Source organism: Hemibagrus wyckioides, linkage group LG29, assembly GCF_019097595.1.
Source record: "Hemibagrus wyckioides isolate EC202008001 linkage group LG29, SWU_Hwy_1.0, whole genome shotgun sequence".
In the NCBI taxonomy this organism is placed as follows: Eukaryota; Metazoa; Chordata; class Actinopteri; order Siluriformes; family Bagridae; genus Hemibagrus; species Hemibagrus wyckioides.
Genome location: NC_080738.1, coordinates 6,317,468 through 6,389,556, shown reverse-complemented (window position 1 = coordinate 6,389,556; position 72,089 = coordinate 6,317,468). Strand labels below are relative to the sequence as shown.

At 41.3% G+C, this 72,089-nt stretch overlaps 2 protein-coding genes and 1 pseudogene across 3 annotated transcripts; all 3 read left to right on the top strand.

Moving 5' to 3' along the window:
• The first annotated feature begins 24,628 nt into the window (after positions 1 to 24,628).
• On the top strand, positions 24,629 to 33,618 carry LOC131349222 (C-type lectin domain family 4 member M-like). Of its 2 annotated transcripts, XM_058384739.1 has the most exons (6): positions 24,629 to 24,832; positions 26,588 to 27,559; positions 28,093 to 28,226; positions 28,319 to 28,425; positions 28,621 to 28,736; positions 32,238 to 33,618. In XM_058384739.1, coding segments are annotated over exons 1-6 (1,467 nt in total). In that variant the 5' UTR covers positions 24,629 to 24,696; the 3' UTR covers positions 32,240 to 33,618. The 2 variants fall into 2 exon arrangements, with proteins under 2 accessions (XP_058240722.1, XP_058240721.1); XM_058384738.1 differs by lacking the exon at positions 32,238 to 33,618 and having other exon boundaries at positions 28,621 to 31,755.
• Positions 33,619 to 42,407: 8,789 nt separating this feature from the next.
• Positions 42,408 to 51,146, top strand: LOC131348880 (C-type lectin domain family 4 member M-like). The gene is made up of 4 exons (XM_058384072.1): positions 42,408 to 42,585; positions 48,445 to 49,040; positions 50,775 to 50,954; positions 51,036 to 51,146. The coding sequence occupies exons 1-4, from the start codon at positions 42,450 to 42,452 to the stop codon at positions 51,144 to 51,146; spliced, it is 1,023 nt and encodes a 340-aa protein (XP_058240055.1). The 5' UTR covers positions 42,408 to 42,449.
• Positions 51,147 to 51,679: 533 nt separating this feature from the next.
• On the top strand, positions 51,680 to 56,018 carry LOC131348879 (C-type lectin domain family 4 member M-like; annotated as a pseudogene).
• Positions 56,019 to 72,089: the final 16,071 nt, after the last annotated feature.

Below are 72,089 nucleotides of genomic sequence, written 5' to 3'. Positions count from 1 at the left end.
CCGGGGACACTACAAATACCTCGTCATGCCCTATGGTCTCATGAATGCCCCCGCCGTGTTCCAGTCTCTAGTTAATGAGATTCTCAGGGACATGTTAAACAAATTCATCATATTGATGATATTTTGACATACTCCTCCTCCCTCGAAGACCACACCTGCCATGTACGCCTCGTCCTCTCCTACCTCCTACAACATCACCTCTATGTTAAATTAGAAAAATGCGAGTTTCACCATACCACCATCACCTTCCTAGGTTATGTGCTTTCACCAGGGAAATTGGATCAAGCCAAGGTCCAAGCTCTCTCTGAATGGTCCAAACCAATCACAGTTAAGGATTTACAACGCTTCCTGGGGTTTGCGGACTTCTATAGACGCTTTATCAGGAACTATAGCATGATTGCCAGTCCGCTAACCTCTCTTCTTAAAGGAAAGCCTGAGAGACTGTCATGGACAGACTGAGCATGTGATGCTTTTCAGAAACTTAAAAATAGTTTCACCACGGCCCCGATCCTATGTCATCCCGATCCAGACAACCCCTTTGTTGTGGAAGTCGATACCTCCAGCTCAGGGATTGGGGCAGTCCTGTTGCAACACCAGCCAGATTCCGGGAAACTCCACCCATATGTGTACTTCTCCAGAAAACTAACCCCAGCAGAGGCAAATTATGATGTGGGCAACCGCGAACTCCTCTCCATTAAAACTGCCCTGGAAGAGTGGCACCACTGGCTGGAGGGAGCACGACAGCCCTTTTTGGTTCTCACAGACCACCATAACCTTGAATATCTGCATGGTGCCAAGCATCTCAACCCCTGTCAGGCTCGCTGGGCCCTCTTCTTCAAGCGCTTCCATTTCTCTGTCACCTACCGTCCAGGCTCCAAGAACGGCAAAGCTGATGCGCTGTCCCGCCAAATGGAAATAAAAAACTCTCAGTCTGACCCCATCCTGCCATCCTCTGTTATCCTGGCTCCCATACAATGGAACCTTATGGAGGAAATCAGGAGAGCTCTTGTGGAGGAAGCTCCACCCACAACTTGCCCTGCAAGCAAGCTATATGTGCCCATTGCTCTTCATCCTAGTGTTCTGCAGTAGGTACACGAGGTGCCCAGTAGTGGCCATCCAGGTATTCTCCGCACCAAGGAACTCTACCTGTGCCCAGTCACGCACCAGCTGCCAGCTTCCCAAGGGCCACTTGCTCGAGCCACTGCCCATTCCACACCATCCCTGGTCACACATCGCAGTGGACTTCTTGACGGATCTCCCAGCCTCCGACGGGTTCACTGCAATTCTAGTTGTCATTGACCGGTTTTCTAAAGCCTGCAAACTGATACCACTCAAAGGATTACCCACAGCCATGGAAACAGCGACCATGCTCTTTCACCAAGTTTTCCGTCACTAAGGACTCCCAGAGGACATTATATCAGACAGGGGCTCTCAGTTCACCTCACACATTTGGTGGACCTTCTGCTCTCAACTGGTCATTAATGTGAGCTTGAGTTCTGGGTACCACCCACAGTCTAATGGCCAAGTAGAAAGACTTAATCAAGAAATCGTGAGGTTTCTCTGTTCCTACTGTAGCCGCCAACAACACCGCTGGAGCGAGTTCCTCCCCTGGGCTGAATATGCCCAGAACTCCCTCACCCACTCGTCCATGGGGCTCACGACATTCTAATGTGTCTTAGGTTATCAACTGCCATTGTTTCCCTGGTTTGGAGAGCCCTCCTCTGTCCCCGCTGTAGATGATTGGTCCAGACGCGGCCAAGAGGTATGGGAAAGAGCTCACATCCATTTGCAGAGGGCTATTAGATGGCAGAAAGATATGGCGGATCACCGCCATTGTCCACACCCCACCTACAGGGTGGGGCAGCAGGTTTGGTTATCTACTCATAACCTGAAGCTCAAACTCCCTTGTCGCAAGCTGAGCCCACATTTCATTGGCCCATACACCATCATCCTCCAGGTCAACCCAGTCTCCTACCGTCTGCAGTTGCCACCCACATACCACATATCTCTCCCACCTTTCATGTGTCTCTTCTCAAGCCTGCTTATGATCCCCAAGTCAGGACGAGCCTCCAGCTCCGCTGGACATTGAGTATGTATTTTGTAATTGAGGATATATGTATGAGGTGTGTGTTTGATGTAGTGTGAAATAATCAGGGGACAGCAAGAGTGAGTTCTCAGGGAAGGTTTATTCGTTAGATCGTTTGAGCTCAAGAACAATATAGGGTTTAACGCGGCATGTTGCTCTGTCACGGGCCTCGCACACAGGCTGCAAGGGCTTTGGAGAACAGGCAGCTGTATCGATGATGTCAGTCTGGCAGGCTTTCTCTGCGGTACCAGGCTTTCCAAACTTGGACCAATCAATGGCAGAGACGCACCCTAGATTATTATGGTCGATCTTCGCTCCACTGGTACCTTGAGCGGCAGTGATCTCATCATGAAGTAAACGCAGCGCGTGCTGGACGGCGATGGTGGTACCGGGTGAAATGTCTAGAGTACATACGTAGAAGACAGCGGATAAAACGGAAAAGCCGTGAAGTGTAGAGTGTAATGTAGAAAAATAAAAAGAAAAGGGTGTTGGCCCCTGAAGAACTGAGAACTTACCCATGCTGTCTCCTGAGGAAGAATGGGGTGTTGAAGAGGGTGAGGCCGAAGACAATCCCACTGGTGGGGGCGGAAACGCCCAATTTTTAATATAATGATTTAGGAAAGTTTAATTATAATGGTATTCAAAAAGTTGTAAATTCAAAGATAATGGTGTAAAAAAGAACCTAAAAGGTCCAAAAAAGAAAATGGGTGGGATTGTCTTGGCAAAGAACCGGTGACGTGTTACACTGGAGAGATAAGGGGAATGCATATAAAGGCTGTAGTTGGAGTTCCCCGGGCAGAGGTTGTTGGGACGTTCATGCGTGAGCATCTCAATTCTTGTCAGCGCTGATTACAAAATAAAATCTCTTATCTGCATTCATCTAGTCTGCTTGATTGGCTTATTTAGTTTGGAGGCCTAATTAACTGTGAGTCTCACTCAGATTGAGCTGTCGGGTCGGTGTGGAGCTGGAGTCAGATTTTAGTAGTGAGTACAGTAGAATTTTATTCCACATTGTTTTGGTGACCCCGACGTGATCTCAAAGAAAACGTGACAAAGAGAACAGCAGAGCCCCAGACCCGGGACCTGAGGCTGCGGCCGCCGCCCACGGACCAGACACGGGATCCATCTAGGACAGAGGTAAGGCAGAAGCCTGTTTAATCGAATTTCTGCATTAGTTGTGTGTGGTCTGGGGAGGCGGAGGCGCTCGGCCCAGGGTCGGATCAGCTCTGCACCAACCTGTTGAGGCAGAGAGGCAGAGTGAGTGTAAGTTAGAACTGCATAGAGTGACATGACAAATTGCATGCTTTGTACTGAAAAAGACTAGATGATGTCAGATGTATGAATATGTAAAGGCCTGTATGATCGAAAGTCCTGGTGGGTTCCAGGTGGTATGAGAGAAATTCCTGTGAAAAAAGACCTTATTTGGACACAAACGGAGCGTTTAGTAGCAGAACAGTAAGTTCTGTGAACGTGAACACCGTCACTGGAAAAAGAAAAATAAGTGTCGAGTAGCAGGTGGTAAAAGAGAAGAGTAAAATTCCTGGATCCGGGTGGTAGTGAAAGGAAATAAGAGAAGAAAAGAGAAACATAGTGAAAATTCCCGGATCTAGGTGTAAGAGTAAAAAAGAGATAGAGAATATGAAGAGAAAAAGCACTAAATAGAAAAGTCCTGGATCCAGGCGGTAGGAAATAAAGAAAAAATGAAGAATAAGGAGAGAGGCCTGCTGTCTGTCCTTATCTGTTGTCTGTCCTGATTGTATTGCTTACAGCGTGTGAGTGTGTTGAGTGCGAGGGGCTGTGGGAGCGTGAGTGCATGAGGAAAATAAATGGCGATTGAATGTGCGCACTGTAAATAGCACTGTATTAACCTCTTTGTCTACTAACACTATTACTGTGAGAGTATAGGAAAGCCAGTGTATATATGCATGCACAGTGATATGGAATGTGATATATGAAACAGGTGGGGATGGTAGGGCTGAAGTTGAAAAGAAACTGCAACAGAGTGGGAAAATAAAGCAGAGGCCTTTGTGAGAATAGAGGAATTACCGTGCATGGATGTAATCATACTAAGGTTTGATATATATGTTTTAGAGGTGCACCATGTGAGAAATGAAGGTAAAGTAAGGGTAGTGATGGTGTGGACCAGAATAGCCTTTAGAATAAATCTTATAGTGAAGCGGGCGTCCACACACAATAAGTGAGGACCTAGTGCCAAGTGTGAGCAAACGTATCATCCCGAACTATTGTGCGTCCATTGAATTGGAAGAATACGTGTATCTGTCGCAAGTATAATTGTTCCACCCTCTACTGACGTGAAAGTGTGGTTTGACATCCATGGGGTCCATGTGAAGATGTAGCACACTTTAGGACACTACCGCTCCTGAATGGTGGAAGTGTTCGTATCAGCCTACACGGGACGACACCGTGCGAGTGCTTACTTCACCGTTCCGGAGGAGCTAAGTGAGGAAATTCCCAATATTATCACAGAAAGAGCAAAGACTCGTGGATTAGAGCTAAGTCTTAGCAGTCCACTACCTTTCAAGCGAATTGGCTATAGGTTTCCAAACAGGTTTGAAAGGGAGTTCGCGGAGGCAGCACTAGAGTTGTTGAGGAAGGAAGCAGGAAAACTCCTGGTTAGGGTCAATTTAGTGTGGCCCGTGACCCCAAGAGGTCCTCAATACACGGAAGTTTGGATTAGCGTGTGGAAGTTGGGACAAGATCGTAGATTGTGGAAGTGTTTCATTGCAGGAAGTTTAACAGTAGACCCTCAGGTGATGAAGAATTAAAAAGAACAAGGGGGTGTGTGTGTGGAAAAAGATTGAGTGCTTTCTGGAGTGGTGGAGAGGTGTGTGTGTGTGTGTGTGGGGGGGGGGCACTGTGCCAAGAAAGAGTGAGTAAGAGCGGAGACCTCCCCCCTAGAAGGAGGAATTTCACACAGAACAAGTGAGGGAAAAGAGTTGTACATATGAATAGGCTGAAGAATTCAGCGGCTAGAGACACGGTTTGTGGATTTGGGATGAAAACAAAAGTGACTGAAAGCAGGTTTAGCGAGGGATGGATATTGTGCAATCACCAGAGGGGAATATTCAGAAAGAATCCACCTAAAACTTGGTTCTGAATACTAGTGGGCCACCCAGTGAAGAGTGAGTAGAGCACTGGCAGCCAGAGGATTTGATTAGGGATAAATTGTGGGCCCTGACAAAGTTTGACGGGCTGTACACTTTACAGAGAACTTTCCCTGACTTAGACTGGTACGAAGCCTTGAGGAAGATTTGGAGGCCCAAGTTGTTGAGTCCTATATCGAGGGCACTAGTTGACGCTCCTGAGCCCAGCAGTGTAGCCATCCCCATATTTGACTTTATCAGTGACCCATATAAGGAGGACGACGAACCCCTGGTAGAGTTATTCCAGCCCAGACCAAGCCAGTACAACTATTGTTCGGGATTGACAGGAACTGTGTCGGTAGAACCGCGACTCGTACACTGGGAAAGAGGTTTTGCAACGTCAGTGCTGATTGATAAGATCAACGCGCTCGGTGAAAAGATAAGAAAGAATCCAGTAAGGCCGAGCTTGACAGTAAAACAAATCAGCGTCGCACTGACGTGGTCAGAAGGCAACAGGAACCCAGGAGAGAGAAGTAGCGCATACAGGGCACAGCAGGGGTGCATCATGAGTGAAGGGAGAAGACAGCCTACACCAGTTGACATCATAATAGCGCAACACAAACCTGACGAGAAGCATGTCAGGAAATGTATGAGAAAATGGCATGACAGGACCCAGGGGACATGGCAGTGGCCGGTGGAAGGAACATGCGATGAAAAGGCCTGCTCAGAAGTGAGAGAAATGCTGAGACACTGGAAACCAAGCAAAGATGATGATAAATCCAGAGGAAAGAAGTATAGGCGATTGGAGATTCTGGAATGGTTCATGAGAGAAGGGAAGAAGATCAGAGAAGTGGAAGAAGCGGTGAAACCAGCGATAAAGAAGGAAGAAGAGCGGAGTAGAGAGGAGAGAGGAATAGAAAGACCACCGCCTATCTACTGTCCACCACCTAACTACAACGAGCCAATGGCGGGCAGGGGACAAGTGGGAGTTTATCCAACCTAAACGGACTGCTATGCTGATTGGACAGGATGGGAAGACGTGGAGATATCGGTGGAAAACCCAATTAAAGGAAAAATTAGAAGGAGCAAAGAAACAGTGGGAGATCACAGTGAAAATGAGGAAGAAGGGGAGGCAGAGGAGATACTGCAAAGAGCAAAGAAAGAGAGTGAAGAGTATTTGCAAAGGGGAAAAGAATTCACACACTCAACACCAGTGGGAGACAGTGCTGAGAGATATACCTCAACGTGTGCGAGTGGGCCTACAGAGATGTGCACCATGTCCCATGGACATTTATGGATCTGGTAGGATTAAGCTCACAGCTACCAGAGATGTGTAATGGAGGACAGAGGTGGATTACGAAGTTCGAGGAAAAGACAGCAGGACATACCTTGTCGATAGGAGATGTGAAAGCCATATTAGCCCAAACAATAGGGAAAGCAAAGACAGCTGAAATACTGGATGAAACTGGACTAAAAGGAGCAATGGATCTACCAGGCTGGGATGCTATAGCACTAGGGACTTGGAGAAATAGATTGTGGAATGAAATGAGGAAAACCTACCCCACAAAAATGGACCCAGGACAACTGGAACACATGATTTTGAAGGAAGAAGAAAATGTAGTAAAATTCATTCATGATTACCAGAATAAATGGAAGGAAGAGACAGGTGGAACATGGGACGAGACGGACACAAGTAAGGGACTGTTTAGATTAATGCTGAAGAAATGTCTGCCTGAACAAGTCCAAACCTCACTAGATGAGGTGGTTGGTGTAAACTCCATGCCTTGGGATACATACAAAGCACGTGATGCATTATGTGGAACAATACAGAAAGAAACAAAAGAACGAGAAAACAGCCTCAGAAGCCCTACTGACAGCTATATAAAACACAGCTTGGCGAGTTGACAAGAGCCAGACAGAAAGAAAAGGAGAGAGAAAAAGCAGGAAAAATACAAGCCGCAGTAGTTATTCCAACAGGCCAAGAACTTGTGCAGAATAACCAAATGCTGCCGCAACAAGGACAAACACCACAGCAGCCGCAAGTGATGTCACAACCGCAGGTGATGGCACCAAACTCACAGCATCCACAAAACAGTCAGGTGTACCCAATGGCCCAACCCATCAATGTCCACATTGGCGGTGCTCAAGGAAGATTTAGAGGAAGACCAATGAGAGGTCGTTGGCAAGGGAGAAGACAGCCGTGGGAACGGTGGGGATCACCACCGCAAGGTTATGCGCCGCAGAGCCCTGGAGGGCCCCAAGGACTGAGTTACGCGCAGGCACCCCCCAATCCTCAGTACCAGCAGCCTCAACAACCACTAGAGTGCTGGGGCTGCGGAGGGAGTGGACACATGAGGAGAGACTGCCCACATGCGTATCAGCCCCAGATAGGTCCGGGACTGGGACCCGCGCCAAATTGGAGTTGAAGCGGCCCTGAGAAGCCAGAGGGGGAGAATATGCAGTATGCCACCACACTGCATCCGCAACAAGAACCAACTGTCATGGTAACAGTCAATAATGAGCGTCCTTTTCCATTCATGATCGACACAGGTGCCACATATTCATGCATAGGGCGCGAAGGCTCGAATCTCGCTCGGCAGACCATCAAAACAACAGGCTTCTCAGGGATCTCACAGATCTTACATTTCACAGAGCCTCAGAAATTAACATTAGAAGACACCACTATTGTGGCACCGCTTTTGTACTCACCCTCTACACCAATCAATTTATTGGGGTGAGATCTTTTGTGTAAATTTAAGGCCAGAATTCATTGCAGTCCTACAGGCCTCTGGGTGACATTCCCAGACAGAACCACAGCAGAACAATATCTCATGGCTGGGACGCAGACAGACACAGAGTGTAGCACAGTGTATTGGCTACAGAATGACAATCCTACATTATCAGAGTTGCAGGCCAGCTATTTTAGCTATTTAAGAGCCCTTTGCACTGTACTATGTGTTTTGACCCAGACAGTACCAATGAAGAATATGCAACACTGTGGTCAGACATGTTGGAAGGAAAACTGTTTGACGTGGTGACAACAGACATCTTCGTGGGCCCTCAAGGGGTGGCAGCACCAGTTCAGCTACCCAACAACTTAAAGAGCTGGTACCAGATTACAAACTCAATACCCCATATCACACTGATGGTAGCAGGAGGCCACGAATCAAAAGACCTGGGACCAATGCTCAAAGAAATGAGCCAGGTGCTGGAATGGAAACCAACCATCAATCAGTACATGCACACCTCACCGGATGGAAAGTTTATGCGCATTTCTCAAAAAGGCACAGACACTTTAAGAGCGACACAAACTTGTCACCTATTTCACCTAAAATGTCACCTATCTATCAGTTACCACTTTCAGACGACAAAGTACATCGCAACAGATAAACAGTCGGATACAGAAACTGAAGAGCTGTTAGCCACAATCCCAAGTGTGCTCTGGACGTAGGGCTCATTAAATCAGCAGGACAGGTTTTGATAAAACTTGAGCCTAATGTCAGGTTCCCGTATCAGAAACAATATCCACTAACACCACAGGCCCAGGCAGGGATAGGGCCCACACTCGAAGGGTTATTGGAGGCAGGGGTTCTAATACCAACACAGCCACTGCAACACTCCGATATTCCCAGTCAGAAAACCTAACTCAGATAAGTGGCGACTTGTGCATGATTTAAGTGCTATTAACCATATAGTTGAGGCAGAAGCGCCAATAGTCCCAGATCCACATACGTTACTCTCCAACATCCCAGGCGATACTAAGTGGTACACGGTCATTGTTTTGTGTGCAGCATTTTTCAGTATTCCACTGCATACAGATTCACAACATTTGTTTGCGTTCACGTATAACGGCCAACAGTACACATACACGAGATTGCCCCAGGGCTATTGTGAAAGCCCATCGATCTTTAATCGAATTGCGGCTAGGGATCTAGCTTCATTGGATATTGATAGTCTTCTCCTGACATATGTTGATGACATCTTGATTTGTAGCCCAACCAAAGAGCAGGGCCGGGCAGACTCCCTAAAAGTATTGAGACTTCTGGCAGAAAACGGACACAAGGTGAGCAAGGAAAAGTTGCAGTTCTGCAAACAGGAAGTAGAATATCTAGGAAGAGTTTTGCATGGCACTAGTCGTAAACTGTCGCCTACGCATCTAGAGGCGGTCCGTAAAGCCCCAAAACCGCAAACAGTTGGTCAGATGTTGTCATTCCTGGGTATGGTTGGCTATAGCAGACAGTGGATAGTAGATTTTGCATTGATGGTGGCTCCACTCCGAGCGTTGATAAAAGCAGCTGATCAGAAGAAAGCTGCATTGGTTTGGACGACGGAGGCTGTTGCAGCTTTCGAAATGCTGAAAGAGGATCTTTGTACAGCACCAGTGCTAGCAAGTCCTGATTACGGTAAGCCATTCTTCCTGTACGTGTCAGAAAAGCAAGGCTTCGCTAATGCCGTGCTAACTCAACAACAGGGGCCAGGCAAGCAGCCTGTTGCTTACTTTAGCTGCAGATTAGACAACATTGAGAGTGGAATGCCACCATGTTATCATGGATTAGCAGCAGCAGCCTTTGTGTATCAAAAGGCGTCAACCATTACAATGGGCCATCCTACTATACTGTACACTACACACGCATTACATGCATTGCTAACCAGTCCGACGTTTGTTATAACTCATGCGCGGAAAACGGGTTACGATGTAATTTTCTCCTCACCAGAATTGACTATTCAAAGATGCCAGACAGTTAATCCAGCTGATAGAATGATGACCCCACTGGATGGTGAACCGCACGATTGTCAGCAAATATCAGCCACGTACTCAAAAGCACGTCAAGACCTTGAAAATCAAACTTTGCCACATTCGGATGTAACCTTTTTTGTTGATGGCTCATGCTTTAGAGGCCAGGACGGGAACTTGGCGGGTTACGCCATAGTAGCGGCCAGCAATGATTTGACCAGCTTTGTTACCGTTCAGTCTACGGTTGTTTCTCAACCATGTTCCGCACAATTGGCTGAGTTAAAGGCACTCGCACTCAGAATACAACAATAGGAAAAGCTTTACTGCCCCTATAGGCCACATACCAGAGCCAGACGGACCATTCAGGCATCTGATCATCGATTTCATGGACATGGCTGAGGTGAAGGAGAAGAAAAGGTATGTCTTGGTGGTGGAGGACAGGTTTAGTAGATGGGTGGAGGCACACCCAACAGCTAAAGCAGATGCAGATTCAGTGGCTAAATTTTTGTGTCGCGAGGTGATTCCAAGGTTTGGTATTCCTGATAAGATCAGCTCAGACAGTGGTACTCATTTTGTGAACAATGTGATTCGAAGAGTGTTCCAGTACTTAAGAATACGACACAGATTGGGCTGTGTCTATCATCCACAGTCACAGGGAATGGTGGAAAGAGCCAATGGAACATTAAAAGCGAAACTGGCAAAAATTTGTGAAGCTGGAAAAATGAATTGGGTACAAGCTTTGCCCTTAGCACTGATGAGCATGAGAATGCAAACTAACCAAATGACGCATCTAACCCCACATAAAATGCTTACTGGATGACCTATGCCTGTGCCTTATCTACGAGGACCCTATAAGGGCCCTTCGCTAGAGCAGCTTGAAAGTGAGCTTGGCAACTATGTGAAGCACTTAACTGAAATACACCGAGCTATATTCCAACAGGTGAAAGGTGCTACGGAGGGAAGGACGAGTGAAATTGACGAGGAGCTGAGGACTGTGAAACCAGGAGACTGGGTGTATGTCAAGGTCTTCAAGAGGAGATGGAATGAGCCTAGACAAGTTGGACCACTAAAAGTTGTCTTAGCTACTCCCACAGCAGTAAAGATCGAAGGTAAGACTGCTTGGTTTCATCTAAATCACTGTTGCAGAGCACCAGATCCAGGGGCTGGAGCGAGACGTGAAAGAGCACAGGAGCAGGACCCACTGATAAGGGAATTCGAGACGCGAAAGCGTGATCCAGCTGTTCCCGCCTCACAACCCCCTTCAGTACAAGCACCCCACCTGCAAAGCCAGGAGTATCAACCGTGGGAGGGTCCAGCAGAACAAGAAGAAGACGACCCAAGGGAGGGGCCTTCACAGCAAGATGTGGGGGATACAGGACCTGCGCGGTGAGGACACTGAAAGAGAAGAGAGAGAGAGGGACGATGAGCAAGAAATAAATGAAGAGGAAGGAAACTGTGATCGAATCAACAGAATGGATTGGGGCTTACTGGTACTTGTAATAATAGCACTACTGTGTATAGGACTTTGGATATACACACTTCTACGAGTCTTTGGTGATAATGAATGAATGAATGATGAAACTAGGGGAATACACTATATTGAGCAATTACCAACAACACTGCCCAGAGTACGCAGAGACACTGCACAGTCGATGAGCCTTATGAGTAGACTGGACCAGGAATTGTGGACAAACAACTTGTTTTACCAATGGCTAAGTTACACAGCACACGAAGCAGGAAACACCTCGTGCATAGTGTGCCATGACAGGACATCGCGAGCTCCCAGAGTTATTCTGACAAAAGGACCAGAGGGCTGTAACAGTACCAAGCACAACTTATGCCACCTATGCCCATTCATTTGTCTTATGCATTCTATCTCATGTGCTTATGGTCCAACCAGGTTGAAGAAGTTGAACAGCACCTGTGAGTATGTGGAGATCGGGACTGAGGGACATCCGCCCACCAGAGTAAGTGAGCGTAAAGGACAGAGATACCCATTCTGTGTATGTTCTAACGGATCACAAGTGTTTGTCGGCAACATTTCTAAAGACTGTGACGTGACGGCAGATACAAAAGGATTGAAGATTAACGTGTGGAGACAGTGGAAGAAGGACTATATTGACCTGAACCAGCCTGACCTATCTAATGGAACTAGGCCGCTAGCTGATGTATTCTGGTACTGCAGATATAGTGTTGCTAGGCAGACCCTGCCACCTGGATGGGGGGGATGCTGTGCAACAGTGGTGCTGATAGGAAAACTAACTGTGCTACAAGAAAAAGAGATTGTTGCGCAAGGTCTACGAACCAAGCGCGACGTGGGACGATTTGACAGGAGCAATGGGGTTTATGTGGATTGGAGAGGGGTTCCAGTGGGAGTGCCTGATGAACATGCTGCCATTGGTCGACCAGGAGCAGGAGCACTGACCTTCTTCTTGCCATGGGCACAGATTGCTAAAAACGTGAGATGGATTAACTACATTTGGTACAACCAACAAAGGTTCATGAACTATACAATACAAGCATTGGATCTGATTCAAGAACAACTACATGCAACATCTACCATGGCCTTACAGAACAGGCTTATCCTAGACACCATGAGAGCCCCGGATGAGGGAGTGTGCACTATGTTTGGAGATCAATGTTGTACTTACATTCCAATGCACACTGGTCCGGAGGGTAACCTGAGTAAAATATTGAGGCAGATGAAAGAACTTAGAGATGAGCACGTAGAAAACACATATAAACCGACAAATGATTGGTTGTCATGGTTGTTCTCCTCAAATTGGAGAGCTGTAATACTTAGGGACAGTTATAGGTGTGGTTTACAGATACTTACAGTTCTGTTGTGTTGTGTAATTCCACTACTGCATTCCATGGTTACACAGATGACGCACACATTGTTTGGCCAATATGTTCAGATGACACATGAGATCGAGTCTCCGTTCAAACCCAGTGATGGCAGTGATGAATTGGACTTAATAAAGATGATTGCATAATGGAGGGGGGTTGGAGGCATATATGGAGGTACTTATGGGGTAGGTTGTTGAAAAACGATTTGGGGGAGTGGGAGCCAAATTTAGGATTGCTAGAATACCCTTTTATAGACAGACGTACATCAGTGAGGGAGATTTACGCAGACAGGATGTATATCACAGAGATACAAACATTTGCATACACTCCGAGACAGACAGCGCAGTTACCTATTGTGGTAGAACATGCACATTACAGTGTAGAACGGCTACTTAATCTCGCATACAGGAGGAAGAGAAGGTTCAGAATATGGATAGGCGTACCTCTTAGAAAGAGGGTGGAGGTCATGTTGTGGTGGTTATGTTATGTCTGTGTGTCGTATTATATTGTGTTTTTAAGTCACTACTGTTTATGCATGCATCACTGTTATCATTTACGTGTGTTTTAAAATACTACTGCTGGAAAAGTGTAATCAGCCTCTTATATGAATCAATTCTTATGCCGAGTGTCAAATGTGTCAGAATCACTGGAGAAGTCTTATAATGTCTTATAATGACTACTGAATGATTGACTGTTACTCATTTATACATATTAATGGCAACTGCTGATGGCAACTGCTGATTTATGGTTAAAGGGAACATAATAATAATAATTCATGTTATTGGTCGTGTGGGTACGAGTGGTAGACATCACTGAATGTGTTATAAATATAGAGTTAGTTGATCCTTAATGTTTGCACACTTGAAGCTCTCTGCAGGTACAATGGCTGGATAGGTAAGGTGATGAGATCTTCAGAGTGACTGAGCACGGAGTGACTGAGGTTCCAATTTGGCTCATGGCACAGATCCCACTAATGCCCTACTGAAGAATCAAGAGGAAGCAGACCATCAACACAAAGCCACACCAGATTCAGAGGTGCTGGGCAAGGAAAAGCTGCTACCCGAAAAAATCAGGGTGCAGCCGGTGACCAGAGAATAAGGCCGGTTAGCCAAAGACGGGTAAGATCTCACTGGGTGGGACAACCTAAGGCAGGCACGGTCGTGCTGCTGGTCACCGGGCATGGAATGGAAACAACGTGGATTGCGTGTAACCAGGTGAACACCTGGTGGATAGGGTTGGGATCCAGGTAGGTATGAAATTGAATGACGGGGGTGAGAGAATGAGTGAGGTTGGTGAGAGCAAGACTGAAAAGAACTACATGCAATGGTACCTGCACGGAGCTTGGAGTACTTATTACATTCCTTTATATTCAAGACTATATAATCCAAATGCAATTGTTTACTAGCACAATGATCATAGCAAATCATTGAAAACGAATCACATGAGTATGTAATCCTCATGCTGATTTATTTATGTATACAATGCATGTATGCATAGCGCCTGAACAAGTTGAATGTGTTGTGACTTGAGTCACAAAAGGGGGGAATGTGGGAGATAATTTTGTAATTGAGGATATATGTATGAGGTGTGTGTTTGATGTTGTGTGAAAGAATCAGGGGACAGCAGGAGTGAGTTCTCAGGTAAGGTTTATTCGTTAGATCGTTTGAGCTTAAGAACAACATAGGGTTTAACGTGGCATTTTGCTCTCTCACGGGCCTTGCACACAGGTTGCAGGGGCTTTGGAGAACAAACAGCTGTATCGATGATGTCAGTCTGGCAGGCCTTCTCTGCGGTACCAGGCTTTCCAAGCTTGGACCAATCAATGGCAGAGACGCACCCTAGATTATCATGGTCAATCTTCGCTCCACTGGTAGCTTGAGCGGCAGTGATCTCATTATGAAGTAAACGCAGCGCGTGCTGGATGGCAATGGTGGTACCAGGTGAAATGTCTAGAGTACATACGTAGAAGACAGCGGACAAATCAGAAAAGCTGTGAAGTGTAGAGTGTAATGTAGAAAAATAAAAAAAAGAAAGGGTGTTGGCCCCTGAAGAACTGAGAACTTACCCATGCTGTCTCCTGAGGAAGAATGAGGTGTTGGAGAGAGTGAGGCCGAAGACAATCCCACTGGTGGGGCCGGAAACGCCCAATTTTTAATATAATGATTTAGGAAAGTTTAATTATAATGGTATTTGAAAAGTTGTAAATTCAAAGATAATGTAAAAAAAGAACCTAAAAGGTCCAAAAAAGAAAATGGGTCAAGACAATGGGACAAGAATTGTCTTGGCAAAGAACCAGTGAAGTGTTACATTGGAGATATAAGGGAAATGTATATAAAGGCTGTAGTTGGAGTTCCCCGGGCAGAGGTTGTTGGGACGTTCATGCGTGAGCATCTCAATTCTTGTGTCAGCGCTGATTACAAATAAAATCTCTTATCTGCATTCATCTAGTCTGCTTGATTGGCTTATTTAGTTTGGAGGCCTAAGTAACTGTGAGTCTCACTCAGACTGAGCTGTTGGGTCGGTGTGGAGCTGGAGTCAGATTTTTTGTAGTGAGTACAGTAGAATTTTATTCCACAGTACCCTCCTGAACTCCCGTTGCATCCGCAACCGCCTACAGTATCTGGACGATTGGGAGGGCTATGGTCCTGAGGAACACTCCTGGGTGGACTCTGCTGACATCCTTGACCCCTCCTTAATGGAGGAATTCCACTCGGCTCACCCAGACAGTCCCGCCCCACACCCTCGGGGTAGACCACGCCATAGAACACCAGGAGGTGTTCATAGAGGGGGGGCTCTGTAATATCCCAACACTAATTACTCATGTGACTCGCCAATTGGTTTCCCATGGACATATATACCCCACGCATGCATTGTTTAACACAAAGTATCGTCCTCAAGTGACCTACTGAGTGTTATACAGTGTTTAGCTACTTTTTGTGTATGATCCTTGCCTGTTTTCCACGACCAATTCTTGCCTTGTCTCTGATATTGATTTCCGTGTATGACCCTGCCTGTTTCTCTGACTGCGTGCTTCATTTTGTGCTTTTGGTTTTGTTTTCTCATCTCAGTGGTTTTTCTGGTTTTGACTCGCATTTGTTTTCTGACCTTGATTTAGTCTGTGTGTTTATTAATAAAGATCCGCTTATGGATTTGACTTCTGCAACCTCTGGCTCATCCTTACAACTTTTTCATTCTGCTGTCATTTAAAGGAGTTCATCGGTAAAGAGCTGGGCAATCTTGAGACTTGGATTTGGATACACCACTGGACACTAAGTAAGAAAATATTTCCCTGTTTTTAATGTGCAGTACAAATGAAATCATTTTAATATAATAATAAGTAATATTCTCCTGCTTGAAAAGCTACAAAGTTTAATAAAGTTTAAACTTTTTTTATGTTGTTCCAGTGTATTTCAGTAAATTGTAATGATGTGCTGGAGCTGGCAGTCGTAGGATGCAAAATGGACCTACAAAGCAAGCGTTGAGTTTCTGACATAATAGTTTCAACTTTAGATTTTTTGTAGTCAACCAGACTCATTGTTCCACTTGGTAATCAGGGTGTGGACGCCTGTGACGGTTGGCTTGGATGCACTGTCTCCGAATAGCTTGTTGTAGGTGCACATGGGCACGCTCCCAGATCTCTTGACTACATTGGACCCAGTCGTTAATGGCAGGCATGTCCAAGGGTTCCCCAGACCAAGGAAACAGTGGAGGTTGGTACCCCAAGATACACTGGAACGGTGTAAACCTTGTAAATGAATGTTGAAAGTGAGTTTTGGGCGTATTCGGCACATGGTAGGAACTCATTCCAACGATGCTGTTCTCGGCTGCAATAGGATCTTAAATAATGGCCCAGTTCTTGATTGAGGTGTTCTGTTTGGCCGTTGGTCTGTGGATAATACCCCGAACTGAGACTGATGTTTATCCCCAACTGTGAGCAGAAAGCCTCCCATACTTGTAAGGTGAACTAGGACCCATGACCCAACTCAGTGTCTTCGGGGAGGTCATAGTTCAGAAAGATTTGTTGGAACAAGGCTCTAGCTGGTAGGGAGACTTTTCAAGGGGACCAAGTGGCATGCTTTCGAACTACTAAAATAGTATTAAATCAGACTGTGGCAGATCAGTTACAAAGTCTAGTGCTATGTGCAACCAAGGGTGTTGTGGAATGGGAAGGGGCTCAAAGAGTCCAGCTAGGAGCTGACGGCTCATTCGTGCCTGATAGCAGGTGGCACATGCCTTGACATATGATTCCACATCCTGGGACAATGAGGGCCAACAAAACCTGTTTTATGAAGCATCAAATACCTGGATGGCCCAATCTAGGCATGTCATGAACCCTTTGTATAATGTGCTGGAGGAGCGGTGAGGGAACAAAGAGCTTGGAACGTGGGCCCTTTGTGTGTCTTCAACCAGGCTCCAACATATGGGGGCTAGGATGATGGATGAAGGAAGAATAGGTTTAGGTGGGGGTGCTGAACTAGTGGGTTCATATCTGCAAGATAAGGCATCTGCCTTGCCATTCTTGGACGCAGGATGATAGGTAACTGAGAAGTTGAAGCATATGAAGATGAGGGCCTAATGGGATTGATGGGAATTCAGTCTCTTGGCACCACAAAGATATTCTAGATTGCAGTGATCCATTAGCACTAGGAAGGGGTGCCTTGCCCGCTCCAGCCAGTGTCACCACTCTTCAAATGCGGCCTTTATAGATAGAAGCTCCCGGTTGCCCATGTCATAGTTAGCCTCCGCCTCAGTTTATGCAAAAAGTAAGTGCATGGGTGGAGTTTGCCAGGCTCCCCATGACATTGGGAGAGGACTGCCCCATTCCATAACTGGAAGTGTCCACTTCTATAACAAATGGATGGTCCGGGTTGGGGTGACAGAGGATAGAGGCTGAGGTGAAGCTCTGTTTCAGCTGCTTGAATGCGGTTCTGGCCTGTTCAGTCCACTGGAGTTTCTTAGGTTTTCTGCACAGCAGAGACATTAGGGGGTGAGCGATACAGCTATAATTCCTTATGAATCATCTGTAGAAATTCTTTGATGGATGTGGGTTCTGGCTAATTCATGACTGCCTGTACTTTGTTGTTGTCCATCTCCATGCCCTGGTGATAAATCACATCCCAAGAAGGTGATGGACTTCTGTTGAAATTCACAGTTCTCAGCCTTGACGTATAGTTTATGTTCCAGTAGACGGGCCAACACCATGCAGACGTGGTGTACATGGTCACTGTAAGTGCGTGAGTAGATCAGAATGTCATCGATAGTTACCTCCTTGAATTTTTCATTCATGAAAGCTTGAAATATGGCCGGTGTGCTGGTCAGCCCACATGGCATCACAAGATACTCATAATGTCTCTTCGTGTGAAATGCCATTTTCCACCCATCGTCCTCACGAATGCGGATCACACTCTTTGTAGTGTGAAATGCCATTTTCCACCCATCGTTCTCATGAATGCGGATCAGGTTGTAGGCACTACTATCTAGCTTGGTAAAGATATGAGCTTCTCTAAGTTGTTCCAGGGCTGCGGGCACCAAAGGACAGGGGTACTGGTAGCACACTGTGAGAGCATTAAGTCCCCGATAATCAATGCAGGGTCTTAGCCCCCCATCTTTCTTCTCCACAAAGAAGAATCCTGCAGCAGCAGGAGAAGTCGAGGGTCATATATAACCGCTTATTAGGGCTTCCTCTACATAGTCCTCCATGGCATCTCTCTCCAGGAGAGATAGTGGGTATATCCTGCTCTTGGGTGGCATGGTGTTGGGTAGGAGATTAATGGCACAGTCCCAAGGGTGATGTGGGGGAAGAAGAGTGGCCTTTTCCTTAATAAACACTTCTAGGAAGTCCTGATATTCACCCGGCACACTAGGGGCCATTGCACCGTGTAAGCTTTCTACGTGTACCTGAAGATAGGGAAATCCCAGTATGACAGGGTGAGCCAGAGACGAGATGACTTAGAACGGTAGTTTCTCAGTGTGGAATAGGCCAGCTTGGAGGTTGAGAGGATGGGTTTCTTGATTGAGCCTCTCTCAATAGGTTGATAGTCTATAGCCGTAATGCACAGGGGGGTAGCACATGGAAAGGTGGGTATATGTAATTCTTTGACAAGGCATGAGTCAATGAGGTTTACCGCTGAACCAGAGTCTATGAGGGCTGAGGTCAACGTTGTACGGGCAGTGACAGATAAGAAAATAAACGATTTCTCCTCACCTTAATTGCAAAAGGCCTTAGAATTCATTTAGACACCAGGTGGTTCACTCCCCTACAATGGGATCATACTTGGGGGCAAGTGTGTCGTCACTGTTTCTCTCGTGGCACAGCTGTATGGCCCAGTTTGATATGTTCAAGGTTCTCCTGGCAAAATATTGTTTAATGAAGTGCTGGAGATGGCAGTCATAGGTTCCATGTACAGTTTAATTAAAGAAAACACTTGGAGAATGAAATCGAAACACTAAGCAAAAATCGAGAACCAGAAATCAGCAGAAAAGTCAAAGACAGGATAATCCAACACGATAGTAACTGTAACTCGGCTCGTTAAGTTCGGATGAACAATATTTCGCGTTCCATGACCTGTGTACACTGCTTAAGAGCTGTAATAACCCAGAAGTGTTCTTTGTGTGTGCATCAAAACTTGGGGGAGGGCTCCCTCTGGTGGTCTGTTGCCAAGTTGGATGTTACACAAATAGAGACTAAGAGGATTCAGTTAAATGTGTGGAATTAAAGGAAATTGAATCTGATCTGATTCTGATTCTCTTGGTTTCAGGTACTGGGCTGAAGGGCAATTGAATAATGCAGATGAAGAGGACTGTGCTGTGATTTATGCTTCATCTGAGACTGTCTGGAATGACAGACATGTTCTGTTCAATTGCCGTGGATCTGTGAGAAACCTGTTTCTCAATAATGTGTATCATCTTAAATTAAAAGTACTTATAGACAAATTGAGCGAAATCTAGACAATATCAAAGACAATATTTTGATGATAATTGTGTTTCAGTGTCTGCTCTTATTTTCTCAGTAATCATTTACTGATACAAAGTGCACAGAGACTTTTCATGTTTTTTTCTTTATCTCACAGATGTATTGTATTTTTCTTATGATTCCATGGCAGGAAATTTGTAGACCATAATGATGAAAGCTGTATAATTGAGATAATTGTATTTAAAGTCCATCTTAGTGTCTCTGTATCTGTTAAGTCAGCATAATCCTGAGCTTAATCTACATTGTATTATGTTTTTTTGCTTCTCGAGCAGAAGTCTCCAACACGTACAGTATCTTTGAGTAGCTCACCTAAAGGTTCATATAATATGTACAAAATGATCAAATCAAGTGAACTCAATAAACCTGTTTAAATTTCATCCCAATCAAAATGACACCCATCCTCCACTTTTTGGCATTGTACCGAAATCTGACTCCACAGACAAATTATCCTCCTCCATGTCTGCATGCGCATCATACAGTTTTTTACAGCTGTTCATCAATTGAATTCTTACACAGCTAGCACCAAGACCATACATGGGAGCATTATAGAAACTTAAATCTATAAGCACAAATTGAAATAGTTTGTATAAAGGATAAAGAAAATACATGGCAGATCTGTTCAACTTAAAATAAAGCTACAATGCTGGCAAAGCAAAACCTGGGAACAGTGTAAAGGTGAGCAGGCAAGTATGTGTATATAATGTGACGTGAAGTCTGGTGAGGTCATATTTGTTGGTTGTTTTGCATTTTGGGAGTTTGCTGAGTTTATACACATGAAAGAGCATGAAAGATTTACTCTAGGATTAGAATGATGATAACCCAAGGAAACGTGTAGTATCATGGCCTAATATGGCCAAACATTTGTACACACTTGATCAGAGCACTCATATATACATGTTCCAGATGAAATCCCCCACTACCTACCCCTATTGCTGTTATAATGTCCTCCTCACTTCTGGAAAGGCTTTCCACTATATTTGTAGCCAGGGTGTTCCAGTTCATCCCAAAGGTGTTCAGTGAGGTTAGAGGTCAGAACTATTTGTAGGACACTCAAGGTCTTCCACACAACCCTTGGCAAACCATGTCTTCATGGAGCTCGCTTTGTGTACTGGAGCAGTCTCGTGGTGGAACAGTTTTGGGCCTCTTACTTCCATTCAAAGGGAAATCGTGACATTCTATACAATTGTGTGTTTCCAACTTTGAGGAAGAACCACATAACCAGAACCACTTTTTCTCTTTCATTTAAATTTCTTACTCTGCCAGGGTTCGTTTGCTAAATCTTTACTTGCATATCGCAGTTAATTGTTCTTTTGTTTTTCTATCGGGTGAGGCCTTCCCCCCCGGTTTTTACACAGCAGTCGGAGGATAGATTCACTCAAAGGTACGTGATCATTCATTATGACTAACTTTCAGCTGGTTCAGTGTGTGAGGTGCAGGATGTTCAGTAATTCTTCCTCCGTCGTTAGTGTTAATTTTACCTGTGATAAGTGTACGCTAGTTAGCTCTCTAACGGAGAAGATATTAGCTTTAGAGGTGCGCATCCAGACTCTAGAAAGGGTTAGTGATAGTGACAGTAGTGTAGTGTCTGTAGGAGGAAGTCTGGATGCCTTAGGTGGAGTTAGTATCCCCCCAACTCCGGCATTAGAGCCCTCACAGCGGGGCGAATGGGTGACGACTCGGCGGCATAGTCGCACAGTCAAGGCTAATGCTAAGGCTTGCCCACGGGAGCACCACTCCTCTCCGCTTCACATGACCAACAGGTTTGCTCTCCTCAGTGAAGAACTCGCTGAGAAACCTGAAAGAGCTCTGGTTATAGGAGACTCAATTTTAAGGCATGTGAAATTAGCTAGACCTTTAGGGGCTCCAGCAGCACAGGTTAGGTGTATTCCGGGAGCCAGGGCGACAGACATTGCAGGTAATCTTAGGGTCCTCGGCAAGCACAGGTTCTCCAAGATAGGTTTCCATGTAGGAGCTAATGATATATGCCATTTGTTTTAGTAACCTGATTAACATAAAACTAGATGATAGTGAATGCACAGCCAGCACCTTTGATCTGAAGCTAGGACTGTTAAATATAAGATCTCTGTCAACTAAAACATTATAATTAATGAACTGATTACTGATCAGGAGTTCAGCGTTCTTTGTTTAACAGAAACATGGATTAAACAAAACGAGTACGTAGCATTAAATGAAGCTTGTCCGCCTGGCTATAGCTATATACATCAACCGCGTCTAACAGGCAGGGGAGGAGGTGTCACAGTTATTCATGATAATAAGCTAAGTGCCACACAAAAACCCAGACATCAGTTCAACACATTCGAAGTTCTTTATACTAACCTAACGTATGCAAGTACTAATAATAAGTTCACAGAGTCAATTCCACTAATTGTTATTTACAGAGCCCCAGGGCCATACTCTGAATTCCTTAGTGAATTTGGAGATTTTACTTCAAACCTTGTTGTTTCTTTAGACAAAGCATTAATAGTAGGAGACTTCAACATTCATTTTGATAAGCCAGAAGATCCTCTGAGAACAGCAGTTGTGTCCATCTTAGATTCATTAGGTGTTAATCAAAATGTAATCGGACCCACTCATAATGGAGGTCACACTCTGGATCTCATTTTTACATTCACTCTTCCACAGTCGGAAGCTATCTCAGATCATTATCTAGTTTCATTTAGAATGCGTCTTAGTCACGAGATGCGCAACTTGCCGCATTACCGTATGAAGCGTATATTTACGTCTGCTACCGCAGAGAGATTTACCGATAGTCTCCCAGAATTATAACACATGATTGGTTCAAATTCTGACCCCACAGAACTTGACCAGGCGACTGATTACTTGGAGTCATTATTTCGGAACACCCTAGACACTGTAGTTCCACTTAAAAGGAAAAAAATTAAAGACAAGAAACTAGCACCCTGGTACAACGACCACACACGAGCTTTAAAACAATCAGCTAGGAAACTAGAGCGTAAATGGCATCAAACTAAATTAGCAGTATTCCAGATTGCGTGGAAGGAATGCCTTCCACAGATACAAAAATTCTCTTAGTGCTGCTAGATCAGCGTATCTCTCTGCCCTAATCGAAGATAACAAAAACAATCCAAAATTTTTATTTAGCACTGTAGCAAAACTAACTAGGAGTAAAACCACTGTAGAAAAGTGCACACCATCTAGTTTTTATTTTTCAGTCTTGCTGAGGCCATCAGTAGATGTGCCATGGGTCTTGTAACAATTTGCTGATAAATAACAGAATCCATGTGAATGAATTAAATTTGACAATAATAACTGATAAGTCTAGCCAGCAAACATGTGGTGTTAAATCAATGAACTTGACTCAACAATTAACATGCTGTGAATGTAAAATGATTTTTTTATTACGAAATATGACTCGTCAATATTGACATTTTTAAAAAAAAATCACATAAACGTAGCTCATTCAGCTGGTTTGGTTTATGGCAATAAGCTATGTAAATAAATGTTACTAATAATGTAATACGACTTGCTCTTGGCCACCTTAATTTTGTTAAGTTCCTCTCAAAGAAAAAAAGGTTGGAGAACCCTGTTCTAGAGTGATCTGAATAACTGTCACCTTGGTGTGATTATTGACTCCAGTATTTCACTTGAACCTTTTTTTCATCTCAGAATATTGCTTAGATATTAAACTTAATGTCTTACATACATGATGAAAAAAGACTAGTTCTTGCTTTTTTTTTTACTTCTAGTTTTGTTAGATGCAGAATGCAGCAGTTAGAATCCTAACTAGAACCAGGAACTAGAATGCATGTCTCTGAACTTATCCACACTGCAATGGCTACCAGTCAAATTTCGCTTTGATTATAAAATATTACTTATAGCAGACAAAGCACTGAATGATGTTGTGCTGTGGGACCTGAGCAAACCTTTGTTTTTTTATCTCATTCTCAAAAGGTGTAGGTTATTTTTTGGTACCTCAAGTAATAAAGGGTACAACAGGGGCTAGAGCTTTTTCTTATACATCCCCACAGTTGGAGTCTCCTGACTGTATTCCACCATGGTGCATTATTGGGCACAGGTTCAGATGAAATCCCCCACGGGTTAGAGGTCAGGCCTCTATGTTTGACACTCGAGGTCTTCCACACAACCCTTGGCAAACCATGTCTTCATGGAGCTTGCTTTGTGTACAGGAGCAGTCTCTTACTTCCAGTCAAGAGAAATTGTGATATTCTATACAATTGTGTTTCCAACTTTGGGGAAGAAGCATGTAAGAGCACGATGGTCAAATGTCCACATACTTTTACTCATATAGTGTATGTCATTTCCTCTGCAGCCTCTTTTTTTCAGTCACTCTAAGTTAATAAGAAAGAAAAAAACACTCATGTTGTCATGTTAGTGAGAAAACACAAACTTCTCTGTCCTGTGTTCAGTTGTCAGTGTGAACTTTTTTCATTTTCTGAAATAGAGCAGAGGTTAAGCCTGATCTTAGATCTGTGGACCCTGTGTCATACAGTCTCCTGCAGAAAAGCTTCTGAAAAATCAGCAAATAATTCCAGATCTACTGCAGGAACATATCAACTAATTCATATGATAGTAATAAATCTGGTATAAATATAAAATCAGTCTTAAAACAGGTGAAAAGTCTAATAGCTTTGAGTAATGATGGTATGAGAAACAAAAATAAAGATTATTCGGTACAATGTATACATCATTATAAAACAACAAGATTATTTTCATATTTAAAGAACTGCTGGACTCGAACAAGAACATCTACCAGATGTGTAAAGTCTGCAATTTAAAAATCTTCACAGTTTGACCACAAGAAGCTACTGATCCTCCCTGTTCTTTGACTCACTTCCTTTACTGACAGCAGCGCATTTAATTCACTTCACACAGAGACAGCCTGTCAGTCACGTCCATACAGAGACGCAGTAGTTTCAGGTTTTAGTGAGTATTTTATAGTTTAAAGATGCTTCAACATTTTTCTGAGCAAGAGGACATGGTGACGGTTATCTACGAGATTGCAGACACTGTTAGAGGTCATGACCCCGACACAGAGAAGGAAAAATCTGATACAGAGAGACGCGCAGGAGAACAACACACAGGTACAAAATGTTTAAGTACAAAATATTCCATAATGTAGAGAAGCAGTAATGTAAGCTTTTATAGGTTACAGTAAGTGGAAATGATCAGTGGTGGATATCAACCTTGTGTTACTCTGCTATCTGCTTGTGTTTTGAGCCCAGCCATGGACAATCAACTTCAAATTATAATTATCTAAATATTTAAATATCATTTACAGCATTTAGCAGACCCTCATCCAGTATAAATTACAGAAGTGTGTTGTAGTCTTTATTAAAAATACTGTTTTCATCACAAAGTAGTTCACTAGGTCTGTGAAAACTAAAACTGCGAATGTGAAATATTATATCCATAAACTGTAATCACATGCCTCAGCTGATACCACTGGTACCATTATACTTTTATTATACACCAATCAGGCATAACATTATGATCACTTGCCTAATATTGTGTTGGTCCCCTTTTGCTGCCAAAACAGCCCTGACCCGTCTCCACTAGATCCCTGAATGTGTTCTGTTGTATCTGGCACCAAGATGTTAGTAGCAGATCCTTTAAGTCCTGTAAGTTGCGAGGTGGGGCCACCATGGATCGGACTTGTTTGTCCAGCACATCCCACAGATGCTCGACTGGACTGAGGTCTGGGGAATTGGGAGGCCAGGTCAACACTTCAAAGTTATTGTTGTGCTCATCAAATTATTCCTCATTTTTACCGAATTATTATTTGGTAAATAATTATTATTATTATTATTATTATAATTATTATTATTATATGGCACATCCTGGTGCCATGTGTTGTTCCCCAAGTAAGTGACGCAAACACACCTGGCCATCCACATAATGTAAAAGAAAACATGATTTTTCAAACCAGGTCACATTCTTCCATTGATCTGTGGTCCAGTTCTGATGCTTACGTGTCCATTGTTGCCGCATTTGGAGGTGCATGGGGTCAGCATGGGCACCCTGACTGGTCTGCGGCTATGCAGCCCCATATGCAGCAAACTGTGATGCATTGTGTATTCTGACAAAGTGGTTCACCACTGTTCCTTGCTTGGACCACTTTTAATAGATACTGACCACTGCAGACCGGGAACACCCCACAAGAGCTGCAGTTTTGGAGATGCTCTGATCCAGTCGTCTAGCCATCACAATTTGGCCGTTGTCAAACTCACTCAAATCCTTAAATCCTTAAAGGTGTCCATTATTCCTGCTTGTAACACATCAACTTAGAGGACAAAATGTTAACTTTCTGTCTAATATATCCCACCAACTAACAGGTGCCATGATGAGGAGATCATCAGTCTTATTCATGTCACCTGTCAGTGCTCATAATGTTATGTCTGTTCAGTGTATTATTAAATAAAAATGAAAATTAGTTAATTGGCATAGTTAAAATAATTTCTACTTCTGGTCTTCTGTCATGTGTTCCTAACTGACTGTTCACTTTCATGGTTTTGTAGGTGTCACTTAATGTAAACGAGCTGTGTCAGGAACACTGGTGATCAACATACACACACGAGTATGAAGAAAGTGTTTCTCATTTTATATGTTTTTCTAAAAACTACAAGATTTATAACCAGCCCAAAGCTCCGCCCATCACTGCATGCATTTAGTGAAAAGAGAGGAGTTTCACAGTCATGACTAGATAGAGTTAATGAGATGTTTCCCAGCTCACTGTTTAAGGGCTTTAATAATGATGAGGTTGTTTAGATTAAACTGTAAATGCTAGTTCTATGTTTGGAGATACTGATACACGTGTCTTTGTGTCCATTTTCCTGTAGGAGGAGACACTGCATGCAGCAGGTGTTGCAGACTGACTGCAGTGTGTGTGGTGCTGCTGCTGTGTGTTCTCCTGCTGGCTGCCATCACAGTGCTGTGGATCAAATTCTACATCCTGAATATAGAACACACCCAGCTCCAGACCAGTTACAACAACCTGACTAAAGAGAGAGACCAGTTACAGTCCAGTTACAACAACCTGACTAAAGAGAGAGACCAGTTACAGTCCAGTTACAACAACCTGACTAAAGAGAGAGACCAGTTACAGTCCAGTTACAACAACCTGACTAAAGAGAGAGACCAGTTACAGTCCAGTTACAACAACCTGACTAAAGAGAGAGACGAGTTACAGTCCAGTTACAACAACCTGACTAAAGAGAGAGACCAGTTACAGTCCAGTTACAACAACCTGACTAAAGAGAGAGACCAGTTACAGTCCAGTTACAACAACCTGACTAAAGAGAGAGACCAGTTACAGTCCAGTTACAACAACCTGACTAAAGAGAGAGACCAGTTACAGTCCAGTTACAACAACCTGACTAAAGAGAGAGACCAGTTACACTCCAGTTACAACAATCTGACTATAGAGAGAGACCAGTTACAGTCCAGTTACAACAACCTGACTAAAGAGAGGGACCAGTTACAGTCTAGTTACAACAACTTGACTATAGAGAGAGACCAGTTACAGTCCAGTTACAACAACCTGACTAAAGAGAGGGACCAGTTACAGTCTAGTTACAACAACCTGACTATAGAAAGAGACCAGTTACAGTCCAGTTACAACCTGACTAAAGAGAGAGACCAGTTACAGTCCAGTTACAACAACCTGACCATAGAGAGAGACCAGTTACAGTCCAGTTACAACAACCTGACTATAGAAAGAGACCAGTTACAGTCCAGTTACAACCTGACTAAAGAGAGAGACCAGTTACAGAAGGAGAGAGATGGATACCAGAAGACACTTTGTGATTTATGTAAGTAGCTGAATCTTGTGTTAAATTTTCTACTTAACAGTTAAATACCCTCAGTGCAAATCCATGTATCTTGAATCTGGAGAATAATGATTTAAACTCACATCCTCTCACGTGTCCCTCCAAGATCTTAGAATGAGGAGGATCTCCTTAATATTGCTAACACTTTACACTACTGTCCCTTCACTCATAGATAACTATGCAAGGAGTAAAAATGTATGAATGAGTAGTTCTTCATTAAAACTCATTCTCTACCACTAACTGGTAGTTAATTACTAACAAATAAGTAGTTACCTTAGAGTCTTAATAGGTTTCATATTTCTCCTGGAGGATTAATAGCTAACTAATTGCTGTTTTGTAATAATGGCGGATTAAATGATTTTCTCATACTCTATAGCCTATGTGGAAATCATGGCTATACAGAAGCAACAACACTACTACTACTACTACTACTACTACTACTACTAATAATAATAATAATAATGCAACAATTATGTGTTTTTATCTCTGTAAATTTCCTCCAATGATCTCTATAGATAAATGGAGGTGTTTCAGTTTTAACTCCAGTTTTTATGTCATGTCTAACGAGAGCAAGAGCTGGGAGGAGAGCAGAAAGGACTGCATGGACAAAGGAGCAGACCTGCTGATCATAAACAGCAAAGAGGAACAGGTGAGAGAGAGAGAGAGAGAGAGAGAGAGTGAGAGAGAGAGAGAGAGAGAGAGAGAGAGAACAAAGTCTTTTTATTCTGCTGTCATTCAAAGGAGTTCATCGGTAAACAGCTGGTCAGGCATGAGACTTGGATTGGTCTGAGTGACAGAGAAAAAGAGGGAGAGTGGAAATGGGTGGACGGTACACCACTGACCACTGCGTAAGAAAATATTTCCCTTTTTTTAATGTGCAATTACACTGAAATATTATTAATGTTCTGCTGCATGAAAAACTACAAATCTTATTCTGTGTAAGTGCATTTCAGTAAACAGAGGCTGAGAGGATTCAGTTAAATGTGTGGAATTGAATGAAATTGAATCTGATCTGAATCTGATTCTGATTCTCTTGGTTTCAGCTTCTGGAATGGAGGGGAACCGAATGATAAAGGTGGTGAAGACTGTGTTGTGATTTACGCTTCATCTTCCTCTACCTGGAATGACAGTCATTGTTCTAAGAAATTTCCATGGATCTGTGAGAAACCTCAATGATGTTTATAATTTTAAATGAAAAGTGCTTATACATAAACTGAGCTAAATATATCCAATATCAAAGACAATATTTTGATGATAATTGTGTTTTAGTGTCTGCTCTTGTTTTTTTTTTCAGTAATTATTCAAGTGCACAGAGACTGTTTATGTTTTTTTCTATATCTCATAGATGTATTGTATATTATGATTCTGATGCAGTACATTTGTAGATCATGGTGATGGAAGCAGTATAATTGAGATTATTAGTGGTGCTTGCTATGCAAAGCATCACTATTACTATTCCTTATACTTCTTCTTCTCCTTCTTCTTCTTCTTCTTCTTCTTCCGTACAAATTTTGTCCACTATCTAGTCCCGCACCGTTTGTCGAATGAGGTGTCAAATCGTGCGGCTTGTTCGGGAAAGATGTGCTATGACTTTTATAAGCAATTGGAATTACGGTATTCCCAGTAGTTCAAAGTTCAAAGTGGAATTTTTTCCCCTAGACTTCCATTCTAAATTTTGGAGGTTTATAACTCTATCTATCCATTCAATATTAAGTGGAATCACAAAGTTAGTGCAGTATAGACATGTGACATATCCACACACTCAGCACAATGAGGGGAACTGCGGGACGTCTGTTCTGGTCACATATACACTTGCCTCCATAGTATTGGCACCCTATGTCTAATGCTAATGTTAAGGCTAATGCTAAATTGAATGTTAATGCTAATGTTGATGCTAATGCTAACGTTAATGCTAACTTTAATGCTAATCCGAATGCTAATGCTAAGGTTAATGCTAAAGCTAATGCTAACATACACATGTGACATATCAAAACACTCAGCACAATGTGGGGAAATGCGTCACGGACGAGTTTTGGCACGGCAAGCACCACTAACATTTTCTTCGGGAAATGTACATGTCTAATTGTATTTAAAGTTTATCTCAGTATCTCTGACTTAATGTTAATTCAGCACAAACTTAAGCTTAATCAAATGTGTATTATATCTTTCTGCTTCTACAGCAGGGGTCTCCAACATGTCACTAGGAGTCCTTCGCCTAAAGGTTCATAGAATATGTACAAAATTGTTCAAATCAAATTTACTCAATAAACCTGTTCAATCTCAATCAAATTCACAGACATCCTCCACTTTCTGATGGTGTACTGAAATCTGACTCCACAGACAAATCATCCTCCTCTCTGTGTGCACGCTCATCACACAGTTTAATACAGCTGTTTATCAATCGATTTCTTACACAGCTAGCACCATGACCGTGCATGGAATCATCATATAAATTTAAATCTATAAGCACAAATTGAGGTAGTTTGTATAAAGGATAAAGAAAAAACATAGCAGATACATTCAACTTAAAAATAAAGCTAGGATTCTGCCAAAGCAAAACTTGGGAACAGATGTGTGATCAGTGTGAATGTGAGTGGGCAAGTGTGTGTATATAATGCAAAGGGAAATCCGGTGAGGTCATTTTTGTAGGATGTGGTGAATTTTGGGAGTTTGTTGAGTTTAAAGACAACACAGAACTCCCCTAAATGTTTACTCTGGGATTAAAATGATGATAAACTAGGGAAACATGCAGTGTGATGGTCTAATATGGCCAAATATTTTCAGACACCTGATCATATCACTCATATGTACTTGTTCAAATCCCCCACTCCCCACTCCTATTGTTGTTATAATTTCCTCCTCTCTTCTGGGAAACTCTTTTCAGGTTTTCCAGTAGATTTTGGAAAATGTATCCACAAGATCACAAAGTTGGGAAAGATGGCTTAGCATGCAAATGGTGTTCCATGTCTTCATGGAGCTTGCTTTGTGTACAGGAGCAGTGTCATGGTGGAACAGTTCTGGGCCCTTTACTTCCAGTCAAGGGAAATCGGAATGTTAGGGCTTACAAGGACATTCTATACAATTGTGTGTTTCCAACTTTGGGGAAGAACCACATAAGAGCATGATGGTCAGGTGTCCATATACTTTTGGTCACATAGTGTATAGACATTTCCTCTGCAGCCTCTCTTTTTTTCCGTCACTCTAAGCTAATAAGAAAGAAATAAAAAACACATGTCTTGTTAGTGAGAAACCACAAACTTCTCTGTCCTGTGTTCAGTTGTCAGTGTGAACTTTTTTCATTTTTTGAAATAGAGCAGAGGTGAACCCTGATCTTAGATCTGTGGACCCTGTGTCATACAGTCTCCTGCATAAAAGCTTCTGAAAAAGCAAATCAACAGATAATTCCAGATAATGCCGTAACCTATAAACTGATTAATACGATAGTAATAAATCTGGTATAAATATAATATAAATATAATAAATAAAATATATAATGAATATAAAATATAAAGTCTTAAAACAGGTGAAAGGTGTAATAGCTTTGTGTAATGATGTTATGAGAAAGAACAATAAAGATTAACTGGAACAATACATCATTGTAAAACAAGATTATTTTCATATTTAAGCAACTGCTGGACTCTAACAAGAACATCTACTAGATGTGTAAATTCAGCAGTCAAATGTTCTTCACAGTTTGACCACAAGAAGCTATTGATGCCCCCTGCTCTATGACTCACTTCCTTCACTGACAGCAGAACATTTATAGATTAAATATGCCTCAATGTTTTTTTGAGCGAGTAGAGCTGGTGGTGGATATCTACGAGACTGCAGACACTGTTAGAGGTCATGCCCCCGACACAGAGAAGGAAAATTCTGATGCAGAGAGACGACTAGAAGAACAACACACATGTACAAAATGTTTAAGTACAAAATGTTCCTTAATGTAGAGAAGCAGTAATGTAAACTGTTTACAATTACAGATCTATCTCGTGTTGCACTGCTATCTAGAGTTTAAGTTGCCTTTTTAAATGTCCTTTACAGCATTTAGCAGACCCTCATCCAGTATAAATTACTGAAGTGCTTTGTAGTCTTAATTAAAAACACAGATCACTAGGTCAAGGACTAAGAGTAATATTGAGAAAAAAAACTATTTATATTATCGACCTAAGCTGTAATCAAATGCCAAAGCTGATTCAAGTGGTACCATTATACTTTTATTATCACATAAACAAGATATCCTTAAATTATTTATTTGGTATAGTTAAAATAATTTTTACGTCTGGTCTTCTGTCATGTGCTTTTAACTGTCTGTGCACTTTCATGGTTTTGTGGGTGTCACTTAATGCAAATGAGCTGTGTCAGGAACACTGGTGATAAATATACACATGCGAGTATGAAGAAAGTGTGTCATGTTTTCTGTGTTTTTCTTATAACTGCAATTCAATTTATTCAAAACCAGCAAAAAGCCCCGCCCATCACTGCATGCATTTATTGGAAAGGGAGGAGTTTCACAGTGATGGCTGGATAGAGTTACTGAGATGTTTTCCAGCTCACTGTTGAAGGGCTTTAATAATGATGAGGTTGTTTAGATTAAACTGTAAATGCTAGCTCTAAGTATAGAGATACTGATACACGTGTCTTTGTGTCCATTTACCTGTAGGAGGAGACACTACATCCTGAAAACAGAAAACAACCAGCTCCAGACCAGTTACAACAACCTGACTATAGAGAGAGACCAGTTACAGACCAGTTACAACAACCTGACTAAAGAGAGAGACCAGTTACAGTCCAGTTACAACAACCTGACTAAAGAGAGAGACCAGTTACAGTCCAGTTACAACAACCTGACTAAAGAGAGAGACCAGTTACAGTCCAGTTACAACAACCTGACTAAAGAGAGAGACCAGTTACAGTCCAGTTACAACAACCTGACTAAAGAGAAAGATCAGTTACAGTCCAGTTACAACAACCTGACTATAGAGAGAGATCAGTTACAGAAGGAGAGAGACGGATACCAGAAGACACTTTGTCATTCATGTAAATAGCTGAATATTGTGTGAATTTTTCTGCTTAACAGTTTAATGGTCTCAGTGGAAATCCATGTATCATCTTGAATCTGGGGAATAATGATTTAAACTCACATCCTCTCACGTGTCCCTCCAAGATCTTAGAATGAGGAGAATCTCCTTAATATTGCTAACACTTTACACTACTGTCGCTTCACTCATAGGTAACTATGCAAGGAGTAAAAATGTATGAATAAATAGTGAACACTAATTCTTTAACAGAAGAAGAAGCATTCTTCTTCATTAACACTAATTCTCTACCACTAACTACTAGTTAATTCAATTCAATTCAATTCAATTTTATTTGTATAGCGCTTTTAACAAAGAGCATTGTCTCAAAGCAGCTTTACATGAGAAACGACATAAGAGAACAACAAACATATGAACTGACAAACAGACAGACAGTCCTAGATGTTGTCCCAAGTGAGCAAGCCTGAGGTGACTGAGGCGACTGTGGCAAGGAAAAAACTCCCTTAGATGGTATGAGGAAGAAACCTTGAGAGGAACCAGACACAAAAGGGAACCCATCCTCATTTGGGTGACAATTGTGTGATGCAGATACAGCATGTGTATAGTGTTATGTAAATTAATAAGGAGGTTGTTGTCTATGGCGCTGCTTGAATATCCCAATCCTCACAAGCAGAACCGGGCTGGAGCTGGTCCATCTCCGGATGCCACTGGAGCCGGCACAGTCTCTGTATGCCTCGGGATGGGTTAGTTAATTACTAACAAATAGGTAGTTACTGAGTCCTAAGAGGTTTAACATTTCTCCTGGAGGATTAGTAGCTGACTAATAGTTTTGTAATAACTCATAAAATGTTTTTCTCATACTCTATAGCCTACCTGGAGAAACAGAAATCATGGCTATACAGAAGCAACAACAATACTACTACTACTACTACTACTAATAATAATAATACAAGTAATTATGTGTTTTTATCTCTGTAAATTTCCTCCAATGATCTCTATAGATAAACAGAGGCGTTTCAGTTTACAGTTTTTTTCACTTTTTTTAATATTCAATTACACTGAAATATTATTAATGTTCTGCTGCATGAAAAACTACAAATCTTATTCTGTGTAAGTGCATTTCAGTAAACAGAGGCTGAGAGGATTCAGTTAAATGTGTGGAATTAAATGAAATTGAATCTGATCTGAATCTGATTCTGATTCTCTTAGTTTCAGTTACTGGAATGTAGGGGAACCGAATGATAAAGGTGGTGAAGTCTGTATTGCGATTTACGCTTCACCTACTTCTACCTGAAATGACAGGCAATGTTCTGAGAAATTTCCGGGGATCTGTGAAAAACCTCAATGATGTTTATAATTTTAAATGAAAAGTGCTTATACATAAATTGAGCTAAATATATCCAATATCAAAGACAATATTTTGATGATAATTGTGTTTCACTGTCTGCTCTTGTTTTATTCAGTAATCATTCACTGATACAAAGTGCACAGAGACTGTTCATGTTTTTTTTCTTTATCTCATAGATCTATTGTATATTTCTTGTGATTCTTCTGCAGAAACTTTGTAGATCACGATGATTAACGCAGTATAATTGCGATAATTGTATTTAAAGTCAATCTCATTGTGTCTGTATCTGTACATAATCAAGTAATAATCTTGAGCTTAATCTACATTGTACTATATCTTTTTGCTTCTAGAACAGGGGTCTCCAACACATCGCTGTAAATATTTCTCCTTAAGGTTCATAGAATATGTACAAAGATGATCAAATCAAATTAACTCAATAAACTTGTTGAAATTTCATCCCAATCAAATTCACAGACATCCCCCACTTTCTGGTGTTGTACCAAAATCTGACTCCACAGAAAAATCATACTCCTCCACACAGTTTATTACAGCTGTTCATCAATCGATTTCACACACAGCTAGCACCAAGACTGTACATGGAAGCATTAAATAAACGTAAATCTATAAGCAGAAATTGAAATAGTTTGTATAAAGGATAAAGGAAATACATGGCAGATCCGTTCAGCTTAAAAATAAACTTATGAAACAAAACCTGGGAACAGGTGTGTGATCAGTGTGAAGGTGAGCAGGCAAGTGTGTGTATATAATGCCAAGAGTTTACATCACAAAGCTCCATTAAAGGGCTCACTCCAGGAATAGCTTGATGATAACCCAAGGAAATGTGCAGTGTGATGGTCTAATATGGCCAAACATTTTTAGACACCTGATGATAGCACTCATATCTACTTGTTCCAGATGAAATCCCCCACTCTCCACTCACTATTGTTGCTATAATATCCTCCTCTCTTCTGGGAAGCTCTCTACTGGTTTTCCACATATTCATGGAGCTTGCTTTGTGTATATATCATATCATGATGGAACAATTTTGGGCCTCTTACGTCCAGTCAAGGGTAATCCTAATCTTATGGCATACAAGGACATTCTAAACAATTGTGTGTTTCCAACTTTGGAGAAACAAAAATATGATGAATCAATGCAATGTATACATCATTATAAAACAAGATTATTTTGATATTTACACAACTGCTGGACTCTAACAAAAACATCTACAGTATGTGTAAGAAACACAGCTTAAAAGTCTTCACAGTTTGACCACAAGAAGCTACTGATGCTCCCTGCTCTTTGTCTGACTTCCTTTACTGACAGCAGCACATTTAATTCACTTCAGACAGAGACAAAGCCTGTCAGTCACGTCCATACAGAGACACAGCAGTTTCACGTTTTAGTGAGTATTTTATAGTTTAAAGATGCTTCAACATTCTTTTGATCGAGTGGAGATGGTTGTGGATATCTACAAGATATTGTAAAAAGGCCAAAAAGGTTCCACAATGTAGAGAAGCAGTAATTTAAGGTTTTATAGGTTACAGTGAGTAGAGATGATGGTAAATGGAAATGGAAAGGGAAATGACTTTTTCCCTTTCTGAGCCTTGCTTGCCTTTCTGTTTATAATTACAGGTCATCCTTGTGTTACTCTGCTATCTGCCTGTGTTTTGAGCTCAGCCATGGACAATCAACTTCAAATTATAAAATTTGCACAGATTTCTGCACTTTTATATACAGATTGTACTGTTAAGTTTAAACTGTTTTTTTAATATCATTTACAGCATTTAGCAGACCCTCATCCAGCATAAATTACAGAAATGCTTTTTAGTATTTATTAAAAAGACTCTTTTCATCACACAGTAGTTCACTAGGTCTGTGAAAACTAAAACTGTGAAAACAATATATATTATAGCCATAAACTGTAATCAAATGCCTCACCTGATACCATTATACTTTTATTATACACCGATCAGCCATAACATTATATCCACCTGCCTGCATTGTGTTGGTCCCACATTTGCTGACAAAACAGCCCTGACCCATGGAGGCCTGGACTCACTATATCCCTGAAGATGTGCTGTGGTATCTGGCACCAAGATGTTAGCAGCAGATCCTTTAAGATCCTGTAAGTTGCGAGGTGGGGCCTCCATGGATCAGACTTGTATGTCCAGCACATCCCACAGATGCTCGATTGGATTGAGACCTGGGGAATTTGGAAGCCAGGTCAACACTTCAAACTTATTGTTGTGCTCATCAAACCATTCCTCAAGCATTTTTGCTTTGGGGCACGGCACATTATCCTGCTGAAAGAGGCCACAGCCATCATCGAATACCTTTACAAAGAAAGGGTGTACATGGTCTGCACCAATGCTTAGGTAGGTGGTACGTGTCAAAGTAACATCCACATGGATGGCAGGACCCAAGGTTTCCCAGCAGAACATTACCCAAAGCATGACACTGCCTCCACCAACTTGCCTTGCCTTCCCTGTTCCACAGGTAAGCACACATGCACCCTGCCATCCATGTGATGTAAAAGAAAATGTGATTCATCAGACCAGGCCACCTTCTTCCATTGCTTCGTGGACTAATGTTTACATGCCCATTGTTGGTGTTTTTGGCGGTGCACAGGGGTCAGCATGGGCACTCTGACTAGTCTGCAGCTATGCAGCCCTATACGCAACAAACTGCGATTCACTGTGTATTTTGACACCTTTCTATCAGAACCAGCATTAACCTCTTCAGCAATTTGAGCAACAGTAGCTCGTCTGTTGGATCAGATCACATGGGCTATGTGGGAGATAATTTTGTAAATGAGGATATATGTATGAGGTGTGTGTTTGATGTAGTGTGAAATAATCGGGGGACAGCAGGAGTGAGTTCTCAGGTAAGGTTTATTCGTTAGGTCGTTTGAGCTTAAGAACAATATAAGGTTTAACACGGCATGTTGGCCTGTCACGGGCCTTGCACACAGGCTGCAAGGGCTTTGAAGAACAAATAGTTGTATCAATGATGTCAGTCTGGCAGGCCTTCTCTGCGGTACCAGGCTTTCCAAACTTGGACCAATCAATGGCAGAGATGCACCCTAGATTATCATGGTCAATCTTCGCTCCACTGGTACCTTGAGCGGCAGTGATCTCATCATGAAGTAAACGCAGCGCGTGTTGGATGGCAATGGTGGTACCAGGTGAAATGTCTAGAGAACATACGTAGAAGACAGTGGATAAATCAGAAAAGCCGTGAAGTGTAGAGTGTAATAAAAGAAAGGGTGTTGGCCCCTGAAGGACTGAGAACTTACCCATGCTGTCTCCTGAAGAAGAATGAGGTGTTGGCGAGAGTGAGGCCGAAGACAATCCCACTGGTGGGGGCGGAAACGCCCAATTTTTAATATAATGATTTAGGGAAGTTTAATTATAATGGTATTTGAAAAGTTGTAAATTCAAAGATAATGGTGTAAAAAAGAATCTAAAAGGTCTAAAAAAGAAAGATGGGTGGGATTGTCTAGGCAAAGAACCAGTGACGTGTTGCATTGGGAAGATAAGGGAAATGTATATAAAGGCTGTAGTTGGAGTTCCCCGGGAAGAGGTTGTTGGGACGTTCACGTGTGAGCATCTCAATTCTTGTGTCAGCGCTGATTACAAAATAAAATCTCTTATCTGCATTCATCTAGTCTGCTTGATTGGCTTATTTAGTTTTGAGGCCTTACTAACTATGAGTCTCACTTAGACTGAGCTGTCGGGTCAGTGTGGAGCTGGAGTCAGATTTTAGTAGTGAGTACAGTAGAATTTTTATTCCACAGCTAGCATTCGCTCAACATGTGCATCAATGAGCCTTGGCCACCCATGACCCTGTCGCCGGTTCACCACTGTTCCTTCCTTGGAACATTTTTGATAGATACTGACCACAGCAGACCAGGAACACCTCACAAGAGCTGCAGTTTTGGAGATGCTCTGATCCAGTCGTCTAGCCATCACAATTTGGCCCTTCATCAATCTCGCTCAAATCCTTACGCTTGTCCATTTTTCCTGCTTCTTACACATCAACTTTGAGGACAAAATGTTCACTGGCTGTCTAATATATCCCACCCACTAACAGGTGCCATGATGAGGAGATCATCAGTATTATTCACTTCACCTGTGTCAGGAACACTGGTGATCATCACACGTGAGTATGAAAAAAGTGTTTTACATTTTTTGTGTTTTTCTAAAAACTGCAAGTCATTTGATTTTAAACCTACAAAAAGCTCTGCCCATCACTGCATGCATTTAGTGAAAAGGGGGGAGTTTCACAGTGATGGCTGGATAGAGTTACTAAGATGTTTTCCAGGTCACTGTTGAAGGGCTTTAATAATGATTTAGATTACACTGTAAATGCTAGCTATAAGTTTAATAAAACTTGTGTCTTTGTGTCCATTTACCTGTAGGAGGAGACACTGCATGCAGCAGGTGTTACAGACTGACTGCAGTGTGTGTGGTGCTGCTGCTGTGTGTTCTCCTGCTGGCTGCCATCACAGTGCTGTGGATCAAATTCTACATCCTGAAAACAGAAAACAACCAGCTCCAGACCAGTTACAACAACCTGACTATAGAGAGAGACCAGTTACAGTCCAGTTACAACAACCTGACTAAAGAGAGAGACCAGTTACAGTCCAGTTACAACAACCTGACTATAGAGAGAGACCAGCTCCAGACCAGTTACAACAACCTGACTAAAGAGAGAGACCAGTTACAGTCCAGTTACAACAACCTGACTAAAGAGAGAGACCAGTTACAGACCAGTTACAACAACCTGACTAAAGAGAGAGACCAGTTACAGACCAGTTACAACAACCTGACTAAAGAGAGAGACCAGTTACAGTCCAGTTACAACACCCTGACTAAAGAGAGAGACCAGTTACAGAAGGAGAGAGATGGATACCAGAAACACTTTGTGATTCATGTAAGTAGCTGAATATTGTGTTAAGTTTTCTGCTTAACAGTTTAATACCCTCGTGGATACGTGGAAATCCATGTATCATCTTGAATCTGGGGAATAATGATTTAAACTCACATCCTCTCACGTGTCCCTCCAAGAGAATGAGGAGAATCTCCTTAATATTGCTAACACTTTACACTACTGTCCTTTACCTCATAGGTAACTATGTAAGGAGAAAGAATGAATTAATTGTCCTTCATTAACATTAATTCACTACCACTAACTACTAGTTAATTACTAACTAATAGGTAGTTACTGAGTCTTAAGAGGTTTCACATTTCTCCTGGAGAACTAGTAGCTGACTAATGGCTGTCTTGTAATAATGGCTGATTCAATGTTTTTATGTGAAGAAACAGAAATCATGGCTATACAACAACAACAACAACAACCACAACAACACCAACAACAATAATAATAATAATAATAATAATAATAATAATAAAACAAGAAGTTAGGTGTTTTTATCTGTACATTTCCTCCAGTGATCTCTGTAGGGAAATGGAGGTGTTTCAGTTCCAGCTCCAGTTTTTATGGCATGTCTAATAAGAAGAAGAGCAGTGAGGAGAGCAGAAATGACTGCAGGGACAAAGGAGCAGACCTGCTGATCATAAACAGCAAAGAGGAACAGGTGAGTGAGTGAGAGAGAGAGAGAGAGAGAGAGAGAGAGAGAGAGAGACTAAAGCCGTATGTTATTCTGCTGTCATTTAAAGGAGTTCATCATTAAACAGCTAGGCGATTTTGAGGCTTGGATTGCTCTGAGTGACACAGAAAAAGAAAAAAATTGGAAATGGGTGGACGGTACACCACTGACCACTAAGTAAGAAAATGTGCAATACAAATGAAATCTTAATAATGTTATCCTGCTTGAAAAGTCTGAGTCTGATTCTGATTCTCTTGGTTTCAGGTACTTGGCTGAAGGGGAATCGAATGATAAAGGTGATGAGGACTGTACTGTGATTTACACTTGCATCTGTGAGAAATCTGTTTCCCAATCATTTTAAATGAATAGTGCCTATACATAAATTGTGTCAAATCTAGGCAATATCAAAGATAATATTTTGATAATTGTGTTTCAGTGTCTGCTCTTATTTTCTCAGTAATCATTCACTGATACAAAGTGCACAGGGACTGTTATGTTTTTTTTTATTGTATCATAAATGTATTGTATATTTATTGTGATTCTGATGCAGTAACTTTGCAGATTATGATGATGGAAGCAGTATAATTCAGATAATTGTATTTAAAGCCAGTAGCTCTGACACTGTTAAAATAAACTTGAGCTCAATCAGCTGTCCTGCCATGTTGCAGAGTTATACCAAAATCTGACTCCTGGACAAATCATACTCCTCTGTGTGTGTGCACGTGCAGGTAAAATTGCCTAAAGTTTTGGATCAAACAAACAAATCCAAAACTTTAGGCAAAGGCAACAGACACAGGTCGGGCAATCAGTAAACAGTATCATTTGAAATAGAAAAATCAAAGGAATTGAAAAACAGGAGGCAAAGTCAAAACTAAGTAATCAACACAGAATAAAAGGCTTGTAAAATCAGGACAGAGTACAACTGAGCATATAATTCATGATGAACAGAACGAGCGAATGTCCTTTTAAACTATGGTTTGAATGCAGTGTGATTGGGAACAGGTGTGTGATCAGTATGAAGGTGACAGGGAGCAGGAAAGTATGTGTGTGTAATATGAAGTGAAGTCTGGTGAGGCCATATCTGTAGGTTGTAGTACATTCTGGGAGTTTGCTGAGTTTATGGACCTTACAAAGCCCCCTTAAAGGGCTCACTCTGGGATTAGCATGATAATAACCAAAGGTAAAGTGCAGTATGATGGACTAATTGTAATTTCGCGGGTGCCTATATAGGCAAATCCGCGGTCACTGGCATGCCTCTTTATAGAGCTCAGCCATGCGCAGGCAATTAGGGCTGATGCATGGCACCTGTGCATGCCACTATATAAACCTTAGGTTTTTGTCAGTTGGCATGTGGACATAGAGTCTGTGCCAGATATCGGAGACAATAGGTCCCGAGAGGTAATTTGGTATTAGAGGTACTTTAGCTTAAAAGACTATTTAGAAAGTCGTTTACTGGCGTTGAAGGCTGAGAATCAGCCCGTTGACATTCTTACTTAATAAGTCTGACCCCAACTCTGTGAGGGAATCGCTTAAGCTTTGCCATGACAAGCAGGGCTCTCCCCCTTGCCTTGCAGTGTCTGTGCGTGCCCCGACGTGCTTCTAACACACCTTTTGTGCATTTATTTCCACACGCTATACACGGCTCGATAGTGTAGTGGTTAGCATGTTGGGCAATCTAGTGTGGTGCTGAACCTCCCTGCTTTGCACCCTGCTCCAGAGAGTTTCCTGGATTTGTATTTATTTCTGCCCACTATTCTGCCCGGCTCCCTGATTAAATCCTCTACCAGCTTTTATCCATCTGGATAACGGGCCCGGCTTGATACCTACCGCTTCCTTTAGTACCAAGCTCTCCTTCCCCCGTAACACTAATATGGCCAAACATTTTCAGACACCTGATCATATCACTCATATGTACTTGTTCCAGATGAAATCCCCCACTCCCCACCCCTATTGTTATAATTACCTCCTCTCTTCTTGGAAGCTCTCTTCTGGTTTTCCAGTAGATTTTGGAGCACACTCAAGTTCTTCCACACAACCCTTGGAAACCCATGTATTCAGGGAGCTCATTTTGTGTACAGGAGCAGTGTCATGGTGGAACAATTTTAGGCATTTTACTTCCAGTCAAGGGAAATCATAATGTTACGGCATACCAGGACATTTTATACAATTGTGTGTTTTCAACTTTGGGGAAGAACCATATAAGAGTATGATAGTCAGGTGTCCATATACTTTTGCTCATATAGTGAATAGACAGTCATTTCTTCTGCAGCATCACTTTTTTTTTTACTCACTCTAAGTTAATAAGAAAGAAAAAAACACTCATGCCTTGTTAGTGAGAAACCACAAACTTCTCTGTCCTGTGTGCAGTTGTCAGTATGAACTTTTTTCGATTTTTGAAATAGAGCAGAGGTTAACCCTGATCTTAGACCAATGGACCCTGTGTCAAAGCTTCTGAAAATGTAAATCAACAAATAATTCCGGACTGCAGAAACATATCAACTAATTTATATGATAAAATTCAGACTGGTATAGACATATAAATCAGTCTTAAAACAGGTCTCATAGCTGTGTAATGCCGTTATGAGGAACAAAAATATAATGAATTGGTGCAATGTATATATTATTATAAAACAACAAGATTATTTTGAGATTTAAACAACTGCTCTACTCTAACAAGAACATCTAGCAGATGTGTAAAATCTGCAATTGAAAAGTCTTCACCACAAGAAGCTACTGATGCCCCCTGTTCTTTGACTCACTTCCTTTACTGACAGCAGCACATTTAATCTCTTAACACAGAGATGCATCCTGTCAGTCACGTCCATACAGAGATGCAGTAGTTTCACCATTTAGTAAGCTTTTTATCGATTAAAGATGCTTCAACATTCTTCTGAGCAAGTGGAGATGGTGGTGGATATCTATGAGACTGCAGACACTGTTAGAGGTCATGACATCGACACAGAGAAGGAGGATGATAATGCAGAGAAAAGCCTAGAAGAACAACACACAGGTACAAAATATTTAAATTTGCATGGCCAAAAATGTTCCATAATGTAGAGAAGCAGTAATTTAAGCTTTTATAGGTTACAGTGAATGTAGATAATCGTGGATATCTGTGAGAATGTAGACATGTTGAGAGGAACACAAAGAAGGAAATGAGTAACTTCTCTATACTCAGCTTTTTGAGCCTTGCTTGCCTCTATTTACAAATACAGATCAACCTTGTGTTACGCTGCTAACTGCCTGTGTTTTGAGCCCAGCCATGGACAATCAACTTCAAATAAAAAAAGTACAAATTTCTGCAGTTTTATATGCATATTACACTGTCGAGTTTAAATTGCCTTTGAAAATGTCATTTACAGCATTTAGTAGAACCTCATCCAGTATAAATTACAGAATTGCTTTGCAGTCTTTATGTAACATCACCTCTGGTCTCAGGCTGCTACAGGGAGCCCTTGCCCAAGTTTTGGTCCACCAGCGAAGGAACACTTACGGGTTCCAAAACATTTAAGCGACATGTTTAAGCGGCATGTTGTCAAAACCTAAAGTTGAGGTTAATATTAGCATGCTAACAATGCGATAACGTGAAGTATCTTCTCGTCTAGAGGGATACTCATCAGCAAGAACAACAAGTGTAAAGCCAACAACCTGTCTCTGAACGTCGATTAAAGGGAAGAAACTAGCACCCTGGTACAACGACCACACATGAGCTTTAAAAAATCAGCTAGGAAACTAGGACGTAAATAGTGTCAAACAAAATTGGCAGTATTTCAGTTAGGTAAGCCTTCATGTCTGTCACCTTCTGGCTCTCCCTTTTAGTTATGCTGTCATAGCTAGTCTTGCCGGAGTCCCTGCCTGCACTTTACACATAATCTCCCAGTGTTTGACAATTTCCAGTGTGACCACTGTCTCTAACCCCTGGTCGGAGTCTCATCGCTTGGTGGTGCTCACTGATGCTGTGGATGGATCTGTGGGGACAGCTTGTGACCCAGACCACAGCCATGGACAGAGCCACTTGGAGACTTTCACACCGTCACAGATCTGCCATTTTATCTGTCAGCTTGTGACAGCAAGGAATTAGTGTCTATAATGACCTCAGAAACTACAGAGACCTAATAGTTCCTCATGGGCCACTGATTGCTGTTGTAGAAAGGACATTAATCAGTTACAGTTACATTATTTACTGTCCAGTGTCACCTAAATGAGGATGGGTTCCCTTCTGAGCCTGGTTTCTCTCAAGGTTTCTTACTACAAGGTTTACTACTGATAAGATGGTGGGGTGCAGCAGTAGCATGCAGCGGCCACTCCGGAACAAAAATGGTGTTATATCTTTGTTTTAGCCTGAATTTCAAAGTGCATGGACACCAAAGACAGTGGTGTTCATGTATATGACCACCAGATGATACTACAGCTCAGAAATCATGCAGTTACTAACCTGCATGATGATATACTCTGTAAACTTCGTGACCTCGGCTTACTGCAAAGACCAGGGCTTCAGTCCTCGGCATCACCTGATGCCGGTGGCCAGGAGAGAGGATGTCGCAAGCGGTGTTCAAGGAAGCGGAAGTGTGGAAAACGGGCGGGTGTCTGTACTAGGCTAAAAACAAACCCTAGCCAGCCGGCACTCCCCTCCATCATTCTGTCCAACGTCTGCTCACTGGACAATAAATTGGACTACATCCGACTCCAGCGAACTACATGGCATGAGTACAGAGACTGCTGTGTCTTTGTTTTCATGGAGACGTGGCTCAGCGACAGAGTTCCAGACGCCGCCATTCAGCTAGCTTGGCTAACCGTGTTTCATGCCAACAGGAATGCAGCTCTGTGCGGTAAGACTCATGGTGGTGGTGTGTGTGTTTACATCAACACGGAATGGTGTAAGGACTCCGTGCTTGTGTCTAATTACTGCTCATCGCTAGTGGAGTTTGTGACTGTTAGATGCAGACCTTTTTATTTACCCTGGGAATTCACCACCGTATTCATTATCAGAGTGTACATTCTGCCCAATACTAATGCTAAGGAGGCTCTGTGTGAGCTGTACAGAGCTGCAGAATGCGACCTGCAGAATGTTCACCCCGATGGACTGTTTATCATCGCCAGAGATTTCAATCATGCAAATCTCAAAACAGTGCTCCCTAAATTCCATCAGCATGTGGACTTCGCTACGAGATGGACAAACACACTGGATCTTGTTCACAAACATTCCCGGCGCGTATCATGTGGAGCCCCGCCCCACCTCGGCTACTCAGACCACATCTCTGTTATGTTGATTCCAGCATACAGACCACTCGTCAGATGCTCTAAACCGGTTCAGGAGCCATCTCTGCTCTTCAGGACTGTTTTGAGTGCACTGACTGGGACATGTTCAGGGAGGCTGCAACCAACGGTGACTCTATTGACTGGGAGGAGTACACGGCATCAGTGACTGGCTACATCGGGAAGTGCATCGATGACGTGACCGTCTCCAAGGCCATCACCACATGCTCCAACCAGAAGCCGTGGATGACTGCAAAAGTGCGTGCTCTCCTGAGGTCAAGAGACCCTACCTTCAGAACAGGGGATGGGCAGCCTTAAAAACAGCAATGGCCAAACTGTCCCAAGCCATCATAGAAGCGAAGCGTGCACACACCCAGAGGATCCACGGCCACTTCCAGAACAGCAGAGACTCCTGGCGCATGTGGCAGGGCATTCAGGCGATCACAAACTACAGGACAACTTCGCCTGCCTGTGACAGTGATGCCTCCCTCCCGGATGCGCTGAATGACTTCTACGCTCGGTTTGAGGCACAGAACAACACAACAGCGAGGAAGACCATCCCTCCTCCAAATGACCAGGTGCTCTGTCTCACCATGGCTGACGTGAAGAGAACTCTATGCAGAGTTAACCCAAGGAAGTCTGCTGGACCAGACAAAATTTCTAGCAGAGTGCACAGGGAATGTGCAGATCAGCTAGCAATTGTCCTTACTGACATCTTCAACATTTCCCTGAGCAGCTCCATTGTTCCAACATGCCTCAACCATCGTCCCTGTGCCTAAGAAGTCTACAGTTTCCTGCCTCAATGACTATCATCCCATCACACTCACACCAATCGGAATGAAATGCTTCAAGAGACTCATCACGAGGCACATCAAGACACAGCTACCACCCTCACTCGACCCCTTGCAGTTTGCATATCGTCCTAGCCGCTCCACGGACAATGCCATCACAACAACCCTCCACCTGCACGCTGCATCCGTGAAGCCAACAGCATTGTGGATGACCCGACACACCTCTCACACACATTCTTCACCCTTCTGCCATCTGGAAAGAGGTCCCAGAGCATTCGGGCCCTCACAACCAGACTGTGTAACAGTTTCTTTCCTCAAGCCATCAGGCTCCTCAACACCCAGGACTGAACTGTGCAAAACTCTCTTTTTTGTACTTATTGTTTTTGCACTGTCTTGTCTTTGTTCTGTTTGCACCTAGCTGCACACTTTGCACTTTATGTGGCTTGGACAAACTTAGCTCTGTGGTGTTGTTTTTTTGTGTTTGAACTTTATGTTATAATTGAATTGAAAAATCAGAGCACCCATATTTACGTGTTTCAGATGAAATCCCCCACTCTCCACCCCTATTGTTGTTATAATTTCCTCCTCTCTTCTGGAACTACTTTCATCTAGATTTTTAGCCAGGGTGTTCCAGTTCATCCCAAATGTGTTAAGTGAGGTTAGAGGCCAGGGCTCTTTGTAGGACACTTGAGGTCTTCCACACAACCCTTGGCAAATCATGTCTTCATGGACCTTGCTTTGTGTACAGGAGCAGTGTCATGGTGGAACAGTTTTGGGCCTTTTACTTCTGCTCAAGGGAAATGGTGTGACCTGTGTGCAGTTGTCAGTGAAATAGAGGAGAGGTTAACCCTGATCTTAGGTCTGTGGTCTGTGTCATACAGTCTCCTGCATAAAAGCTTCTGAAAAAATAAATTAACCAAATAATTCTAGATATACTACAGTAACATATCATCTAATTCATTCGATAGTAATAAATATGGTATAAATATAAAACAGGTGAAAAGTCTAATATCTTTGTTTAATGATGTTATGAGAAACAAAAAATTTATGAAACTGTGCTATGTATAAATAATTATAAAACAAGATTATTTTGAGATTTATAAAACTGCTAGACTCTAACAAGAACATCTACCAGATGTGTAAAAACCGCAACTCACGCCCCTAAGTGGAAATGTCCAAATTGGGCCCAATTAGCCATTTACCCTCCCCGGTGTCATGTGACTCGTTAGTTTTACAAGGTCTCAGGTGTGAATGGGGAGCAGGTGTGTAAAATTTGGTGTTATCGCTCTCAAACTCTCTCATGCTGGTCACTGGAAGTTCAACATGGCATCTCATGGCAAAGAACTCTCTGAGGATCTGAAAAAAAGAATTGTTGCTCTACATAAAGATGGCCTAGGCTATAAGAAGACTGCCAAGACCCTGAAACTGAGCTGCAGCACAGTGGGCAAGACCATACAGCAGTGGGCCATACAGGACAGGTTCCACTCAGAACAGGCCTTGCCATGGTCCAGCAAAGAAGTTGAGTGCACGTGCTCAGCATCATATCCGGAGGTTGTCTTTGGGAAATAGACATATGAGTGCTGCTAACATTGATTCAGAGGTTGAAGGGGTGGGGCGTCAGCCTGTCAGTGCTCAGACCATACACCGCACACTGCATCAAACTGGTCTGCATGGCTGTCGTCCCAGAAGGAAGCCTCTACTAAAGATAATGCACAAGAAAGCCCGCATACAGTTTGCTGAAGACAAGCAGACTAAGGACATGGATTACTGGAACCATGTCCTGTGGTCCAATAAGACCAAGATAAAATTTGGTTCAGATGGTTTCAAGCGTGTGTGGCGGCAACCAGGTGAGGAGTACAAAGACAAGTGTGTCTAGTCTACAGTCAAGCATGGTAGGGGGAGTGTCATGGTCTGGGCCTGCATGAGTGCTGCTGGCACTGGGGAGCTACAGTCCATTGAAGGAACCATGAATGCCAACATGTACTGTAACATTCTGAAGCAGAGCATGATGTCCTCCCTTCGGAGACTGAGCCACAGGGCAGTATTCCAACATGATAACGACCCCACACACAACTCCAAGAGGACCACTGCCTTGCTAAAGAAGCTGAGGGTAAAGGTGATGGACTGGCCAAGCATGTCTCCAGACCTAAACCCTATTGAGCATCTGTGGGTCATCCTCAAACCGAAGGTGGGGGAGCACAAGGTCTCTAACATCCACCAGCTCTGTGATGTCATCATGGAGGAGTGGAAGAGGACTCCAGTGGCAACCTGTGAAGCTTTGGTGAAGGTAGTGCTGGAAAGTAATGGTGGCCACAAAAAATATTAAGACTTTGGGCCCAATTTGGACATTTCCACTTAGGGGTGTTTTCACTTTTGTTGCCAACGGTTTAGACATTAATGGCTGTGTGTTGAGTTATTTTGAGAGGACAGCAAATTTACACTGTTATACAGGCTGTACACTCACTACTTTACATTGTAGCAGTCATTTCTTCAGTGTTGTCACATGAAAAGATATAAAATATTTCCAAAAATGTGAGGGGTGTACTCACTTTTGTGAGATACTGTACATGCGAGTATTAAGAAAGTGTTTCACATTTTCTATGTTTTTCAAAACCTGCAAGTCATTTGATTTAAAACCAGCTCAAAGCTCCGTGCATCACTGCATGCATTTAGTGGAAAAGGGGGAGTTTCACAGTGATGACTGGATAGAGTTACTGAGATATTTTCCTGAATGATGAGGTTGTTTAGATTAAACTGTAAATGCTAGCTATAATTTTTGAGATACTGATACATGTGTCTTTGTGTCCATTTACCTGTAGGAGGAGACACTGCATGCAGCAGGTGTTGCAGACTGACTGCAGTGTGCGTGGCGCTGCTGCTGTGTGTTCTCCTGCTGGCTGCCATCACAGTGCTGTGGATCAAATTCTACATCCTGAATACAGAAAACAACCAGCTCCAGACCAGTTACAACAACCTGACTAAAGAGAGAGACCAGTTACAGTCCAGTTACAACAACCTGACTAAAGAGAGAGACCAGTTACAGTCCAGTTACAACAACCTGACTAAAGAGAGAGAGCAGATACAGTCCAGCTACAACACCCTGTGTATAGAGAGAGTCCAGTTACAGTCAGGTTGCAACAACCTGACTAAAGACAGAGACCAGTTACAATCCAGTTACAACAACCTAACTAAAGAGAGAGACCAGTTACAGTCCAGTTACAACAACCTGGCTAAAGAGAGAAACCAGTTACAAACTACTTACAGCACCCTGTCTAAAGAGAGAGACCAGTTACAGACTATTTACAACAACCTGACCAAAGACAGAGACCAGTTACAGTCCAGTTACAACAACCTGACTAAAGAGAGAGACCAGATACAGTCCAGCTATGTCCATTTAATGCAAAGGGAGGAGAAGTACTGAGAGTATTGATATACTGATACAGGTGTCTGCTGTTTCTCCTGCTGGCTGCCATCACAGTTCTGTGGATCAAATTCTGCATCATGAATAGAGAAATCAACCAGCTCCAGTCCAGTTACAACAACCTGGCTAAAGAGAGAGACCAGTTACAGTCCAGTTACAACAACCTGACTAAAGATAGAGGCCAGTTACAGTCCAGTTACAACAACCTGGCTAAAGAGAGAGACCAGTTACAGTCCAGCTACAACAACCTGACTAAAGAGAGAGACCAGTTACAGTCTAATTGCAACAAACTGACTAGCGAGAGAGAGCAGATACAGTCCAGCTACAACTGTAACGTCGCGAGTGCCTGCTTAGGCAAATCTGCGGTTACTGGCGTGCCTCTTTATAGTGCTCAGCCCAGCACAGGCAATTAGGGCTGATGCACGGCACCTGTGCATGCTGTTATATAAGCCTCAGGTTTTCACTCACTCGGCGTGCGGACATAGAATCTGTGCCAGGTATCGGAGGCAATAGGTGCCGAGAGGTAATTTGGTAATTAGAGTTACACTCCTCTAAAGTCGTTGCTAGCGATATTTAATAATCTAAAGAACATATAGAAAGTTATTTACTGGTGTGGCAGGCTGAGAATCAGCCCACTGCCACTTCCTATCTATCAAGCCAGACCCCTACTCGGTGAGGGAACTGCTTAAACGGCCAAAGCTTGCCGTGACAAGCAGGCTCTCCCCCTCACCTTGTGGCGTGTGTGTGCACTGTCTGACGCCTTCCCAACCCATCTTTATTACACCAATCCCCGATTAGATTATATGGCCTGATAGCGTAGTGGGTATTGCGTTGGGAAGTCCAGTGTGGCGTTGAACCTCCTTGGGTTGCGTCCTGCTTCGGACAGTTTCTTAGGTTTGTATTTTTGTTTGCCTATTTCTGCTCATTACTCTGCCCGGCTCCCTGATCGAATTTTCCATCTGCTTTCATCCATTTGGGTAACGGGTCTAGCTAAGTGCTCACCCCTCACTTAGTGCTGAGCCCTTCTTCCCCGTAACAACAACACCCTGTGTATAGAGAGAGTCCAGTTACAGTCCAGTTGCAACAACCTGACTAAAGACAGAGACCAGTTACAGTCCAATTACAACAACCTGGCTAAAGAGAGAGACCAGTTACAGTCGAATTACAACAACCTCACTAAAGAGAGAGAGCAGATACAGTCCAGCTACAACACCCTGTCTATAGAGAGAGTCCAGTTACAGTCCAGTTGCAACAACCTGACTAAAGACAGAGACCAGTTATAGTCCAGTTACAACAGCCTGATATTTTCTGATTCATGTAAGTAGCTGATGTGTGTTAAATTTTCTGCTTAACAGTTATATGCCCTCAGTGGAATTCCACATAAGCATCTTGAATCTGGGAAATTAGGATTTAAACTCACAACCTCTCACGTGTCACTCCATGATCTTGGAATGAGGGTAATCTTCTTAATATTACTAACAGTAATAGTTCTTCATTAACACTAAGTTACCTCAACTAACTACTAGTTAATTACAAACCAATAGGTAGTTACTGAGTCTTAAGAGGTTTCACATTTCTGCTGGAGGACTAGTAGCTGACTAATAGCTGTTTTGTAGATTTTTAAATGTTTTTCTCATACTCTATAACCTATGCGGAGAAACAGAAATCATGGCTGTACAGAAGCAACAATACTACTACTACTACTACTACTACTACTAATAATAATGCAAGATTATGTGTTTTTATCTCTGTAAATTTCCTCCAATGATCTCTGTAGGGAAATGGAGGTGTTTCAGTTTTAACTCCAGTTTTTATGTCATATCTAACGAGATCAAGAGCTGGGTGAATAGCAAAAACCACTGCAGGGACAAAGGAGCAGACCTGCTTATTATAAACAGCAAAGAGGAACAGGTGAGAGAGACAGAGAGAGAGAGAGAGAGAGAGAGAGAGAGAGAGAAAGTGAAGCCTTTTTCATTCTGTTGTAATTTACAGGAGTTCATTGGTAAACAGCTGGGCAATCTTGACACTTGGATTGGTCTGAGTGACAGAGAAAAAGAGGGAGAGTGGAAATGGGTGGACAGTACACCACTGACCACTGCGTAAGAAAATATTTCCCTGTTTTTAATGTGCAATAACATTGAAACATTTTTAATGTTCTGCTGTATGAAAAACTACGAAGCTTATTCCGTGTAAGTACATTTCAGTAAACAGAGGCTGAGAGGATTCAGTTAAATGTGTGGAATTGAATGAAATTGAATCTGATCTGAGTATGTTTCTGATTCTCTTGGTTTCAGGTACTGGGCTGACAAGGGACCAAATAATAAACATGATAAAGACTGTGTTGCAATTTATGCTTCAACTAATTATACCTGGCATGACAGGAAATGTTCTGATAAATTACCATGGATCTGTGAGAAACCTCAATGATGTTCATCATTTCAAATGGAAAGTGCTTATACATAAATTGTGCTAAATATATCCAATATAAAAAGACAATATTTTGATGATAATTGTGTTTCAGTGTCTGCTTTTGTTTTCTCTGTAATCATTCACTGATACAAAGTGGACATGTTTTTTCCCACAGATTTACTCTATATTTTTTACGATACGATTCTGATGCAATAACTTTGTAGATCATGAGGATTAAGGCAGTAGAATTGAGATAATTGTATTTAAAGTCCACCTCAGTGTCTCTGACTCTGTTAATTCAGCATAATCTTGAGCTAATCTACATTAATCTACAGAGGTCTCCAACATGTCGATCTGAGTATTTTGCTTAAAGATTCATAGAATATATACAATATTGATCAAGTCAAATTAACTCAGTAAACCTGTTTAAGTTTCATCCTAATCAAATTCACAAATGTCCCCCCCTTTCTAGTGTTGTACCGAAATCTGTCTCCACAGACAAATCACACTCCTCCACGTGTGCATGCAAATCACGCAGTTTAATACACAGTTCAACACAGCCGTTCATCAATCAGATTCACACACATGAAGACCATTTATGGAAGCATTATATAAACTTGAATCTATACAATACATTTACGATGCTTCCCGAGCAAAACTTGGGAACAGATGTGTGATCAGTCTGAAGGTGAGCAAGCAAGGGTGTGTATATAATGCGAAGTGAAGTCCGGTGCGGTCATATTTGTGGCGCATTTTGGGAGTTTGCTGAGTTTACAGACATCACAGAGCTCCCCTAAATGGCTCACCGTGGGATTAGCATGATGATAACCTAAGGAAACATGCAGTGTGATGGTCTAATATGGCCAAACGTTTTTAGGCACCTGTTCAGAGCACTCACCTGTACTTGTTCTAGATGACAGTCACTCTAAGTTAAAAAGATATAAAAAAAAAAACAAAAAACACTCATGTTGTCATTTTAGTGAGAAAACACAAACATCTCTGTCCTGTGTGCAGTTGTCAGGGTGAACTTTTTTCGTTTTCTGAAACAGAGCAGAGGTTTATAGTTTAAAGATGCTTCAACGTTTTTTTTTGAGCGAGAGGACATGGTTACGGTTATCTATGAGATTGCAGACACTGTTAGAGGTCACGACCCCGACACAGAGAAGGAAAATTCTGATGCAGAGAGACGCCTAGAAGACCAGCATACAGGTACAAAAGATTTAAGTACAAAATGTTCCATTATGTAGAGAAGCAGTAATTTAAGCTTTTATAGGTTACAGTGAGTGGTGTAACTCCCCCCAGTAAGTGCACGAGCACAAGGATTCTCTGATGACTGGCGATTTATTGACTGGTTCATAACCAACCAACTCAAGATGCCATGAGAAATAAATACACAAAGAATAAAGTAAAAACAAAGAATATAAAACACATAAATAAATTAAATAAATAAATGTTGTCTTTGTAAACATTTTACACAGAGTTAAGTTCATGTTAACAGCTTAACGATAGCATGTATAAAAATATTGTTCTCTTTCACACGGCGGTACAATCCACAATAATCACACATAATATAAATAACAAACTCACTTCACTGGCTGCTTGTTACCAAAAGGAGAACTTAATCATGCATCTGACGTCATTTGTAACTTCGGATAAGTGCAATATAAACATTACATCATGAACATTCTTTAACTTTCCATGCGGTACAAAACATATATCTTCCTGAGTCACTATGCGCTCTTTTTTCCTAATAGAAGTCTCTACTCAAAACAGCACTTTACTAAACAGTTTCAAATTAAAAGTTCCCAACAAAACACTTTAACAGTAATTCAATGAACAAGAAATACAAACTGACTTCTCCGTCAGTTACAAGTGGAGATGATGGTGGATATCTGTGAGAATGCAGACATGGTGAGAGGAACACAGAGAAGGAAATGAGTAACTTCTTCTCTATACTCAGCTTTTGAGCCTTGCTTGCCTTTCTGTTTACAATTAGAGATCAACCTTGTGTTACTCTCCTATCTGCCTGTGTTTTGAGCTCAGCCATGGACAATCAACTTCAAATTATAAAATTTGAACAAATTTCTGCAGTTTTATATACATATTATACTGCTGAGTTCAAATCGCCTTTGTAAATGTCATTTACAGCATTTAGCAGATCCTCATCTGTTAAGAATTACAACATTGCTTTGTAGTCTTTATTAAAAATGCTTTTTTCATCACACAGTAGTTCACTAGGTCTGTGAAAAATAAAACTGTGAAAACAATTTATATTATAGCCATAAACTGTAATCAAAAGCCTCAGCTGATACCATTGGTACCATTATACTTTTATTTTCTTACAATATTATTAAATAAACATGAAAATTAGTTAATTGGCATGGTTAAAGTAATTTCCTTTTCTGGTCTTCTCTCATGTGCTCCTAACTGTCTGTGCACTTTCATAGTTTTGTGGGTATCACTTAATGCAAATGAGCTGTGTCAGGAACACTAGTGATCAACATAAACATGAAAGTATGAAAAAAGTGTTTCATGTTTTCTATGTTTTTCTAAATATTGCAAGTCAGTTTCATGATGACTTCAGACTTCAGAATCACTGCATGCATTTAATGCAAAGGGAGGAGAAGTACTGAGAGTATTGAGATACTGATACAGGTGTCTGCTGTTTCTCCTGCTGGCTGCCATCACAGTTCTGTGGATCAAATTCTGCATCATGAATAGAGAAATCAACCAGCTCCAGACCAGTTACAACAGCCTGACTATAGAGAGAGACCAGCTGCAGTCCACTTACAACAACCTGACTAAAGAGAGAGAGACCAGTTAAAGTCCAGTTACAACACCCTGACTATACAGAGAGACCAGTTACAGTCCAGTTACGAAAACCTGACTAAAGATAGAGACCAGTTACAGTCTGGTTACAACAACCTGACTAAAGATAGAGACCAGTTTCAGTCCAGTTACAACAACCTGACTATAGCGAAAGACTAGATACAGTCCAGTTACAACAACCTGACTATAGCGAAAGACTAGATACTGTCCAATTACAACAACTTGACTATAGCGAAAGACTAGATACTGTCCAATTACAACAACTTGACTATAGCGAAAGACTAGATACTGTCCAATTACAACAACTTGACTATAGCGAAAGACTAGATACTGTCCAATTACAACAACTTGACTATAGCGAAAGACTAGATACTGTCCAATTACAACAACCTGACTATAGCGAAAGACTAGATACTGTCCAATTACAACAACCTGACTATACATAGAGACCAGTTAAAATCCAGTTACAACACCCTGACTATAGCGAAAGACTAGATACTGTCCAATTACAACAACCTGACTATAGCGAAAGACTAGATACTGTCCAATTACAACAACCTGACTATACATAGAGACCAGTTAAAATCCAGTTACAACACCCTGGCTATACAGAGAGCCCAGTTACAGTCCAGTTACAACAACCTGACTAAAGTGAGAGACTAGTTACAGAAGGAGAGAGAGGGATACCACAAGACACTTTGTGATTCATGTAAGTAGCTGACGTTTGTTACATTTTTTGTATTAACTTTTATTTAATCTGGGGAATAACGATTTAAACTCACGTCCTCTTATCACGTCCTCTATCATGTTAGAATGAGGAGAATCTACTTAATATTGCTAACACTTTACACTACTGTCCCATAACTCATAGGTAACGATGCTAGGAGTGAGAAAGAATAAATGTATAGTTCATCATTAACAGTATGTTACTATCACTAACTACTAGTTAATTACTAACAAATAATTAGATATTGAGTCTTAAGAGGTCTCACATTTCTCCTGGAGGACTAGTAGCTGACTAATGGCTGTTTTGTAATAAAACAACTGATTAAATGTTTTCTCATATTCTATAAGCTATGTGGTGAAAAAGAAATCATGGATATACAACAACAACAACAACAATAATAATAATAATAATAATAATAATAATAATAATAATAATAATATTTTTAAAGTTGATGTTAGTTTTGTGATTCTACTGAATATTGAATAGATAGATAGACAGACAGACAGACAGACAGACAGACAGACAGACAGATAGATAGATAGATAGATAGATAGATAGATAGATAGATAGATAGATAGATATGTAATTGTCTAAGAAAAATAAACATGTGAAGTAAAACAAATAATACAAGAAACTGTGTGTTTTGATCTGTAAATTTTCTCCATTGATCTTTGTAGATAAATGGAAGTTTATTAGTTCCAGCTCCAGTTTTTAAGCATGATGAGATGAAAAAAATTTTTATGTCGAATGAGAAGAAGAGCTGGGAGGAGAGCAGAAAGGACTGCAGGGACAAAGGAGCAGACCTGCTGATCATAAACAGCAAAGAGGAACAGGTGAGAGAGAGAGAGAGAGAGAGAGAGAGAGAGACTAAAGCCGTTTTTATTCTCCTGTGATTTAAAGGAGTTCATCGTTAAACAGCAGGCAATTTTGAGGCTTGGATTGGTCTGAGTGACAAAGAACAAGAGGGAGAGTGGAAATGGGTGGACGGTACACCACTGACCACTAAGTAAGAAAATATTTCCCTCTTTGTAATGTGCAATACAAATAAAATCATCTTAATTATGTTCTCCTGCTTGAAAAGCTATAAAGATTATTATCTTTTTTTATACATATTGTTCCAATATGCATTTCAGTAAACAGAGACTGAGAGGATTCAGTTCAATAAGTGTAAATGAAGGAAATTGATTCTGATCTGATCTGATTATGATTCTCTAAGTTTCAGCTACTGGGCTGAAATGAGTGGTGAAATGATTCATTAAATGAATCAATGATGTGTATCATTTTAAATGAAAAGTGCTTATATATAAATTGAGCTAAATATATACAATATTAAAAACAATATTTTGTTGATAATTTCAGTGTCTGCTCTTGCTTTCTTAGTAATCATTCACTGAAACAAAGTGCACAGAGACTGTTCAAGTTTTTTCTTTATCTATATGTATTGTATATTCCTTATAATTCTGTTGTGTTAAATTTGTAGAATCAGAATCAGAAAAAGTTTTATTGCCAGGTACAGCAAAGGGTCAGCAAAGAGCACTTTACCATACTAGGAATTTGTCTTGGTGTCAGGTGCAAACATATACACAGGTATGAAATGTCTGTACAAATGTACACAATTTTAGAAAAGAGCTAGAATACGTTAAATAAATACTGTATAAAGTGACTTGCATGAGAAGTAGTGCAATAGAATGTAAAAAATGAAAGTGACTGTCCAAACATTTATACAGATGTGAGGTATCGAGAATGAGATAAGTATTGTGTACAAAAATGTGAGTTTGAATGAACAGTAGTGCAATTTAGAATGTGGAAGTGAGTGTCCGGGTTGGGGGGGGCATCTGGGGGTAAGTGAGGCACTGTTCAGCAGGCTGACTGCAGTGGGGAAGAAACTGTTCTTGTGGCGTGAGGTCCTGGTCTTAATGGACCAGAGCCTCTTGCCAGAGGGGAGGGACTGAAAAAGTTTGTTTGTGGGAGGAGAGGGGTTGGCTGCGATCTTGGCTGCACGTCTCTGGGTCCTGGAGAGGTACAGCTCCTGGAGAGATGGGAGACTTCAGCCAATCACCTTCTCAGCAGAGTGGATGACATGCTGAAGCTTGGCCTTGTCCCTGGCTGTAGCTGCAGCAAACCAGACTGTGATGGAGGATGTGAGGATAGATTCGATGATGGCAGTGTAGAAGTTCACCAGCATCTTCTCAGGGAGGAGAAACTTCTTCAGCTGCCACAGGAAATACATCCTCTGCTGAGCCTTCTTGGTGAGGGAGCTGATGTTCTGCTCCAACTTAAGCTCCTGGTTGATGGTGGTTCCCAGGAAGCGGAATGACTCGACAGATGTCACCGGAAAGTCATAAAGGATGACAGGGCGGATGGGGGCTGGGTCCTTCCTGAAATCCACTATCATCTCCTCTGTCTTGAGAGAGTTGAGCTCCAGGTTGTTCATGCTGCACCATGACACCAGATGGTCCATCTCACTCCTGTAGGCAGACTCATCCCCATCAGAGATGAGGCCGATGAGGGTGGTGTCATCAGCAAACTAAAGGAGTTTGACAGACTGGTGACCAGATGTGCAGCTGTTGGTATACAGGGAGAATAGCAGAGGAGAAAGGACAGAGCCTTGGGGAGATCCAGTGCTGATGTTCCAGCAGTCAGAGACATGCTTACCCAGCCTCACAAACTGCCATCTCTCTGCCAGGAAGTCCATGATCCAACTGCACATGGAGTCAGGCACATTCAGCTGGGAGAGCTTGTCTCTAAGTAGAGCTGGGACAATCATGTTAAACACAGAGCTGAAGTCCACAAACAGTATCCTGGCAAACTGTAGTGGATCGAGGACAGGGTCTGTAATGTCCTTGAGGTAGGACAGCACGAGGCGCTCAAAAGACTTTATGACCACAGAAGTCAGGGTGTGGAGATGTGTGGGTGATCCAGGTATGGAAGTGCAGGAGGGGGGGCTACTGCTGATCAATGGCTGGTGTGGGGAGGATTGGGGGAGGTCAGGTCTGTCCCATTGTCTTTCAAAGCGGCAGTAATAGTCATTCAAGTTGTTGGCCAGGTGCAGGTCGTTCACAGATTGGGGGGCTCTAGGCTTGTAGTTGGTGATTGCCTTAAGCCCTTTGCAGACAAAGGCGGAGTCGTTGGTTTGGAATTGCTGTTTCATTCTTTCATCATGCTCTGCTTTAGCTCTTCTCACCTCCTCGCTAAATCTGTACTTAGCCTTGTATTTTCCTTTGTCCCCACTTCTAAATACGGCCTTTTCTCTGACCTAAGCTGTCTGAGTTTAGCTGTGAACCAGGGTTTGTCATTGTTATAACTCACCCTGGTGCGTGATGGAATGATGCTATCCTCACAGAAGTTAATGTAGGACATCACAATGTCTGTGTACTCATCCAGACTGTTGGTGGCAGATCTAAAACGTCCCAGTCTGTACAATCCAAACACCCCTGTAGTTCCCCCACAGCCTCACTGGTCCACTTCTTTGATGTCCTCACAACAGGTTTGCAAAGTTTGAGTTTCTGCCTGTATGCAGGAATCAAATGCACCATGATCTGATCAGAATGGCCCAGTGCAGCATGGGGAACAGCACGATAAGCACAGCTGATGGTGGTGTAGCAATGGTCCAGTATGTTCCTCTCTCTTGTCAGGCACTTAATAAACTGTTTGTATTCGGGCAGTTCGTGGGAGAGATTACCTTCGTTAAAGTCTCCTAGGACAATAACCAAGGCGTCCGGGTTTGTCCTTTCCACACGCGGTATCTCGTCAGCCAGCACACGCTGCGCTTCGTGCATATTGCCTTGCAATGGGATGTAAACATCGACGAGAATGAATGAGGAGAACTCACAGGGAAAGTAAAAGGGCTTACAGTTAATGGTGAAGGCCTCCAGGTCCAGGGAACAGAGTTGAGACAGTAGACAGTAGATTATAATGATCAAAGCATTATAATTGAGATAATTGTATTTAAAGTCCACCTCAGTGTCTCTGACTCTGTTAATTTAGCATAAACTTTAGTTCACTCATCATTGTTTTATATCTTTTTGCTTCTAGAGTAAAGGGTCTCCAACACAGAGTAGCTCACCTAAAGGTTCATAGGATATGTACAAAATTGATCAAATCAAATTTACACAATAAACCTGTTTAAATTTAATCTCAATCAAATTCACAGAAGTCCCAACCCTTTCTGGTGATGTACTGAAATGCCTCTCTGTTGCCCAGATGCAGAGTGTGCTTGGCTCACGGTTGTAGTGGCCAAAACTATTCCTTTGGGTCTGCTTTACATGAGACATGTTTCAACTCTGGCTCATGAGCAGGGTTTTTCATCCCTGCAGACACCCTTTTCAAGGTCACAAGGGTTATGCATCATGAGATTCGCACCCTTCTTATGTGGAGAGACTGTGGTTGCTCACCTCAGGCTGTAGCAAAAATGACTGTTTATACACTATATGACAAAAAGTATGTGGACACCTGACCATCATGCTTTTATATGGTGTTCCCCAAGTAAGAGATGCACACACACCTAGCCATCGACGTGATGTAAAAGAAAACATTATTTATCAGAGCAGGTCACATTCTTCCATTGCACCATGGTCCAGTTCTGATGCTTACGTGCCCATTGTTACAGCTTTCGGAGGTGCATAGGGGTCAGCATAGACACCCTGACTTGTCTGCAGCTATACACAACAAACTGTGGTGCACTTTGTATTCTGACACCTTTCTACCAAAACCAGCATTAACTTTTAACAATTTGAGCAACAGTACCTTGTCTATAAGATTGGACCACATGGGCCAGGCTTCACTCCCTATGTGCATCAGTGAGTCTTGGCCATCCTTGACCCTGTCGCTGGTTCACCACTGTTCCTTCTTTGGACCACTTTTAATAGATACTGACCACTGCAGACCAGGAACACCCCACAGCTGCAGTTTTGGAGATGCTCTGATCCAGTGGTCTAGCCATTTGGCCCTTGTCAAACTTCTCAAATTCTTACTCTTGCCCATTTTTCCTGCTTCTAACACATCAACTTTGAGGACAAAATGTTCACTTGCTGCCTAATATATCTGACCCACTACAGGTGCCATGATGAGGAGATAATCAGTCTTACTCACGTCACCTGTCTGAGCTCATAATGTTATGCCTAATCAGTGTATTATTAAATAAACATGAAAATTAGTTGCTAATCAGTGTATTATTAAATAAACATGAATATTAGTTGCTAATCACTGTATTATTAAATAAACATGAAAATTAGTTGCTAATCAGTGTATTATTAAATAAACATGAATATTAGTTGCTAATCACTGTATTATTAAATAAACATGAAAAAGTGCTTATACATAAATTGAGCTAAATATATCCAGTATCAAAGACAACATTCTGATGATAATTGTGTTTCAGTGTCTGCTATTGTTTTCTCTGTAATCACTGGCTGATACAAACTGCACAGAGACTGTTCATGTTTTTTTTTCTTTATTTCATAGATATATTGTATATTTCTTATGATTCTGATGCATAAACTTTGTAGATCATGATAATTAAAGTAGTATAATTGAGATTCAGCATAAACTTGAGCTTACTACACTGTATTATATCTTTTTGCTTCTAGAACAGGGGTCTCCAACATGTCACTCTGAGTAGCTCGCCTAAAGTTTCATAGAATATGTAAAAAATTGATAAAATCAAATTAATAGTTAAATTTACAGATGTCCCAGTGTTGTCCCGGTGTTGTACCGAAATCTGACTCCACAGACAAATCATCCTCCTCCACGTGTGCGCATCACACATTTTAATACAGCCGTCCATCAATCGGTTCCACACACAGCTAGCACCAAGCCCGTACATAGGAGAATTATAGAAACTTAAATCTATAAGCATAAATTGAAGTAGTTTGTATGAAGGATAAAGAAAATACATGGCAGATCCATTGAAATAAAGCTATGATGCTGCCGAAGAAAACCCTGGGACAGGTGTGTGATCAGTGTGAAGGTGAGCAGGCATGTGTATGTATATAATGCAAAGTGAATTCCGGTGAGGTCATATTTGTAGGTTTTGGTGCATTTTGTGAGATTGCTAAGTATACAGACATCACAGAGCTCCCCTAAAGGGCTCACTCCGGGATTAGCTTGATGATAACCTAAGGAAACGTGCAGTGTGATTGTCTAATATGGCAAATAATTTGTAGACACCTGATCATAGCACTCATATGTACTTGTTCCAGATGAAATCCCCTAATCCCCTCTCACTACTGTTGTTATAATTTCCTCCTTTTCTTCTGGGAAGCTCTCTTCTGGTTTTCAAGTAAATTTTAGTCCACCATATCACAAAGTTGATAAAGATGGCTTAGTATGACATTTGTGTACCAAGTCATGCCAAAGGCGTTCAGTGAGGTTAGAGGTCAGGGCTCTTTGTAGGACACTCAAGTTCTTCCACACGACTCTTGGCAAAACAGTGTCATGGAACAGTTTTGGTCCTCTTACTTCCAGTCAAGGGAAATCGTAATGTTACGGCATACAAAGACATTCTATGAAATTGTGTCTTTCCAACTTTGGGGAGCAACCATATAAGCGCACAAATTGTAGGCAGTAACAAAGTAAATGTAATTCAGTACTGTACTTAAGTATCTTTTAAAATAATAATAGAAAAAAAAGCAAGCAAACTGAGTGTAAGGACTCACTGGAAGCGTGAGTGTCTGAATCCATAAGCAGATATTTATTGATGACAGCAGGCAGAATCGTAAACAGGGAAGCAGGCAAAGGGTCAAAACTGGAAAAGCAAAACACTAGGCGATCAAAACAAACAGAAACCGAAACTCGTAATCAAGGCAAATAGGCAAGGATCTTACACATCAAAGATAAATCAGGCAATAAGCAAGGCTTGGTACGTGACGCTAAGAAACGATACTTCGCGTACAATAGAGGGAGCACGCTGCTTAAAAGCCCTAGAAACTGGAAACCCGGTGTACACAGTCAATATTCGGGCGAGGACTCCCTCTGGTTGTCTGGACCTGCATGCACAGTGACACTGAGCTGCAGCAATCGTATTATTTTTGAACCAGCATATCTGTTTTCATTAAATGCAGCGAGTGCAAATGGTTTGGTAGAGCATTAAACCTGCAGTGTCACAGCCCGAAATACTGTAGTTTACGATGGAAGAAAACCCTGACCCCATTCTGCCACCTGTACCCATGGCCTGTGGCCTTAACTGCAGGATTTATTTTATGTTGTAGAGCCAAAGAAAGACTCATTCATATTCAGATACCTCCTCTGCCTGCCTCAGTAACATACAATTTCTTCTTACCAAAATTCGACATCATATTTGCGAAAATGTAGAGGTAAGCATGTCCTGTGATCATCATAATGGCGATTTTCTTTAATATGAATTCTAATGTTAGCTCGCAGCAATGAAGGATTTTATTGTGTATGTGAATAAATCTGTCATTATCTTAATTATGCTGTGCATGGCTAGTTACACTTTAGTTAGCTAAGTAAGGTAACATAATCAATATCTCTTGAGCAGCAGTCTACATTAACGTTACCGATGCCATACACCAACCCATTAATGCAATAGCTCAACTTTTATTGTCGATATTTGACCAGTCACCAAGTAACATTTATTTTTCATAGTTTTTTTTAATGTAAAGCAGGTACACATTGCTGCACAAATACTGTAATTGGCCATCACACACACCAAAGCATTAGTTACTAAATACTGAAATACTGACTGCTGAATTTGAACGTTTTGTCCCCTGAAACTTTAGAGCAGAAGTTTCTGTTAAAGAGAATCTGCTTAGATTCTTGTTTGTCATTTGTTTATAACTGATTCCCAGGACACAGTCATGTCCAGCACACATTAGTTATTCTGTATGAGTTACCAAGTCAGACTGTCCCACTGTAGTACTTAATATTTTCTTTTACCATAATGTTCATGTTTTCATTTTTAAGCACTTGATGTAGGAAACAATTTACAAGCTACAGACCCTGTGTTTATATAAGGGTCCTTTTTCTCCTTAGTGTCCATGCACAAATAGCTGTGCCCTATAAACACTGACACACACACTCACACACACACACACACACAAACAAATGTGTCATTTCATCTACATGGTAAAGACTTATCAGGATTTAATTTAATAATACATAACAGGAAAACCTAATTGATCTCAACTCCTGCTAGTTTACAGCCCCATGTTCTCTTTGTGCTCCTTGATTTAGAATAATATTAACTGGCATCTGTAGCATGATCATTTCTCAGACCTTGTATTAACAGGCATGTGGGAATAGAGTGATGGATTCTTCTGAAATGAAATGAATTGTTAATTACAAGTTAAAATGACAACAGTAGAGCTAGGATAAATGTAGTAATTATTTTTTAATGTGAATTTGAATAAAAGTACTTTTGTATTTTAACTCAAGTAGAAATTCTAATTGAGGACTTCTACTTTTACCGGACTAACATTTTAACAAGAGTGTCTGCACGTTCACTTAAGGAGATGTGTACTTTGCCCACCACTGAGCATGATGGTCAGGTGTCCACTTACTCATATAGTGTATAGAGAGTCATTGCCTCTGTAGCCTCTCTTTTTTACTCTCTAAGCAAATAAGAAAAATAAACACTATTGTATTCATGTTAGTGAGAAACCACAAACTTCTCTGTCCTGTGTGCAGTTGTCAGTGTGGACATTATTTGTTATGTGAAATAGAGCTAAGGTTAACCCTGATCTTAGATAAATGGACCCTGTGTCAGTCTCCTGCATAAAAGCTTCTGAAAAATCAACGAATAATTCCAGACTGCAGGGACATATCAACTAATTCATATGACAATATTCAAACTGGTATAGATATATACCATGCGTATGAACTGCAGCTCAAAAATCTTCACAGTTTGACCACAAGAAGCTACTGATGGTCACTACTCTTTGTCTGACTTCCTTTACTGACAGCAGCACATTTAATTCACTTCACACGGTGGCACAGCCTGTCAGTCACGTCCATACAGAGACGCAGTAGTTTCATGTTTTATTGAGTACTTTATAGATTAAAAATGCTTCAACGTTCTTCTGAGCGAGTGGAGATTGCGGTGGATATCTACGAGTCTGCAGACACTGTTAGAGGTCACGACCCCGACACAGAGAAGGAGAATGATGATGCACAGAAATGCCTTGAAGAACAACAAACAGGTAAAAAAAGTTTGTTTTCACGGCCAAAAATGTTCCATAACATAGAAAAGCAGTAATTTAAGCTTTTATAGCTTGCACTGAGTGGAGATGATGGTGGATATCTGTGAGACATGCAGACATGGTGAGAGGAACACAGAGAAGGAAAGAAGTAACTTCTTCTCTTTACTCAACTTTTGCCTTGCTTACAGTTAGAGATCAACCTTGTGTTACGCTGCTATCTGTCTGTGTTTTGAGCCCAGCCATGGACAATCAACTTCAAATTATAAAATTTGCACACATTTCTGCAGTTTTATGTATAGATTTTACTGTCGAGTTTAAATTGCCTCTTTTTAAACATCATTTAGCAGACACTTATCCAGTATAAATTACTGAAGTGCTTTGTATTCTTTATTAAAAAACCTTTTTCAACACCCAGTAGATCACTAGGTCAAGGACTAGTCATATTGAGAAAAAACAAATTATATTATAGCCATAAACTGTAATCAAATGCCTCAGCTGATACCACTGGTGCCATTATGCTTTTATTATATTATTACATAAACACAACAATTTGTTAATTGGCATAGTTAACAAAATTTCCACTTCTGGTCTTCTGTCATGTGTTCCTAACTGTCTGTGCACTTTCATGGTTTTGTGGGTGTCACTTAATGCAAACAAGCTGTGTCAGGAACACTGGTGATCAACATAAACTTGAGTATGAAGAAAGTCTTTCATGTTTTTGTGTTTTTCTAAAAACTGCAAGTCAATTAATTTAAAACCAGCCCAAAGCTCCGCCCATCACTGCATTCATTTAGTGAAAAGGGAGGAGTTTCACAGTGATGGCTGGATAGAGTTAATGAGATGTTTTCCAGCTCACTGTTTAGATTAAACTGTAAATGCTAGCTCTAAGTATCAAGATACTGATACATGCGTCTTTCATTTACCTGTAGGAGGAGACACTGCATGCAGCAGGTGTTGCAGACTGACTGCAGTGTGTGTGGTGCTGCTGCTGTTTGTTCTCCTGCTGGCTGCCATCACAGTGCTGTGGATCAAATTCTACATCCTGAATACAGAAAACAACCAGCTCCAGACCAGTTACAACAACCTGACTAAAGAGAGAGACCAGTTACAGAAGGAGAGAGGATACAAGAAGACACTTTGTGATTCATGTAAATAGCTGAATCTTGTGTTAAATTTTCTGCTCAACAGTTTAATGCCCTCAATGGAAATCCATGTATCATCTTGAATCTGGGGAATAATGATTTAAACTCACATCCTCTCACGTGTCCCTCCAAGATCTTAGAATGAGGAGAATCTCCTTAATATTGCTAACACTTTACACTACTGTCCCTTCACTCATAGGTAACTATGCAAGGAGTGAGAAAGAATGAATGAATAGTTCACTAAGTTTCTAGCAATAACTACTAGTTAATTACGAATAAATAGGTAGTTACTGAGTCTTAAGAGGTTTCACAATTCTCCTGGAGGACTAATAGCTGACTAAAGGCTGTTTTGTAATAATGATTAATTAAATGTTTTTCTCATATTCTATATCCTATATAGAGAAACAGAAATCATGGCTATAGAACAACAACAATAACAATAGATAGATAGATAGATAGATAGATAGATAGATAGATAGATAGATAGATAGATAGATAGATAGATAGATAGATAGATAGATAGATAGATAGATAGATAGATAGATAGATAGATAGATAGATAGATGTAATTTTCTAAGAAATATAAACATATGAAGGAAAACTAATAATACAAGAAACTCCACTGATCTCTGTAGGTAAATGGAAGTGTTTCAGTTCCAACTCCAGTTTTTATGCCATGTCTAATAAGAACAAGAGCTGGGAGGAGAGCAGAAAGGACTGCATGGACAAAGGAGCAGACCTGCTGATTATAAACAGCAAAGAGGAACAGGTGAGAGAGAGAGAGAGAGAGAGAGAGAGAGAGAGAGAGAGAGAGAGAGAGAGAGAGACAGAGAGAGAGAGAGAGAGAGAGACTAAAGTTTTTTTATTCTGTTGTCATTTAAAGGAGTTCATTGTTAAACAGCTGGTCGACTTTGTGGCTTGGATTGGTCTGAGTGACAGAGAAAAAGAGGGAGAGTGGAAATGGGTGAACAATATAACACTGACCAAGGAGTAAGAACATATTTTTATTGTTTTTAATGATTAATAAAACTGAAATAATCTTAAAAATGTTCTCCTGCTTGAAAAGCTGCAAAGATAATTCCCTATGATACTAGAATTCTGAGGGAAATCAGTTAAATATGTGGATTTCAAGAAAACTGAATCTGATCTGAATCTGATTCTCTTAGTTTCAAGTCCTGGGATAAAGCTGAACCAAATAATGTAGGTGAAGAGGACTGTGCTGTGATTTCTGCTTCAACTACGTCTGTCTGGAATGACAGGAAATGTTCTGATGAATTACCCTGGATCTGTGAGAAACCTGTTTCTTAATGATGTGTATCATTTTAAATGGAAAATGCTTATAGGCAAATTGAGCTAAATATATCCAATATCAAAGAATTGTGAAGATAATTGTGTTTCAGTGTCTGCTCTTGTTTTCTCTGTAATCATTCGCATACATCAAAGTGCACAGAGATTGTTCATGTTTTTTCTTTATCTTTTAGATGCATTGAATATTTTCTGTGATTTTGATGCAGTAACTTTTTTTGATAATGATGATGTAAGCAGTATAATTGAGATAACTGTTTTTAAAGTCCATGTCAGTGTCTCTGACTCTGTTAACTTAGAATGAACTTGAGCTTAATCAACATTGTATTATATCTTTTTGCTTCTAGAGCGGGGGTCTCCAACACGTCGCTCTAAGTATTTCACCTAAAGGTTCAGAAAATCAAATTAACTAAAAAAAACTTGTTTTAATTTCATCAGAATCCAATTCACAGATGTCCCACCCCTTTGCGATGTTGTACTGAATCTGATTCCATGGACAAATCATACTCCTCCACATGTGCATGTGCATCACACAGTTCAATCCAGCCATTTATCAATCGATTTCACACACAGCTAGCACCAAGACGGTACATGGAAGCGTTATATAAACTTAAATCTATAGGCAGAAATGTAAGTAGTTTGGATAAAGGACAAAGAAAACACATGACAGATCCATTTAACTTGGAAGCTGCTGGCGATTTGACAGCATTAGGAATAAAGCTCAGATTATGACAAAGTAAAACCGGTGAATGAATCTATCCTGCTGCACGAAAATGCAGAATGAGTGTGCTGTAGACATTTCTTGTTAGTGCAGGTGGTGTTTCGGAGTAAAGTACTATTTAATATTTCCCACTGCACATGCATATAAATGCCTTGAAAATACTGTTATTTAATCACATAAAGTCCAATACAATATCAGGTCTCTGTTTTTAAATTAACATTACCTTCAATATCAAAGGTGTTCCTTTTTTATGAAAACAGTCTGTTTCAGTCTTGCTGAGGCCATCATGGTATGTGCCATAAGACTTCTAAATAACAATTTGCTGATAAATAACAGAATCCATGTGAATAGAGGAAATCTGACAATAATAACTGATAAGTCTAGCCAGCAAACCTGTTGTGTTAAATCAATTAACTCGACTCAACAATTAAAATGCTTCTAATGTGAATTTAATAATGATTTGTTACAAAATATGATTGTTCGATATTAACATTTAAAATAAAATCACACAAAAAAAGCTTATTCAGTTTATGTGGAGAAACAGAAATCATGGCTATAAACAAGCAACAACAACAACAACAACAACAACAATAATAATAATAATAATAATAATAATAATAATAATAATAATAATAACAAAAAATAATATTAATAATAATAAAACAAGAAACTATGTGTTTTTATCTGTAAATTTTCAGTTTTCAGGTGTTTCCAGTGTGCATTTCAGTTAACAGAGAAGTACTCCTTTATTAACATAAACACAAGACATGGGGCAGACTAACCTAACACTAGACTTGACGTTAATGAAATCGAAACGGAAATCTAAAACCTAAACATAATCCTTAGCAAAAACAAGAACATGACATAACCAGATACAGGACAAAACCACGGAGCAGATGAACAATGACCAACAAGGACAGGAACACAAGGAGACAGTGGAGCATTACTGGCTAAATTTATCAGGTGATCATGTAATTGTGGTTTTCAATGTATAAGCTGTGGAGATATAATATGTCACAGGTCAAACCACAACCTATAGAAACAGATGGAGATCAGACTTTCAACCACTGAGTGAACTAGACTTAGCTAGCCAGAACTTGATGATGATTTACAGTATAACAGCTGAGTATCCAACTTAAACGAGTATCCCACGTCAATATTCAGCACCAATTGCTGGTTGTGTAAAATACATGCTAGAAACATATGTGTGAATTACCATAGAGAATAAGATAGCTAACTAAGCTAAGCTAGCTAGCTAGCTAGCTAATGGTGTGGCCAAGTCAGCTAATTAAGCCAGTTAATATTACCTTTATATATATTAGGATACATATTATGATGGAAGTGGTATTTTTCTTTAAAAGATCTTACATTTACATTTTTGCCATTTGGCAGATGCCCTTTTCCACAGTGATGTACAAAAATGCTTTGATGTCTCTATCAGTGATTACATTAACACTGGCATCAGTGTTTTGAATCTGATTCATGTGGCTACCAGAAGCCAATGGAGGGAGTGCAGCAGTGGGGTGGTGTGTGAAAATGTAGTCAGGTTGAAAATAAGTCACGCATTGGCTTTTTTTTGTGAGATGGTCTGAAGCACAGTGGAAGGGATTAGATCCAGTGGGCACATGGTACGATTGCAAGACTGGATGAATATCAGAATCTCTTCTGCTGCTATGGTTGAGAGATGCAACAATGAAAGAGTAGGGGAGTCCTGGCTGTGTAATGTAAGCATAGTTGAGGTTGAAGTGAAGGTCTGGTAGATAGATAGATAGATAGATAGATAGATAGATAGATAGATAGATAGATAGATAGATAGATAGATAGATAGATAGATAGATAGAACTTTATTGTCATTGCAAAGTACAGGTACATAGCAACGAAATGCTGTTTAGCATCTACGAGAAGTGCAAATAGTAGAAATTGTGCAAATGAACAAGTGCAGATAAATATGTAAATATATACATCGATAAATAAATAAGGCTATGTCAGAGTGTGTATATAAAAGTATGTGCAGGTAGTATTTACAGCAGATAAAGTGACAGGTGTTATTTATAATTGTGCTAAAAATGTGTGCATTATGTTCAATGTATGTACAACAGTAACAAATAATATACAGATAATATACAGATAGTATATGGTATGTATAAATAAAGTATATATAAATGTATATAAATAGATAGACAGATATGCCTAAAAAACTAGGCATATCTATGAAATGGACAATATGTACAATTAATTATATTACACAGTGAGAAAATATTATATTATACCAGAGTGAACAACAGAATGTATAACAGTGAAAAATATTACATTAACAGAATGTACAGGGTGGAGCAGAACTGTAAAGTGGTAAGTGTAGTAAGACATGAGTGTCCTAGCGGTGTAGTGTAGAATTCAGTAGATTTATGGTTGAGGGAAAAAAAACTGGCCCTAAACCTGCTGGTTCTGGTGAGGATGGACCTGTATCTCCTCCTGGATGGAAGGAGGTTGAACAGTTTATGACTCGGGTGGAAGGATGATTGATGTGTGCTCTGCGCAGACATCTACTGTAGTGAAGAGACTCAATGGCAGTCAATGGCAGGTGCCGATGATGCGTTGGGTGGTTTTCACAAACCTTGAAAGTGATTTCTTTTCACACACTGTGGAGCTGCCATGCTACACTGTGATGGAGCTCATCGAGTTGCTCTCAATGATGCAGTGGTAAAAGTTGGTCAGGATCTTGGGGGATAGGTGAACTTTCTTCAGTCTCCTTAGAAAGTAAAGACGCTGTTGTGCCTTCCAAACCAGAGTTGAGTTGTTCAGATGCCAGGACAGATCCTCAGAGATGTGGACACCCAGGAACTTAAAGCTGGAGACATGCTCTACTTCAAACCCGTTGATGTAAATAGGGGAATGTCTGCTGCTGTTAGATTTCCAGAAGTCCACAATGAGCTCTTTGGTCTTTGTGGCATTGAGGGTGAGGTTGTTCATGGAACACCATGCTGACAGGCTTTGGATCTCCCCCCATGTAGGCTGATTCATCGTTGTTGCTGATTTGGCCAACAACTGTGGTATCATCTGCATACTTGTTGAAGACATTGGACTTATGTTGCGGAACACAGTCATGGGTGAACAGGGAGTAGAGCAGTGGGCTCAGCACTAGGGATGCAACAATACAGTTAACCCATGGTTCAATACGTACTGTGGTTTTTACACATGGTTTTCAGTTCGGTTCGGATGGCTTGGGAAATTAAAGGTTTTTTTCCATTATTCTTTGTTTAGGTGACAGGAACAGTAAGTATGTTAAGAAGAAAAAAACTGGTTTAAGTTGCAATTCTCTTTATTTTACTTAAATGCAAAAATCAACTAACAATGAAAGTGTACTGAAAATAGTGAGATATAAAAATTAGCACTTTTATGACTTTATTACAGGAGACGGGTTTGGAGGACGGTGCTCTTTATTCCCAATCCGATCTGTAATAACCAGTCACGGTGAGATAACGCTCTGTTACCCCCGAGGTCCAACTATCTGTTATTAGAGCAAGGCTTTGTGCTTTAACCAAAGCGTTTTCAATTTTTTGCGTGTTTTTTCATATAGGTCGGGAACAAGGGCATGGTCACCACCCCTAACTTGAGCGCTCACTGATTGGATATTTACTTGCGGGGAGGCGTGTCTGTCTCAGCACGTAGACATACCGTGCAGGCAAACACACACAGGAGGTACAGAAAGTAATAGAGCACATGAAGAAAAAAAAAATACCAAAAAAAATTTTTTTTTTCCAAAAACTCATGGTTATTATTGGTTTAAAGAAAAAAACGCAGTTCACATGCGTATTGAACCGTGGAGGTCGTACCGAACGGTTCAATATTATATTGAGTATTGTGGCATCCCTACTCAGCACACAGCCTTGTGGGACACCGGTGTTCAGGATAAGGGTTGAGGATAAGTGATTACCCAACCTTACAGACTGAGGTCGATTTGTTAAAAAGTCCATAATCCAGCTGCATATGGATGAGCAGATACCCAGGTTACTGAGCTTAGTGATCAGTTTTTCATTTTCTCAGTCTTCTCATTGTAAAAGGTGGCGAAGTCTTCAGCAGTCAGGAGGGATAGAGCAGGTGGAGCCGGGGGGTTGAGTAATGAAGAGATGTTGTGGAGTTTATAAGGCTCAGGTGCAGAAGCTTCAAGCTTTCCCTTGTAGAAGCCAGTCTTGGCAGAAGTCACATTTGAAGAGAATTTGTATAGAAGCTAGATCTGTGTCGAGTTCTGATTTCCTCTTGGCTGATCGTAGTTCTCTCTGATTGCTGAACAACACATCTGACAGCCAAGGAGGAAGAAGAAGTCTTCTTGGGTTTAGTGGACAGAGGGCAGAAAAGGTCCATGGTTGAGGAAAGAGAGTTGAGAAAAGTGTTTGGGGCTGAGTACCGTACAATGGTAGGGAGGAAAAGGATTCAGGGTCAGAAAGAGATTAAAGAGTTCAGGAGGCTACAACAGAATGGGAGAGAGAGTGGAGGTTTCGACAGGTCAGAGAGAGATAGTGGAAGTTATTTGTAGGTAGGATAGGGAGTGTAAATGACCATTAAATTCCCCAATCATTGAATTGGGTCGTCACATTTACTTTCAGCCATAGAGGCCGGTGTTGCCATGGAATACTCAAGAAAGGACTTTATTGTTAAATTGTTACTAAGAAATGTTACTATTTGTGTTTGTTTTGGTTGAGCAATGATTGTTGTGAAATACTTAATGTGGACATTGTGTTCTTATGTGAGTATTTA

What these genes read in the sequence shown, in the direction of transcription:
- LOC131349222 (XM_058384738.1), top strand. Translation starts at nt 24,697, where the DNA reads ATGCTTCAACATTTTTCTGAGCAAGAGGACATGGTGACGGTTATCTAC. An exon ending in CGCAGGAGAACAACACACAG is followed by an intron (nt 24,833 to 26,587) that starts GTACAAAATGTT and finishes ATTTTCCTGTAG; the next exon opens with GAGGAGACACTGCATGCAGC. An exon ending in TAAACAGCAAAGAGGAACAG is followed by an intron (nt 28,227 to 28,318) that starts GTGAGAGAGAGA and finishes TGTCATTCAAAG; the next exon opens with GAGTTCATCGGTAAACAGCT.
- LOC131348880 (XM_058384072.1), top strand. Translation starts at nt 42,450, where the DNA reads ATGCTTCAACATTCTTCTGAGCAAGTGGAGATGGTGGTGGATATCTAT. An exon ending in CCTAGAAGAACAACACACAG is followed by an intron (nt 42,586 to 48,444) that starts GTACAAAATATT and finishes TACCTGTAGGAG; the next exon opens with GAGACACTGCATGCAGCAGG. An exon ending in TGCAAAGGGAGGAGAAGTAC is followed by an intron (nt 49,041 to 50,774) that starts TGAGAGTATTGA and finishes TAATAATGCAAG; the next exon opens with ATTATGTGTTTTTATCTCTG.